The sequence below is a fragment of the Zingiber officinale genome, chromosome 11B, assembly GCF_018446385.1.
Source record: "Zingiber officinale cultivar Zhangliang chromosome 11B, Zo_v1.1, whole genome shotgun sequence".
In the NCBI taxonomy this organism is placed as follows: domain Eukaryota; kingdom Viridiplantae; phylum Streptophyta; class Magnoliopsida; order Zingiberales; family Zingiberaceae; genus Zingiber; species Zingiber officinale.
In genome coordinates this window covers 87464654-87533237 of record NC_056007.1, presented here as the reverse complement: position 1 = coordinate 87533237, position 68584 = coordinate 87464654, and the positions used below count along the sequence as shown (strand labels likewise).

General features: G+C 41.1%; 7 protein-coding genes across 10 annotated transcripts; all 7 read left to right on the top strand.

Moving 5' to 3' along the window:
• Window positions 1-2640: 2640 nt before the first annotated feature.
• Window positions 2641-9948, top strand: LOC122034299. Of its 2 annotated transcripts, none has more exons than XM_042593493.1 (4): window positions 2641-2776; window positions 8475-8639; window positions 8725-9066; window positions 9145-9948. In XM_042593493.1, exons 1-4 carry the CDS (start codon window positions 2698-2700, stop codon window positions 9741-9743), a joined length of 1185 nt encoding a protein of 394 aa, XP_042449427.1. In that variant the 5' UTR covers window positions 2641-2697; the 3' UTR covers window positions 9744-9948. The 2 variants fall into 2 exon arrangements, with proteins under 2 accessions (XP_042449427.1, XP_042449426.1); XM_042593492.1 differs by lacking the exon at window positions 2641-2776 and adding an exon at window positions 7205-7441.
• Window positions 9949-11232: 1284 nt separating this feature from the next.
• LOC122034158 (gibberellin 2-beta-dioxygenase 3-like) lies at window positions 11233-12413 on the top strand. The gene is made up of 3 exons (XM_042593282.1): window positions 11233-11606; window positions 11683-12028; window positions 12126-12413. The coding sequence occupies exons 1-3, from the start codon at window positions 11233-11235 to the stop codon at window positions 12411-12413; spliced, it is 1008 nt and encodes a 335-aa protein (XP_042449216.1).
• Window positions 12414-29374: 16961 nt separating this feature from the next.
• Window positions 29375-32878, top strand: LOC122034157. Its single transcript, XM_042593280.1, has 4 exons — window positions 29375-29509; window positions 29955-30071; window positions 30200-30229; window positions 31404-32878. The coding sequence occupies exons 1-4, from the start codon at window positions 29375-29377 to the stop codon at window positions 32568-32570; spliced, it is 1449 nt and encodes a 482-aa protein (XP_042449214.1). The 3' UTR covers window positions 32571-32878.
• A 457-nt stretch (window positions 32879-33335) lies between these two features.
• On the top strand, window positions 33336-34988 carry LOC122035191 (dnaJ homolog subfamily B member 4-like). The gene is made up of 3 exons (XM_042594593.1): window positions 33336-33592; window positions 33726-34168; window positions 34270-34988. Exons 1-3 carry the CDS (start codon window positions 33428-33430, stop codon window positions 34712-34714), a joined length of 1053 nt encoding a protein of 350 aa, XP_042450527.1. The 5' UTR covers window positions 33336-33427; the 3' UTR covers window positions 34715-34988.
• An 8222-nt stretch (window positions 34989-43210) lies between these two features.
• Window positions 43211-46510, top strand: LOC122033715 (receptor-like protein kinase HSL1). Its single transcript, XM_042592867.1, has 2 exons — window positions 43211-45938; window positions 46008-46510. Exons 1-2 carry the CDS (start codon window positions 43352-43354, stop codon window positions 46355-46357), a joined length of 2937 nt encoding a protein of 978 aa, XP_042448801.1. The 5' UTR covers window positions 43211-43351; the 3' UTR covers window positions 46358-46510.
• An 11474-nt stretch (window positions 46511-57984) lies between these two features.
• LOC122033717 (auxin response factor 15-like) lies at window positions 57985-66250 on the top strand. 2 transcript variants are annotated; one of them, XM_042592869.1, is made up of 10 exons: window positions 57985-59417; window positions 59508-59564; window positions 59646-59834; window positions 60061-60145; window positions 60524-60614; window positions 60708-60872; window positions 62602-62721; window positions 62797-62872; window positions 64643-64805; window positions 64898-66250. In XM_042592869.1, exons 1-10 carry the CDS (start codon window positions 59106-59108, stop codon window positions 65830-65832), a joined length of 2193 nt encoding a protein of 730 aa, XP_042448803.1. In that variant the 5' UTR covers window positions 57985-59105; the 3' UTR covers window positions 65833-66250. The 2 variants fall into 2 exon arrangements, with proteins under 2 accessions (XP_042448803.1, XP_042448804.1); XM_042592870.1 differs by having other exon boundaries at window positions 57988-59417; window positions 59661-59834.
• Window positions 66251-66785: 535 nt separating this feature from the next.
• On the top strand, window positions 66786-68302 carry LOC122033720 (PLASMODESMATA CALLOSE-BINDING PROTEIN 3-like). 2 transcript variants are annotated; one of them, XM_042592874.1, is made up of 4 exons: window positions 66786-67039; window positions 67143-67559; window positions 67655-67685; window positions 67769-68302. In XM_042592874.1, exons 1-4 carry the CDS (start codon window positions 66988-66990, stop codon window positions 67968-67970), a joined length of 702 nt encoding a protein of 233 aa, XP_042448808.1. In that variant the 5' UTR covers window positions 66786-66987; the 3' UTR covers window positions 67971-68302. The 2 variants fall into 2 exon arrangements, with proteins under 2 accessions (XP_042448808.1, XP_042448807.1); XM_042592873.1 differs by having other exon boundaries at window positions 66794-67039; window positions 67766-68302.
• Window positions 68303-68584: the final 282 nt, after the last annotated feature.

Below are 68584 nucleotides of genomic sequence, written 5' to 3'. Positions count from 1 at the left end.
CACGAGTCCCTTCAGAAGAATTTAACAGACGTTCAGGGTCAATTGGCTTCCAGTGCCACCCGGGAGAAGGCCCTTCAAAGTAGCTGGGAAGGTAGCCAGGCAACCCTCCAATCAGTGCAGGCCGACCTTTTGAGAACTTAGGAGAGTGCTTCCCAAGGTCAACAAGATTTGACTTTGGTCCTAGTTGACGTGGAGAAGGCCCGGGCAGAGTTGACAGATTACCAGGCGGGGGAAGTGGGTCGTCTAAGAGCATACAGGCGAGCTTACGTCACCTCCCCCTTCTTCTTGAGGAAGATCGGAGGTCTAATGAATCTCATGCTATGCTGTGGTGCGGCCGGCGGGGCTCGACAAATGTTCGAGCAAGATCTGTTTCGCGCTGCCCCTTCAGAAGATTTCTTAGACACTACCCGCCTAATGAACGAGCTCCCGGATAGGTCACTCCCTTCCTTCAAAGATGATGACGACCTATTTCTCCTCCCTGAGCCTCCTGCTGACGCTGCGCCTTGCCCCCCCTGAGTCTCCTGCTGATAATGATTCTTGATGTGACATTATATATTCCACTTCTTATATAAAGATGAAGCTGTCAAACTTTCACTTAAACTAACCTGTCCATAGCTATTATCTTGTATGACTTTGTCCCTCTATCCTTGATATCTAAGTTGATCAATCAGGCATAGATCGTGTTATTCTATTATCAACATTTGTGTTTCTTGATCTCTAAGTAGACACACTCAATCAAATAAGCTCAATATCTCATATTGACTCATTTGCGCATGACCATGCTTTCTTGTATCCTACTAATCAAAGGGCTCACAGATATTGCTTCCGTCATATGGAGGGTATAGATCCTATCTACATCACTCACATCCCTCCACATAATTCATTGCATATCTAGTGATCGACTTTATTGTCCACCTTGTTACAGGTGACGTTTGCCGATACCAAAGTACACAACTTCTTATGTAGGGAACCGTAGTGACTTCAGATCTAAAGACTATTCATACCAATAGTCACATGAGAATGTTTATGACACTCATATAACAATCCATGAAACATTCTCATTGCGGGTCATTCAGTATATATTCTCTAATATATACCCATGTGTCAACCTGATATCTTATATCCATGACTTGTGAGATTAAGTCATCCGTTGACCTACATGCTAGTCTCAACGTATTAATATTGTCCTTGTATATTAATGCTCGACTAGGAATAATTAAGAGTAATGTTCTCTACAATATCTCACTATCAATTCAACCAATTGATATACTGTAGATAAAATCTATTACCCAAAGACATTATTATATTTATTCAATTGGCACTGAACTGAAATAAATATAATCACCAACTTTGTCTTTTATTTATAATGAAATATGACACAATAATATGCCCTTTACAATCATCTCATAATTGGTAATAGGGCTAATACTAACAACTTTATCTCTTATCGTACTTTTTCTCTCCTCAATCTCTCCTACCATACTCTCTCTCCTTATTTTCTCTCATCACACTTTTCCTCTCTTCATTCTCTCTCATCATATTCTCTCTTCTTATTTTCTCTCATCACACTTTCCCTCTCTTTATTTTTTATCACATTTTCTCTCTCAATACACTTTCTCTCTCCTCAATCTCTTATTTTCTTTCATCGCATTTTTCCTCTCTTTATTTTTTTCATCACACTTTCTCTCTCAGTATATTTTCTTTTTCATCATAGTTTTTCTCATCTTAATCTCTCACGTTCTCTCTCCTCATTTTTTCCATCATATTTTCTCTCTCATCATTATCTCATATCATATTTTTCTCTCTAATTCCTCATTGTTAGCCCTGGGACGGGTTGGCGGGGGCGTTGAGGGATAGCATATTCGCCTTTTGTCACCAATATTTTTCTCTCTAATTTAATTTTTTCTCTTATTTTTCTTTAAGGGTAAAAAAGAAAATTTAAATTTATTCAAGATTGAAAATATTCAATTAACCAAATATATTTTTTAAAAAATACCTAAATTAATACCCATTCTGATTCTATAAAATTATAATACCTATGATCATGTCCGAGCGCTGAGTCGATGGACGCTGGGGACGTGGCGCTCTTCGCTATCCTCTGATGATGGTGGAGACCTCCGGCAAACTTGCAAAGAAGCCGACTCAGGAGGGGTTTCCCGGTGACGACCCTCCGACGCTCAAGTCAAACAGTGAAGAGGAAGAGGAGCAAAGTAACGCTACTGTGGCTACAGTGATGAAAATCGCATCTCTCCGTCGAAGTCTGGGGGTCCTTATATAGGACCCCGGGGAGGCGCGGTCATGCTTCTCGATGCGTGCACGCTTCCCCAAACATACCTCAGTAGGGTTGTGTCAGAAAAGCATGTCTGACGTCATTCTGCAATCGTCCGAGCATATCCCTAACGTGACGGTGGAAACTTCCACCGTACGATACTTTGTCCGCTCCGACCGCCGACCATACTGTTTGTCAGCGGCAGGTGTCTCGAGGATGATGTTACCAGCTGTCCCTTTTGTCCCTTTGCGTTCTTGCTCGTTCCCGGGCCGAGCGGATCGAATAAAAAGGCCTGCCATTGAGCCAAGCGAGTGGTGCGTCCACTCCATTCCTCGGAACTGCAGGAAGAGGGCGAAGGGGGAAGAACCACTCTGCTCAGTCCTATTCCTGATCCGCTGCTGGTCACGTCACTTTCCTGTCTCCCGGAGATGAATCCACTCACTCCTCTTCCTTGCCTCACCGTCCTCCTCCTTTTCGCTCGTTGTGTTTCAGCTGCAGTGGAAGACGGTATGCCCCTTTTCCTTCCGCGTTCACCTTTCGTCCTGGATTCCCAATTTCTGACGGTTATTTGGAATTTTTGTTCGTTTAGCTGCCCTGTTATCATTCCTTTCCAAGCTTCTAAAGAAGAAAAAATTAACAGTCTGATAGCAAATCTGAACTTATTTCGTTCGCAGTCTGATAGCATTCATACTGCCATCTTAGTTAGTTTTTCTTTCTTGACTCGCTACATATCCCTGCAACTTTTTATGTAGGGAACCATAATGACTTCAGGTCTAAGAACTATTCATACTAATAGTCACCATGAGAATATTTATGGCACTCATATAATGATCCATAAAATATTTCATGACGGGTCATTCAGTATATATTTTTAATATATATCCATGTGTTAATCTAATATCTCATATCCATAACGAGCGAGAGAAGCAAAAAGAGAGAGTTTGAAAGGTGGAAGAGGCGAACTTGAAAAAAAAATTATTTTGTATTGTATGATGAAAAATTTCTAATTCATTTTCTAAGAGAAAATGTCACTAACAAAAGATAAACATATCCAGAAAAGACTAGGGTTGAGATTTATCTTGAAGTTGAATAGATTAGATGATATAAGATAAATTACATAATTAAAAATAAATTTAAAATAAAAAAAATAGCTTTTAGGACTCAATCCATGGGAACTATTTAATCAGAGAATAAGATCTGGTAAATTTTTTTATCACGTATGCTATATTCTTTTCCATTTTTTTAAAAAATATATACATAAAATTATATTTAATATATTAAAAAATATCTCCAATTTTTACTACAATATGTATTTTCATGCTCTACCTACATGTACATACATCTTTATTCCTCTCTTTTCCTATTTACCTTTTTAACTTTGGTTCCATGGAAAATTGATTTGAGTATCGAAGTGACTGAGCTAAGACACTCTTAGTCTCTATTATAACCCTCTACTCTATCTCTTTCTTATCGGGCCGGACCAACTAACATACTTAATCATCCCCTCATCTCCTTAGTGGCAAGTCACATTGTAACTTTTTAGACATCTCATCAATGATCCTCTGGGACGGGTTAACAGGGGCACTGGGGGCGAGCGTATTCCTCTTTTTACCATCAATATTCTCTCTCCTTATTTCTTTCTCTCTCATATACTTTATCTCTTATTATACTTTCTTTCTCCTGACCCTCTCTTATCATACTTTTCTCTCATCATTTTTTCTCATTTTTTTCTATCACACTTTCTCTTTCATCATACTTTTTCTCATCTCAATCTCTCCTATCACACGCTCTTTTCTCATTTTCTCTCATCATATTTTCACTTTTTTCATGCTCTCTCATCACATTTTCACTCTCATTCTCTCTCATCATGCTTTCTCTCCCATCACACTTTCTTTTCCCTCAATATCTCCCATCACGCTCTTTCTCTTTATTTTCTCTCGTCATACTTTCTCTTTTTTCATTCTCTCCCATCATACTTTCTCACTCATCATATTTTTTCTCTACTCACCTTTTCATTATGCTCTCTCATCACATTTTTTCTCATTTTCTCTTATCATATTTTCTCTCTTTATTATTTCTCATCACATTTTCTCTCTCATCAAACTTTCCCTTTCATTGTTCTCTTTCATCGTATTTTTCTCTCACATATATTTTTCTCTCCTATTTCCATGTCAAGATAATTTTTTAATTTATTTTGATATAAAATATTTAACTAATCAAATATTATTTTTAAAAGTAATATTCATATTCATACTCATTTTCATTTTTATTCTGATTTCGATTCCGATTCCTTCCATTCTTATTCCGATTTTGATTCTTAGAAAAAAAAAATTAGAAGTCACCTTATTTCTTTTTTCCTTTTTTGCTTTACTAAAAAATCATGTTTCTTATATTTTCTAAAATATAAACAATCTATTTATTCAACGTATCCTAACACAAAATTTATAAGATTATATATATTTTTATATTCGTTGGATCTTTTGAAAGTATACTGCCGTTTTCTTTTTCTTATTACATCCTCTATATTTTCTGTTTTTTTTTCTTTTAAATAAGTTTGATGATTTGACGTTGGTCACTGAACGTCGTGGTATCGCACGTAAAAGGCGGGGGAAATTATGACCATTAAATCCTTTTTCCTTTCATTTTTTTAAATTTAATTGTCTCCTCCATTCTCGTCACCTCCTCCCTTTCCTTCTTTTAAAAAACCAAAAAAAAACTTCAGGCACGTTATACTAAACATTCAGGTGGTGTTTAGTTTCAGAGTTTAGAAAAGGAAATAGATTCTCTATCAAATCTTTAATTTAGTTAATAAGAGTAAAATTAAAATTTTAGAATGAAATTTAAAATTTTAGATATTGATAAAATTTACTTTTTTCTTTGGATTTAGATAGGAATGAAAATAAAAATTAAATTTTAGATAAAAATATTTTTAATATATTTTATTTAATTTTTTTCCATTTTCCTTTTTTTCTCTTTATTTTTTTTAATTATACTATTTCTCTCATCGTACTTTCTCTCTCCTCATTATTTCATCATACTTTTTCTCTCAACATATTTTTTTTCTCCTTGTTCTCTACCATTGTCTCCCTGTATTCTTTTCCATAACACATACTCTCTTTATTCTTCTCTATTATAGTTTCTCTCTCATCACACACTCTTTTCTTATTTTTTTTCATCCCACTTTATCTTTCATCATATTTTCTTTTTCCTCAATCTCTCATATCACTCTCTCTCCTTATTTTCTCTTATCACATTTTCTCTTTCTTCATTTTCTTTCATCACACTCTGTATTTTTTTTCTCTCATCATACTTTTCCTCTCTTCATTTACTCATCATATTTTCTCTCTCAACATACTTTCTCTCTCTCCTCAATCTCTCCTCATTTTCTTTCATCACACTTTCCCTCTCTTCATTTTTTCATCACATTTTCTCTCTCAGTACACTTTCTCTCTTATCATAGTTTTTCTTTCTCAATCTCTCCTATCATGTTTCTCTCTCCTCACTTTTTCCATCACACTTTCTCTCTAATCATATATTTTTTTCTTTCATTTAATTTTTTCTCTTATTTTTTTTAAGGGTAAAAAATAAAATTTAAATTAAATCAAATTAAAAATATTCAACTAACTAAACATTATTTTTAAAAATAATATCAAAATTTACTCATTTTGATTTTATAATACTATGATACTTATTCCTATTCTAATTCTTACGAGTGAATTGAACGCCATCTCAATATACAAAATTACAAATAATTAAATATATCTATTTTTAATCTAATCGTTAGTATAGTGAAAGCAATTTGCTTCTCCCACCCCCTCTGACACATTAAATTTAATAATATTCACATTTATATCCTTTTATACTTTATTTGTTATTTGTTATTTTTTTAATTGGTTTTATTTTTTTTGTTAATAATAAAAAAGCAAATAATTTTTTTATTTTCGCACTCCAATGCACAATTTTTTTTTTGACCGGCCTCAATATTTTTTTATTAGTTTTGTTTGTTTTTTTGTTAAAAAAAACAAAACTAATAAAAAAATAAACAAAACTAAAATAAATTTTTTATGTTAACAATATTATTTTTTTTAATTGGTTTTATTTTTTTTTGTTAACAATAAAAAAATAATTTTTATTTTATTTTCACACTCCCAATATACAATATTTTTGCCGCCCCCAATATTTTTTTTATTAGTTTTTTTTTTTTTTTTTTTTTGTTAAAAAACTAAAATTAATATAAAAAAATAAACAAAGCTAAAATAAATTTTTACCGCCCCAACATTTTTTTTATTAATTTTATTTTTTTTTTTAAATCAATAAAAAAATTTGGCCGGGTCCAGCAATTTTTTTTTTTGCTAATAAACAAACAAAATTAAAAAAAAAAAGAAATGACAAAGGGTATAAATGTAATTTTTGGAGTGGAGGCTGGGAAGGGATGTGTCAGAAGGGGTGGGAAAAGCGAGATCAAATCTTCTGTCCCGAAACTCTCCCTGTCCCTCTAACCCACACAGAAAACGACACCCGACTCGTGAGAAACACGCGACGAAGGCGGAAACCAAAAGAGCAACCGATCCGCTGGACCGATCAGGATATGTCTTGATCGGTCCAGCGGATCGGTCTGCTGACCGATCCACAGGCAAGCTGATCGGTCTGTGGACCGATCAGAAGCCTCCCAGACCGATCAGGACATGTCCTGATCGGTCCAGCGGATCGGTTGCTCTTTTGGTTTCCGCCTTCGTCACGTGTTTCTCACGAGTCGGGTGTCGTTTTCTGCGTGAGACAGAGGGACAGGAAGAGTTTCGGGACAGAAGATCCGAAGTTGGAAAAAACAACTCTCATAGTGAAACTGCATCGAGTAAATTGCCGAAGCAACAAATTATTCATCACATTCCCCACTAACCAAACAAATGACCAAACAAAGTGCCAAAGGAAATAGAATCAGAGGTAATAAAAAAGCCTGCCATTGAGCCAAGCGAGTGGTGCGTCCACTCCACTCCTCCTCGGAACTGCAGGAAGAGGGCGAAGGGGAAAGAACCACTCTGCTCAGTCCTGTTCCTGATCCGCTGCTGGTCACGTCACTTTCCTGTCTCCCGGAGATGAATCCACTCACTCCTCTTCCTTGCCTCACCGTCCTCCTCCTTTTCTCTCGTTGTGTTTCAGCTGCAGTGGAAGACGGTATGCCTCTTTCCCTTCCGCGTTCACCTTTCGTCCTGGATTCCCAATTTCTGAAGGTTATTTGGAATTTTTGTTCGTTTAGCTGCCCTGTTATCATTCCTTTCCAAGCTTCCAAAGAAGAAAAATTTAGCAGTCTGATAGCATATCTGAACTTATTTCGTTCGCAGTCCGATAGCATTCATACTGCCATCTTAGTTAGTTTTTCTTTCTTGACTCGCTACTCATCCCTGCAAGAATCTCTTGTAATAGCGAAAGCACCGGAGTGTCTTAGTCTTCCTTCTTTACCAGCTACCTAAAATGTTACTTGCTGTTCTGCAGCTAGCTGCAGTTGTTGACATAGAGATTCCGTATAAACTCTGTTACGTACTCGTCGGTAAATATTTATTGCTTCGCTGTCCTCCGCATGAGTTGCAACAACTCTTTTAATTTCTACTTCATGTGCATTTACTCTTCACCATTATGCCACCGTCTGGTTATAGTGAGTGTACATCATTATTAATTAACCTTGACTTCTCTTAGGTTCGAAGAAATGATAATGACTAGATGGTCCAAAGCAGGATCACTTGATTATCTTATTCGACAAATGTCAATATCAGTCACTCATATTGCTATAAACTATCTATTCCTTGATTATATTAGATTTGTAGACATAAAACAGGATTCCATGTGACCTCTATATCTTACATAGAAGTAGCAACCGTTAGGTACCTGTTTGATTGGGTTGTCTTGATCAACCAACGTAAAGTCGTAAACAATTTGAGCTTTAGAAAAAGTAAAAGCTTGATGCCGATCGAGATGAACATTAGACAAAGAAATAGTTTTTAGTTCCTGCATCATTGAACCGAGAAAGTTTGCAATGTTGGACTTCGTTCTTCTGCTACGCTTTGCTGATGGCGCATTTCCCTAGGCCCTTGTTTGTCTGCCACTATGCCATCACCATGGCCACCCCTAGCTCGCCATGGCTGGCTGCCGGCCCGTTGTCTGACTATTCCATCATGAACACTAATTTATATGGCAATTAAACAAAGTGCAGGTTTGATTAACAACGGGGATTTCGAGACTGCGCCCTCGGGCGGGGCCGCTAGCAGTGGTCTGGGCGAAGGAATCACCTCCCTCCCCGGCTGGACCATCAATGGCATGGTGGAGCTCGTGGAGTCCGGGCAGAAGCAAGGCGGCATGATTCTTATCGTTCCCGAAGGTAATTAATTAATTTCATGGATGCTTCTTCTCCTCTGAATTTTTGGTTGCTCTGTTCTATTTGACTTTAATGGCATCTGCTGTAGGGCTTCGTGCGGCGCGGCTGGGCAACGAGGCGCAGATATCGCAGGGGCTGCAGCTGGAGAAAGGGGCATCCTACGCGGTAACGTTTAGCGCGGCGCGGACGTGCGCGCAACTGGAATCGCTTAATGTGTCGGTGTCGCCGGCGGCGTCGACGGTGGACCTGCAGACGCTTTACAGCGTCGAGGGGTGGGACACCTACGCCTGGGCATTCCAGGCCCAGGCCGACGACGGCACAGAGTCGCTGCTCAGCTTCAAGAACCCCGGCATGGAGGACGACCCCACTTGCGGCCCCATCATTGACAACATTGCCATAAAGAAGCTCTTCGCTCCCGAACGACCCAAAGGTGCGCGCAGCACGCGTCGTCGTCTTCGTTCTATCTTTCCTCGTCTGATTCTGCCTGGTTCGTTGATCAATTTTGCAGACAACGCCGTGGTGAACGGGGACTTCGAGGAAGGCCCGTGGATGTTCCAAAACGCCAGCCTCGGCGTACTCCTTCCGACCAACCTCGAGGAGGCCATGTCGGCCCTCTCGGGCTGGTTGGTGGAGTCCAATCGCGCGGTGCGCTACATCGACTCCAACCACTTTTCCGTCCCTCAGGGTAAGCGCGCCGTCGAGCTTCTCTCCGGCAAGGAAGGCATCATATCGCAGATGGTGGAGACAACGGCCGACAAGCAGTACAGCCTCACCTTCACCGTCGGCGCCGCCGGCGACTCCTGCCAGGCGCCGCTTGCGGTCATGGCATTCGCCGGCGACCAGGCGCAGAACTTCCACTACGCCCCCACGGGCAACGCCACCAGCCAGCCAGCTAACATCACCTTCACGGCGCGCGCGGATCGCACGCGAATTGCCTTCTACAGCGTCTACTACAACACCAGGAGCGACGATCACAGCTCCCTCTGCGGCCCTGTTGTGGACGAGGTCAGGGTGTGGGGGGCCTCTGGCGCGGCCGCCGCGACGCCCGCTTGGGTCGCGACTCTTCCCAGTCTGCTTGTAACTGTACTTATGCTCATCTCTGCCTGATGCCCAGTCGTCAAGGCAAATCTCAAAGGATTTGCTGCTCAATGTTCGACGGAATGACTGTGTGAGGAGAGCAAGTGTGATGGTAGTGTTTTTGCTTCAATTTCACATGTATTTGGAAATCAATCCACTTCTGCGACATAATAATGGCATCAGTAATTACGATATCGATGATAAGGATAATTTGACTTATAGTCATCTCTATTTACTAGCTGTGGATTGATTCCTTCAGACAAAGTTGAGCATACAACAGATCCATAACCTTTTGGTGGTCTAGACGGTGCATGGGCAGACGGTCCCAATCGTGCGTCGTGTTTAAAATTGTCCTTGCACGCGCAATAGTATATCGTTTACTCTTCTGCTGGATCGAACGACCATGATCGATGTCGCTGTATCCGAAAATCTGATACATCGAATGGGCCTGGCCTGAAGGATTGCTGCTATTGAACCCCACGAGCATGCACCAGAGTCGATGTCCGCGTTCGATGGACTGTTACGTGCAACGAGGTAGATTGGATAGCACTTTAAACTGCCAGTCTAGTTTGTTGCGTTGCTCGTGGTTTTTCCTGCTCGACTTGCTTTCCAGATTCATATCCCCTCATTATTTCGGGGCCGATCGGTTGAACCAGCTCACTCACTCACTCTGCTCTCCCATCCCTCCAGATCTCCGTACGCTATCCTCTTGCCAAAGCTTGCGCTCTCCGCTGCCCACTCCATGATTAGAGTTTGTTAGATTCCTCATCCACTAGCTAGCTAGCTAGCTAGCCCCCTCGCAGCTCCATCTTTTCCGTCCAACAGCTCACTCGCCAGTTAAAGATCCCCCACGATAACTAGGAACTCGCTAGACTTTGTGACAGCGATGAATTATTTCCTTCTTGCAGAAAAAAGATCCGTATTATGCATGCACCGAGTTAATTATAATTTTCCAGTAACGTGATTCGTTGAACCGAGGGAGCCCGATGGGTGGGGCCACCGGGCCGCTGCGTGCACTAGTGTCGAGGGCTTCAGGAAGGGTCGCACTGTAGAGAAGCTTGTGGGCCGAAGGCCAGAGAAGATCATGTCCTTTGTCCCTTTGGAACTCCTGCTCTCGAAAGAGAGAAAGATTAATTATATCAATGTCGTCTGTCGCGATCGTGTTATTGCCTGCGGCTTCGGAATTAAAATGTGAAGCGCGGGCGAGGATGATGACCCGGTTGGTGTCTCGGTCAAATTCAGACCCGACCAACACGGACGAGTCAGGTCTACCTTAACGGATGTGACTGACTGAGTTGGATCGATGCGTGTACCTTTGAATACTGTGGATCGAAACAAATCAGAATAATGCATGTACTACAAAGTTTAGTGTCTCATGAAATTATTAATCAGGGAATTCTAAAGTGTAATTAATTTTATATATACCTGGCCCTGCCACTATATAAGCGGCCACCTCACGCGCCGGTCCTCGCTTGCAGGTTGCTTTGCTGCTCTGTTTCAATTGAATTCCCCTTCGACGATGGTCGTCTTGTCGAATCCCTCCCTGGATCAAATACCGCTCATTCGGCCTCCCAAGGCCGCCGCCGCGTCCGTCTCGGTCGTCCCCGTCGTCGACCTCTCCGAGCCCGACAATGCGGCGGCGCAGCTGGTCGTCAGGGCGTGTCAAGACTTCGGGCTATTCAAGGTCACCAACCACGGCATTTCTATGGAGCTCGTGCGGAGGCTCGAAGCAGAGGCTGTGAGTTTCTTCTCCCTGCCTCCCTTGGAAAAGCAGAGGTCATGCCCTCCCGATTCTTTTGGTGGCTACGGGAATAAAACCATCGGCGCTAATGGCGACGTCGGCTGTCTCGAATACCTCCTCTTCGCCGTCACTCCGAACCAACGCCCATTTAGGTACGTGGAATATAATTAAGCATCTAATATCGAGACTCTGTTTTAGACGTGGCATCTATTCAACGTGTGCATGAAGCTCTACGTTGAGGGAGTACTTATCGGCTATCAGGAAGCTTGCTGCTTTGGTGCTGGAACTCATGGCCGAGGGGCTAGCGATCGAGCCGAGAGACGCCTTCAGTAAGCTAGCGACGGGAGAGCAGAGTGACGGGATCTTTAGACTCAACCATTACCCTCCCTGCCCGCTGCAACTCCTCCACGGCTTTAGCCTGACTGGCTTCGGAGAGCACACTGACCCGCAGGTCATATCTGTTCTGCGTTCAAACAACACCTCTGGCTTGCAGATTTCACTCAAGGACGGGAGCTGGATTCCAGTCGCTCCTGACGAGGAATCCTTCTTCATCAACGTCGGCGATGCCCTACAGGTCTGGGACTGTTAACTAACTAACTAAAGGTTTATTAATACGTAGCACATAAGTAATTGAATTATAGGTTGAGATGGGTGGAATAAAATGGGTACAGGTTCTGACAAATGGGAGATTCCGGAGCGTGAAGCATAGGGTGGTAGCCAATGGGGTGGACGCGAGGGTGTCCATGATCTATTTCTTTGGGCCAGCGCTGGGGGAGAGGATTGCACCATTGCCACAAGTGATGGGGGAGGAGGAGCAGAGCCGCTACAGGGAGTTCACATGGGAGGAGTACAAGAAGGCTGCCTACAGATCAAGGCTGAGTGACAACAGGCTTGGGCTGTTTGAGAAGGAGACTAGCGATCAGACTCAGAGGTCACTGTCTCATAACTTGCATGTGTGACTCACTGAGGAAGAGTGAATAGTGATGATCAAAAGGACTGCAGTGCAGGCTCCGGCATCTGGCTTCACTTCACTGGACTGCACTGCACTGCTGCGTTACATCGTTCAATCTTTTAGATTAACTTTTTGAAATTTCTAACCAAAGACGGTAACCAAACTACCTTTTTATCCTGATGTATGTTTTTGCTCCGAGGCCTTCCTTCCTTCCTTCCTTCTGGGGTCCCTGAATCTATCTACAAGGGACCTCTTTACTTTCTTACCAGAACTCCAGAAGTAAGAAAACATGTAGCGTAAGGGACAGGATATCTTGCTTGATCTACAATGTTTTGGTGGTGAATTAATATTGCTCATATTTACAGGAGTTTTGCTGCATGCTTCCATTTTGGTAGTCATTTTAAAGTAAATGGTGAACTGATAAATGGGAGGGGGAAAAGCATCAGAAAATGTAACTACCTTTTCCAACAACTGATGTCCCATAGGCAGTATATTTCCTCTCATTCTCCAAATAAAAAACTATGGGAATGAATATTTCTTTGTTGAACAATATTTCTGTTCTATCCACTCAATGAATATCAAATCAATATTTTAGAATGAATTTTTTTGAATATATATATATATATATATATATATATATATATAAAAGGATATGGAAGAGGTAAATTATCGATGACTACACTACAAGAATAATGGTCTTTAAGGGCACACATAAATGCCCTTATAGTTTATTTTTAATGACACTTAAGTTTTAGTGACATTACCGAAAAACACCCTAAAAAGTGATGTCGTCTTAGATCCTCCTTGCATTCCTGACATTTTATAATGTCATTATACAAAATCAATACTAACTTTAAAAATGTCACAATATAGGGATATAACGACAGTATAAAAATGTCAATAAAAATCCTATTTTAATGACATTTATATATGTCTTGTTATTATCATAATAAGGACACATTTAAATGTTACCTAAACTCATTTATTTTGACATTTATAAGTGTCCTATAAATTTTTATAAGGACAGTAAAAGTTGTCGGTAATCATAATTTATAAGATCATTTTAAAATGCCACCTTAAATAATCTATAATGACATTAATAATTGTCATTTATAATAATTTATAAAGACATTAAAAATTATCACTACAAGAATAATTATTTAGAATATATAACCTGAATTCAAAATTTATACATCATCACAATACTTCCATCATTTAGAATAAAATACAATTAAAAGTGCTAATAGAAATTTTTATTCATCTAACACTAACTTAGTCAAATTAAAAAATACAATACTAATGATAAGTCATTTACATCTAAAACTAACTACAGACTACACTCAAACTATTAAATTTTAGACTAACAAAGTCTTGTGAATAAAAACACAATTAGTTGGACCATCTTCAACCATCATATTGTAAGCAAAATCCATGTACCTGCCATATACAAATACAATGCATATATTTGTATTAGTGAAATAAAACAATGAAAATAAAAAGTTAATAAAATAATTCATTGGATATCATACCAAATGAGAAAAATGCAAAGTATCAATCCACCTAATAGTAGTCTTCGTTTATTGTTAACTGCAAATACATTTCATATTAGTTTAAAATTATAATACCACAATAAATATAATAAATTAATAATATTTCAATGAAAGGTTAAAAGCATACCAAATGATATGGCCAAGCTATCATTCCTTCAAGTGTATCCTCAAACCTCTGTAAAAAATCATAAGGTCTAATTAAACTCTCTTCTGGTTCTAGAACAACTTGTACTTGTACTTCACACCAATTTGTTCCTAGTGTCTGTCTTCCTATTGTAGTATTTGGATCCATGCTATAAAGCACTTCTTTTGCCACATTTTTTGTTGAATCAAATAAACTTTTGATCAAGACAGAACATCCAATCTACATGAAAGTGCAAAAGAGAATAAAAGTTTAAAGATGTGTGGAATATATAATAATAAAAAAAAAAAATTAAACAACCCTTACCTGTAAAGATGGACGAGAAGGAATAGAAGTGTGTGGATTACTACTTGATGATGTGTGTTGACTATTATTGCAATTTGAAATAGGATTTTGGTTTGTTTGATCAGAAAACTTTGCTTCTAACATTGCAATATATTGGCCTTGCTTTTTAACTTGTTCATCCATTTTTTCTAATTTTGTCTTCTGTTTCATCACTAGTCGATTGCATGTGCCACGACTAGGAACTTCTCCCCATAAATCAGATGGACTAACACCATCACCAAGCATACGTACTCGGTCAGGTCTATCTGGTCCGATAATTTGAGCAAATATATCATTTTGACTCACCGGATCATTAGAATCTTCAGGAAGTTGATTTGCTAGTTCATTCATTGCAACGTTTACAAACATATGACATGTTGATACTTATTTAACACATAATGATAATTAAAACAAAGCACTTTAAATTATTAAATTGAAGAGTATAAAGTAGTTTACCAATCTTTCTGCTACAACATTGCTTGAGGGACTTCCATTGGCATGAGTAAAGCAAGCCTGAAATAATTCGACTCGTGTTGGAGGGTGCCCCTTTTCTTTTTCATAAAAATATATTTAGTTATTAGTTTCTACATTCAAATGCACATAGAATTATAACACGAATAAGAAGAATTACCAATTTATGTTACACTTGAGCAAAAAATGTCCTTCTAGTAGTCTGATTCATTATCTTTTGTTTTCTAGTAGCTTTATTTTTTTCACTCCTTTCCTAATATATTAATTACACTCAATAAACAATATAAAAGTCTACATAACATTTGGATCAAATTATTAATCTAAATAAAAACATATTGTCTACCTTTGATTTTTCTGTGTTCCAAAATGCAACTAGTCTCATATATTGTTCTGCATAAGCTCTTTCATCTCTCTGTTGTAACAAAACTTGAATTGATAACTTTGGATCATAGTACGTTTTTTTTAGTTCAGATTTCCCGTTTCTCCTTTTTTTTTTCTATTGATCGTAGTGTCCAATTTTCAGTTCCTAGAGGAAGGTCGTATTTTTCCTTCAAAAAAATAGACAAATTATCTTTGCATAAATTAAAAGTCTTAAACGTGAAAATTACGCAAAAGTAATTTAGTTACCTTTATAACATTTAACATGTCTTTTTTTTATCCGTTGACATTTTATGCCAATCTTCCACATCAATTGGACAATACTTATCATTTCTTGCCAAAGAGCCCAAGAAATCAGTAAATTTATTTCTTTTTGTTCCTATAGGGCGTCCCATATCATCACATGAAATCTTAATGCATGGTAGTGTGCTAGGTCGACCCCAAATTTCTTTCATAAATGTGAGACTTCTTTTTTTCCTATTAATATTATGAAGTCCACTTTCACTATCTGTACACAAAAAAAAAATATAAGACATAATAATAAAAAATATAATAAATTATTATATTGTTCATATATGTTACCTTCATTAGATTTTTCATTCATATCAATATTTTGATTTGGAACTAAAGTCATGTTTTCAACATATGAGATATTATCTTGCACATCGACATGAAGTTGATTTGAAAGTGTATCTCTTTGGTTATTCAACGTACCTTGTATATTTTGACTATCTGTGAAAGTATTGATTTCAATAAAAATATAAAAATAAGAATTGAATACAAATAGGTAATAAATTTGTGATGCATAAAATGAGATATTACCTTGCTCAATTGAATACAGATTAGTGTGATTTGTACTCATAGTTGGTGGTTGCATAGCTACCTCAAGTTGAAGTATAAAACGAGATTTCCTCTTACTTCGACGCTTAGGAGTCATTCCTACTACAAACAATAGTTAATTACAAATTATAGATAATAAATCACTCAAAGGAAAAAAGAAAGAATGCATCTACTATCAGAGTGAGTACATCTTTTCCCATATAAATCATCAATTTTCCCAGCAAGTTGTACTTCAGTAGCTAAATGAATAGTTAGAGTTTATAGATGTATTATATGTTATCTCTCCATGAGCTATCTAGTGAGTATAACCTTTGATAAAACCATCCACCATCAAATGATCATAGGCAATTTCTCTTGAAGCAAATATACCAATTTTACACCGTGTACAAGGACATAAAATCATTCCATTTATGTTTGCATTAGCAAATGCAAAATGTAAAAAACTCTCAACTCCATTTCTATACTCCATGGTTTGTGTTGGGGTTGCAAGGTTGCAAACATAGTCCCATATTGAAAACACATGGGAAAGATCATGTGTTTATAAGAGAAAAGATTGTTGGTGCAATATCCCTTAGGTCAAGGTTGACTGGTTTGACCAAGCTTGAGTCTTGGTCATAGTTTCGATGTTTGACAATACATGTAGACACATGGACAATGCAGGTGCAGTTGTTCATATGGGGAGATTCTGATCAGGGACTGATCAGCGTGAATGAAGAAGAGTCAAGTAGGTATACTTGACTGGAAGGAAACCCTGGTGAGTGAAGCCAGGTGAAAGTCCTAGTGAGTGAAGCTAGGCAGATGGAAATCCTGGTGAGTGAAGCCAGGTGAAAGTCCTAGTGAGTGAAGCTAGGCAGATTGAAAACCCTAGTGAGTGAAGCTAGGTGAAAGTCCAAGTAGGTCAAGAGAGTGACCGGATACTTGGCATGAAAGAAAAGTCCAAGTGGGTCAAAGGGATTGACCGGACACTTGGTGAGGGAGTCTTAGCAGGTCAAGAGAGTGACTAAATGCTAGGCATGACGAACCAACAGGTTAAGGTTGACCAGATGTTGGTTTGGGAGGTTTGGGACTTGGCTTTGGGCAAAAACCAAGTGCTGGATCGATCCGTGGATCGATCCAGGATCTGGATCGATCAGTGGATCGATCCAGACCTTTCCTAGCGAACAGAAAGCCTCTGGATCGATCAGTGGATCGATCCAGAGGTCCCAATCGATCAGTGGATCGATTGGGACGCTGCTGTTTCGCGCGATAAGCGCTGGATCGATCCGTGGATCGATCCAGGCGTTTCTCCAGAGCACAGAGGCGCTCTGGATCGATCCGTGGATCGATCCAAAGCCTCCCCGATCGATTGGGAATAATCGAATCGATCGGGATCCGACCGTTGAGTCGTATTTGAGTCGCAGGCGAGCGTTGTCTTCGACATCTCTTCACCGATTCACTCCAGATACTCTCCAGCACATCCATAGCTCTCTCCAAGCTCCAGATCGCCAGTTCTTGAAGATTCTTGGAGGCTTTTCAAGTCAAGAGGCGGATCTATTGCAAGAGAAAGAAGTTAGGGTTAGGGTTTTTATTGCACATCTTTGAAGGAACAAGCAACGCCGACCACCGAGCGAAAGAGACGAGCTATTCACCCCCCCTCTAGCTACTTTTGGTCCTAACAAGTGGTATCAGAGCGAGGCCGCTCTTCACCGGAATCATCGCCGGAAGGGTCAAGCATAACAAGAAAAGCTAGAGGGTGAAGAAGTTGGAGCAAATTCTTCAGGTTCAAGACTTTATCAAGCTCAACTTCAAAATGTAATTCCAAGATGGACTTGGATTTGACACAAGGGTGACTCCACCATATACTTCTACGAGTTTTGATTCTTGGAAATCAAGAATCGAAAATTTTCTTATGATGGAGATAGAGCAATGGTTTGCTCTAATGGAAGGCTTCAAGGCTCCAAGAAATTCAAAGGGCAAAGTTCTCAAGAGGAGCAAGTGGAGCCAAGAGCAAGCCCAAAGGTGCGAGGCCAATGACAAAGTGACCAAGCTCTTGGTCAATTTATTGCCAAGCACCATCCTTTGCAAAATTGGAGATTTTGAAGATGCAAAGGAACTATGGAGCAAATTGGCCAAGCTTCATGAAGAGATCCCCTCCACTGTACAAGAGCAAGAAGAATCCAGAGAGGGTGACTCTTTGGAGCAAGACCAAGAGGAGGACTCCGAGGTTGAGAGATGCTCAACCTCCGAAGAAGAGGAAATCCAAGAAGCTTCATCCTCAAGGGAATGCACCGAAGGGAACAAGGAGGGAGCATACTCCTTGTTTCATATTCAAGATGATGAAGCCTCCACCTCTAGGATTGAGGGAGAGCAATCCTTGGTGACGCCGGATCAAGAAGAAGGAGAAGCTTCTACATCCGGGTCGAGAGAAGAAGAGGAGGAAGAAGCAACTACCTCCACAAGTCAAGAAAAATCAAATGGAGGAAAATCAAATTCATACCAAGAGGAAGCTTCTACCTCCGGATCAAAAGGAGAAGATGCCACCCCTACAAGCAAAGGTATAAATATTTCAATTGATAATAAAAATCATATTATATGCTTTGAATGTAGGGAAAAAGGGCATTACAAAAGTAAATGCCCTAAATTGGTCAAGAAGAAGGGCCAAGTGGCATTAAAGGGCAAGGAGAAGTCCAAGGAGACCACTCCCGGGACAAAGAAGAGCAAAAAGCACATTGTGTGCTTCTTGTGTCAACAAAAAGGGCATTATCGAAGTCAATGCCTCAAGGGGAAGAAGATGGTCAAGGCTTAAGGAGGCATTAGTCAAGGGGGAGCCTCCAAGGTAAAGAAGAAGGTAACATTTATTGAGCCTACTCCTTTACATTATGGTAAAAAGCATGATAGTTCTAATTTTTATCATTTTAATGCGATTTACCATAAGAATAGGAAGCATGAGGGCTTTAAGGAAAAGCATGTGGCCCTACATGCCAAAACTACCCAACCTAAGGTTAGGAAGGTAGATGGACACTTGGGAAAGAACACTAAGGATAATAGATACAAGCCCAAAAACAAAAATGCTCATGGGTGTAATGAAAAATCAAAATCTAAGGATTTAATGATAGAAAATCAAGTCTTGAGATCAAGACTTGATAAAATGGAAAAGACCCTAAAAAGGATGAAAAATATCCTAAAAGGGCAAAATGAGCATAACCTAGGTTTAGGGGTACAAAAGTCATCCAATGGCCATAGAAGTTTGGGATACAAACCCAAAGCTAAAAAGGATGTGCTTAGTTATCATAGGGTTCCATATAGCTATGGAACAAACCCTAAGTCTAGAGGTCAAGTCAAAGATACAAGGGAAGATATCCCTAGAAGTATCTTTGCAACCAAAGTGACTAAGACTTCTAAGAAGTCTAAGAAAGTCACTAACAAGGTCACAAGGGAGGCTATCCCTAGAGTTGACCTAGAAAATGTGACCAAGGCTTCTAAGAAGCCCAACAAGGTCACTAGGAAGGTATCTAGGGAAGTTATCCCTAGTGAGTACCTAGAGCATCCAAGGAGCACCAATAGGTGTTGGGTTCCTAGGAGCATTTTCTCTACCCCATAAATGGGTTAGAGAGTGTCAACTCCAATTAGAAAGGTAGTTAACCTAACTTTGAGGAAATTGACACTCAATGAGCATTTTCAAGGTTTTGTTAACCTTTGAAAATGAAATGGAATTATTATTTACTCCTTGAAAGAGTAAAATGTGCCTAATGGTGGAAGAATTGATTTTAATCTTAAATGGCACATATTGGGAAATTCATAAGAACTACCAAGTTGGGATTTTGGTATGTTCTTAGGAAATTTAAGGCGATCCGGGCCTTAATTTAAAGGTGCTACTCTTGTGAAAAAATGAAATATGCCAACATTTGAGGATATGCTTATTTTCAATTGGCATACATTAATCAAGGGAATTAGAAATGCCAATTTAGGCTTTGGCATTTTCTTGAAGCACTTTAGGGAAATCTAGGTTTAAGTTGTAAGTTTAGCTAAGATTTTAAGGATACTTAGATAGTTAATCTAGGTATATTTTATTTATGCTAAATCTTGCCATGATTGTTTGCCCATCATATGCCATGACATCATGTCTATTTTTGCATTCATGTTGTATTATGAAAAATCAAAAAATACCATGTCATGACATTCATACATCATGTAGTTATAGGAATCTTTCTTTTGAAAGTTATTTTATTTTGATGTATGCCATAACATTATCATGCATTAGTTTAATTCCTTGTAATTAAGGACAAATGACATTTAACAACACTGATTAACAAGTGACATCCTAGGTGGATGTCTAATATCTCTAAAATGCCTAGATAGATATGCATGATCTCTAGATTAGGGCAAAACCAAAATCTACATCTCACAAAGACTATAAGGTGAATTGTATGTGTTTTAGTGCACATTAGATACAAGTGAGATGTTAGGGTGATGAACAAAGCTCAAGATGTTGATTTAGTGCATTCTTTTGAGTTTTTAGGTTCATCAAAACACATAGTTATATGTTTTCTCATCATTGGGAAAGCTAATGTACAAGTCATGTGCATTAAGCCCAAGGAACATGGTGGGATATTGGTTTGAAAATGTTTTCAAAATGACTTTGGAAAACCTTGGTGAAGGCTATCTTTTGATAGTAATCACCATTGAATAGTTAAACACAAACTTGAAGAAAACACTAAAGTTTTTTTGCAAGTTTTCAAGTTTGTGTCAATCTTTGAAAATATGAAGTATTTTCATAGAAAACTATTTTTCCTTGATAGTAAATGCCCTAAATAATGCCTATACGAAATTTCATGATTTTTGGATTTTTGTAGAATTTTCTAGGAATTTCTGAAGTTGGCTGATGTTGAAATTCGGCAACTATCAGAGCTCCGATCGATCCATGGATCGATTGGAGTGCCTGAATCGATCCGTGGATCGATTCAGAAGGCAAGTCTCCCGCGAGCAGAAGCTCGTTGGATCGATCAGCCGATCGATCCAGGAAGTCTGAATCGATCAGTGGATCGATTCAGAAAGGTTTAATCGATTGTAACCCAACTCCAATCGATCCAAGTTGCTGATTTTGGCTGGGAAAGCCTGATTTCGACATCGTTAAACCTATTTTAGTCTAGGTAACCTTTCCAAACTCCTAAAAATACATTTGTATACATTCAAAGGGTGTTTTCATGTGAAAACAAGGATGAATTGGTTAAGGAAGGCTAAGTTGAAGTTAAGGTTGAGGTTTGTTTCAAATTTTGAATATTTGAACCTCAAAACTTCTACAATAGGGTTTCCTAAAGTTTTAGGGATTCCAAGTCATTGTTGGTGCAATGACAGAAGTTACCACCATGTCTTTAGGGGGAGGGACTCTTTAAAGGCATGAAAATTATTTTTCATAAACCTTGGAAGGTGGTTAACCTTCCGTTAAGTGAATAATGCTCAAGGATGGGCATTTGCCTACATTGAGGAAGAATGAAGGGTTAAGGATAAATGAAGGGTATGAGACCTTCATTATCGTTGTTGGTCACAACGAGTGATGTTGTGAACAACGATAAGCAACTCTTCAGGGGGAGAGTTTTCAACAATGGGGCATTTGTTGAAGTGTGTCCAAAATTGAGGCACGAGTTTATGTGTGCTCAGAGATGGGTTGATGTGTACCAATAGGGGGAGAATGTGTGGTTTAAGTTAGACCTTCATTACCTATGGGGGAGGTCATAGGGGGAGAATGAAGGGAACCAACATTCATACTTTGGCATGAATGGAGTTAAGGCTATGGGATTAGCTTAACTCAGAATGGTGAAAACTTAATACTTTGGCATGAATGGAGTTAAGACTATGGGATTAGCTTAACTCAGAATGGTCCAAACTTAAAGGTATTGTCAAACATCAAAAAGGGGGAGATTGTTGGTGCAATATCCCTTAGGTCAAGGTTGACTGGTTTGACCAAGCTTGAGTCTTGGTCATAGTTTCGATGTTTGACAATACATGTAGACACATGGACAATGCAGTTGTTCATATGGGGAGACTGATCAGTATGAATGAAGAAGAGTCAAGTAGGTATACTTGATGGAAGGAAACCCGGTGAGTGAAGTCGTGAAAGTCCTAGTGAGTGAAGCTAGGCGGATGGATCCTGGTGAGTGAAGCGTGAAAGTCCTAGTGAGTGAAGCTAGTGTATTGAAACCCTAGTGAGTGAAGTTAGGTGAAAGTCCAAGTAGGTCAAGAGAGTGACCGGATACTGGCATGAAAGAAAAGTCCAAGTGGGTCAAAGGGATTGACGGACACTTGGTGGGGAGTCCTAGCAGGTCAAGGAAGTGACTAGATGCTAGCATGACGAACCAACATGTTAAGGTTAACCGGATGTTGGTTTGGGAGGTTTGGGACTTGGCTTTGGGCGCTCTGGATCGATCCGTGGATCGATCCAGAGGTCTCAATCGATCGGATCGATTGGGACGCTGCTGTTTCGAATGGCCGGATCGATCCGTGGATCGATCTAGGCGTTTCTCCAGAGCACAGAGACGCTCTGGATCGATCCGTGGATCGATCCAAAGCCTCCCCGATCGATTGGGAATAATCGAATCGATCGGGATCCGACCGTTGAGTCGTATTTGAGCCGCAGGCGAGCGTTGTCTTCGGCATCTTTTCACCGATTCACTCCAGATACTCTCCAGCACATCCATAGCTCTCTCCAAGCTCCAGATCGCCAGTTCTTGAAGATTCTTGGAGGCTTTTCAAGTCAAGAGGCGGATCTATTGCAAGAAGAAGAAGTTAGGGTTAGAGTTTTTATTGCACATCTTTGAAGGAACAAGCAACGCCGACCACCGAGCGAAAGAGACGAGCTATTCCCCCCCCCCCCCCCCCCTCTAGCTACTTTTGGTCCTAACAAAGATATCTCCATTAGGATAAGGCCTTTTGGGGAGAGCCCAAGAGCAAAGTCATGAGGGTCTAGACCCAAAGTGGATAATATCATGCTATTGTGAAGATATCTAAATTATTTTCTCATAACTATCTAGTATAAGAGATAAGATCCATAATCAGTTGTATAATAGAGTTGCATAACTAGTTAAATTTGGGGGGAAAAATATATCACAAGTAGCATGGTATAATTATGAGAAGTTTTAATTAAACAATGATGCTATAGTTTTTTTAAAATGAGCATCAAACACAATTAAATACTCAGATATTCAGTCAAGTCATAAATTCAAGAAGATCTTATATATCAAAATATCTATAGCTATTAATAACTTAAATAAGAACTTTGCATGCAAGTATGTTGTCACCATTGACTTGATCTGATAAAAAAATTAATCAGACACATGCATGCATGGTGGCTAATGATTTGATAAAAAAAATAATCGGGTGCATGCATGCAGAAGCCTGAGGCATTCATGGCTGCCTTGTGAGCAATCACTACTCGGCGAGGCAGCAACGCACAGTTGTTCGTCGGGCAGTGATGCGTTCATGACCGCTACCCTGCCTAGCAACAACGTGGTCGCACTCGAATCGACCACACACCAAGCAGCGACTCGTTGCCTGGCGAAGCAATGGTCGCCTTGCATGAGACCGCTCGTGAACCTGCCACACGAGAAGCGGCTGCTCGTTGACTCAAAAGGCAATGGTTGCCTCACGAGCTGTCGACGCTTCTTCCTTCGCTGCCATCTTTCGAGCGGCTGACGCTCTGTGCCTCCTCGTCGGCGAGGGAATATTTTCTTTTTTGCTGAAGAAGAAATAAATTGTTGAAGTTACCTTTCCGCAAAGAAATCCTTGCTTGCTGCAGAGAGAAAGGAGAGACGTTGCGATCCAGAGAGGAAGGAAGCAACGCTGCAGTGTAGAGAGGAAGGAGACGACGTGCTGAGAAGGAGACGGCGTACTAATGATTTAGGGTAAAGAAAATCAACTCTTATAAAATTAATATGTTTATTAATTTATAAGTATAATGACATTTATAAAATTTGTCACTATAAAGGGTCTAATTAGATATTTTATTTTTAAAGTTAATCTGTTTTAATAAGTGTCATTAAAATATATTTATAATTACATTTTTAAATAAATGTCATTAAGAAAATGTCACAATAGGACTTTTTTCTTGTAGTGCTATTAGTCCTTGAAATGACACATAAGGGAGGTATTATCTTTACTATGTTGAGATTCAAATCTCATACCTCAAATTGACAGTACCTCATTTGCTAACTACTAGATATATTGTCCGAGGAATATGTTAATCTTAATTCATATACCTCTGATCTCATCCGGAAGTTGAGTCGGATGAAGGTGGGCCGCGCTGTCGCTGGTGTTGACGGAAAGTCGTTGCGAAACCTGGACGATCTGGCACCCGCCGAAAAAGCTTACACGAGCGGATAACGGGGGTGGTGATGAAGCAAGGTCCTGCGCACACCCCGACGAGCCCACGAGTCGTTAGAGATCAGAAACCAGGGAAAAAGTCACCGGGTCAGGTCCTCCGATGCTCAAGTCAGGTACTTTTTCCCCAGAAAATATAGAAAAAGGATGAAAAGTAAGAGACGAGTATGAAATGACGAGTGGGCGTACCTGCGTAAGAACGAAACATCCCTTTTTATACTGCTGTGGGCGTTTTTAGAGTCTGACAAGTGTCAGGGAATGTCAGGTGTCAGACTTTGTCCGGCGGTGAATGGCGCGTGGTGTCCTCCTATAGGTCTGGGAAGGAATCAACGGGCGGTGAACACCAAACCGTTGACATATTCTCTGACAGACAGTGATTATTCCCTGACAGATTGTTACGATTCCCTAACTCGCTTGTCGTGTAGTGCCTGCTTTCCTTGACCTGTTAATCCTGGACTGGGTCTTCATACTAGCTCACCCCGACTTGTGGGTACAGACCTGCCTTGTGAGACACTGCCCCGCCTTGCCTTATATAGCGACATGTATGCTTTAGTCTTGTTCTGATTATTCTGCCTCCAGACCTGTATGCCTCAATTTACTTCCGCTTATCTCGAGTCCTGACCTGTGTACGTCTGTTGCGACCTGTATGCCTTGGTCTGCATTTCCTGACCTGTATATCCTTACTCGTAAATCTCTGTGTGTTCCAATTCGTATGTCCCGACCTATATCCTTCGTTGGTACATCCCGACCTATACGCTTTTGTTTATGTGCTCCATGCCGTAAGACCATAAATCCTGACTTGTATCCTTGGCTGACACATCCCGATTTGTACGCTCTGGTCCATGTGTCCTATGTCGTCAAGCCATAAATCCTGACATATATCCTTGGCTGGCACATCCCGACCTAGACACTTTTGTCTATATGCTCCATGCCGTAAGGCCATAAATCCCGACCTGTATCCTTGGCTGGCACATCCCGACTTGTACGCTTTTGTCTATGTGCTCCATGTCGTAAGGCCCTAAGTCTCGACCTGTATCCTTGGCTAGTAAAGTACATCCCGACTTGTACGCTTTTGTCTAAGTGCTCCATGCCGTAAGACCCTAAGTCCTGACTTGTATTCTTGGCTAGTAAAGTACATCCCGACCTATACGCTTTTGTTCGGATATCCAGTGTCGTAAGGCTATAAGTCCTAACCTGTATCGTTGGCTAGTGCATCCCGACCTGTACGCTTTTGTCCGGATATTCAGTGCCGTAAGGCTACAAGTCCTGACCTGTATCCTTGGTTAGTACATCCTGACCTGTACGCTTTTGTCCGGATATCCAGTGCCGTAAGGCTATAAGTCCTGACCTGTATCCTTGGCTAGTACATCCTGACCTATACGCTTTTGTCCGGATATCCAGTGTCGTAAGGCTATAAGTCCTGACCTGTATCCTTGGCTAGTATATCCCGACCTGTACGCTTTTGTCCGGATATCCAGTGTTATAAGGCTACAAGTCCTGACCTGTATCCTTGGCTAGTACATCCCGACCTGTACGCTTTTGTTCGGATATCTAGTGTCATAAGACTATAAGTTCTGACCTGTATCCTTGGCTAGTACATCCCGACCTGTACGCTTTTGTCCGGATATCCATTACCATAAGACTATAAGTCCTGACCTGTGTCCTTGCCTCGTATATTCCAACTTGTACGCGTTGATCTATATATCCTGAGCCGTAAGGCTATAGGTCCTGACGTGTATCCTTGGTTGGCACATCCGACCTATGATCCTGGCCTCTGAGTTCTTGACACGTGGGTCTAGCCCTGGGATCCCATTCGTGCCTGACCCAGCCCATCTTGTAACTGGGCCCTTTGAACTACACGTAGACCGGATTCTTGACCTCCCCGTAGATCAGACTCTTGACCCCCACCCAGACCTGACTTTTGACCGCCACACAAACTTGACTTCTGACCGACGTGTGAGCTTGACTTTTGACCATCCCACGGGCTTGACTTATGACCACATCATCTCTCCGACCCCACGATCATGCACCGTATCAACCTCCTAAAAGTGTTCATTAGTATATCATTAAAGATAATTATCGATCGAAGAACGAAAACACAATTCGAGTGCATGCGTTGGTGATGGTAATGAAAGAACAGTGGCTGATCTTTCAAAATGGTGCATTCTAGCCCTTGATAAACTAACATGGAATGCACCATTAAGAAACATGAGTAGAAAAAGAAGAGGGAGATGAATATATAGGTTGGACAAAAACCCTAGATTACTTCACTCGAGCTAATTGCTAAAGAAGATGACCTAGGTCTAAGGTCTGACGCAGAGGGAGAGGAGCAGGATGAGAGAGGAAGAGGGTTTAGGACTTTGGTTTTGAAAACCAGTGACAGAAAATAAAGAGAAGAGAAGAGAGAGCTCTAATGTCATAAAATGCTATAAATGATGGACAAATAAACTTTCAGGGGAGAAAGTAAAAAAAGATGAATATATATATATATATATATATATAAAAGTGGTGGAGATGATGTGTTAGGTAGGTGGCTCTGTCGTTGACTGAGATAAGACTTTGAGATGGAGAAGAGATAACACTTGACACTCCATGCACACACTGCAAAGAGAGCAAAGGGGAGCGTTAGAACAAGAACCAGGGAGGGGTCCCTGGTGTAGACATTCTGACGCTCAAGTCAATACAGTAACCGAGCGAAAAGTGAAGAAGAAGATGAATAGTAGACATAGATGCCTGTGTGTTTTTCAATGTATGAGGACATACCTGGCCAACAGAGAGGACTCCTTTATAATGACATTCAAAATCCCGTAATTATGAGGTGTTAGAGAATGTCTAGTGTCAGAATATATCGAATAATGGAATATGTACGCCCATCTTTCGAGAAAGGTTCCATTTAATGCACATGAACTATCTTTCATAACTCCTGTATTAATGAGGTGTATGAGAATCTTTGATGCCAAACTATGCCAAGTAATGCCAAACAATGAAAGTTGTACAACCATTCTTGGAGAAAAGTTATGTTTCTTTTATATGATTTGGCGGCAGAATATTCCTTTGTTGAGTAATTGTCATTCTCTGATAGGTTTTTTGTGATTCCTTGATAATGTTGTCTTCTGAAGACAGCCCGACCAGCCTAGTAACCAACCGACTATATGCTAGGAGACTTGTATTTAAGAAATGGAGAACTGAGCCCCGAAGGCCTGACTAGCCATATGCAGAGTGTCTTGGCACTGAGAAATGGAAAATCTTGTCCTGGAAATCTGACTGGCTTTTGGGCAAACCGACTGTATACTGTGAGTTGTATCGTAAGAGTGAAGAGCTAAATCCCTTAAGTTTGACCAGCTCTGAGGTCGACCAACTATATACTGAGAGTTGTATCGTAAGAGTGAAGAGCTAAGTTCCTTAAGTCTGACCAACTCTGGGGTCGATCGGCTATATACTGAGAGTTGTATCGTAGAATGAGGAGCTAAGTTCCTTAAGTCCGGTTGACTCTGGGTTGACCTGCTATATTCTATGTATCTAGACACTGAGGAATGGAGCGATAAGTCCCTTAAGTCTGCCTAGATTAATGCCAGGAGTTCTGCTTGTACGAAGAAAGAAAAGTATTGAGTGGGACGCTGAGTCCTGTAAGTCCGACCGACTTTTTGTCCGCTCAAATTTGTGCTGAGAGTCATGCTCATAAGATATAAGGAATTGTACCCCATGGCTCCGATCAAATTAAGTCCGTCCAAGTTTAAACTGAGGACCTTGCTCCTGAAAGATGGTTCATCCGGATATATACAACGTTACTTTAAACCACTATTTCACCTTCATTTTAACTGCTACATAATCTTAACCATTAATCTCGTATTATCTCTTGTTGACTGACACCCTACCGTATCATATATATCACTTTTATCTTTCTTTCTGGTTAAATTTGAGAAGAGTTCCATTTCTCAAAAGACATGCAAAGTTAGAAGTATTATGGGGTAATTAAAATGTTCTAAAATTTTAGCTTGGATGTAAAACTCAATCCTCCGAATCTTAATTCATATACCTTCTAAAAGTGTTCATCAGTACATCTTTAAAGGTAACTGCCGATCGAAGAAGAACGAAAACACTCTTCGCGTGCATCCGGACCAATATATGTGTGCCTGTCGCCGGCTCTCTGCAACTGAATTGCAAGCATATATAAGCCACTGCACTGCTAGCTGCATGTGCCAACGGACCATGCTTCTCGTGATTCCATCTGGCCGACTAATTTGCTTCAAACCAGTCAGCATATCTGATATCACTGCGTGCCCGCTGCAGCAGCAGCAGCTAGCTTGACACGTACGTGACCAGCTGGTATATCAACCCGTGCAGTTGCCAGAATACAATGGAGTCAGAGAGAGCCTACTTGAAACAGTTGGCCACAAGGTAACCTTGGAGCGAGAAGTCGGACTAGGAAGTGTAGGATATGCTCCATCTGCGTTTAGCTCCAGGCACAGGGCCCATGACGCATGTGAGCGGGCAGAGACCAGAGAAGATAATATAGCGGCAGGTGTCTGTCTCCTCCCAATGCCAATGCCAATGCCAATGCCAATGCCATCCTCTCCCCTACCTTCACTCGCCCTTAGCAAATTTGGGCCCAGCCCAGCCCGTTCATAAAACCTTAACTAGCCTCATAGTAACGGGCCTCCTATATTTGTAGTAGAATTTAATATTTTATTTGTATTATATTATTCCAAGCCTTATCCCTTGCACCGCCCAGTCTCAGAGGATCGAATAAACAAACAAAAAGAAATAACGAAATCTCGTCACACGTGTTAGTGTCAGATGTCCTTGCGGAACAACTTTTCTCGTTAAACAATCCCCACGCTCCTTTCCGCTTACTTCAGTCGCCGCCCTCTGCTTTTCGATCGAAGGTTTGCAGCCATCGTCTCAGCTCCCATGGCGTCGGGTGGATCCTCTAGCCGAACCGCCTCAGTCTCCAGGTCGTTCGCTTTTGGTGCTGATGATGTTTTCGGCTCCTATGACTATCGCGACGCCCGCGATCCTTCAGTCGTCAATCGAACAGATCCTCGGGTATTCTTCCCTTTTGTTGGTTCTAGGTATTAGCGGGAAAATGTCATGGTTTAGTTGCAGATTACTTGAGATTAGTAGTTCTGTGTATCTCGTAAGATGATTCTTTCAACGTCATATGTAGATATAGCGCTGGGAATTAGGGTTTTTGATTTATGTTTTTTTCTCCCTAATATCATGTTTCATCTTTTGCGTCTCTTTGACGACAATTTTCGAACTGTGTTTATTTTATCATGGTTGGCTATAGCGTGATCTGTTTGCTTCAGTACTGTCGTTTATCGTGTTAGATTCACTCAAAAGTCAATGTTGAATGAAGCAGTTATCAGCTTGAATTTTTGATCTCTATGTTGACCTTACTTTTAGTTTAAATATCTTTGCTTAAGACATAATATAAATATGTTAGTCATTTATCTTATAGTTTCCAGCCTTTTTATGTTTCTGCCCGCAGGAAACAAGTGATAATGAAATGGGCAGGTCATTATTTAGTATCCCTGAGCAAGAAGATTATTCTAAGGAGAGCATGATATGTTGTGTCGAGAAATGCATGAAGAAATATGTTGATGAAGTACTTCTTTTTCTTGAGGGTATCAGTGGCCGTTTGGCACAACTGGAGATACATTGCTATAAACTTGAACGGTCAGTTGGTGAATTTCGAACTGATTTCATCCAGGACCGAAGTGATAATGATTCAAGTTCAAGTCTGTGGAGAAGCATATTCAAGAGGTAGGTCGCATGCTGATCCCATATGATATTTGTTGGTCTTACATCATTTCCTTGTACCCAACTAAATAAAAAACTATAAAAATGAAAGTTGCTATTTAAACTTTAAATCGATAATTTAACAATGCAAGCCCCTGTTCTTGGTTTCTTGTTACTTGCATACTAAAATCAGCTCCCTTGTTTAAGGTTGTGCAAATAATGATTGGTTTTCTAATATCGTTAGGTTTTTGGATGAGTGGTTGTAAAATTGAATTTAATATGGTCTCAATACAGAGGTGTGTTTGAATATTTCCATCCTTGTTTAATTAAGTCAGTCCTCATTGTGACTTTGGTCAATTCAATGCAGTTTGCTTGCCCAACCAGGAGTATTTGACTATTTGTAAAATAATAAGATTTAAACACAAATAATTAAACTAGATATGTTTTGGATAGAGATTTGCAAACCATGAGCATTGGAAGTGCTGGATGGATTTTATTTTCTAATTTTCAGAGCAATGTTTCCTGAACAAGATAGTTATATATATATATATATAAAGGAAGTGGTAAAAAATACACTTGAATCCAATGAAACCATTTTTAATTGAAAATAAAAGAAGCTTAAAATGTGAAGATTTCCAAACTTGTAAAAATCTAGAAGCAATCCTATGCAAGTTGCATTCATTTCCTTTTCTAGATTCCAAATTGTACTAGCATGCAAAAGCTAAAATGCTTATATATATATATATATATATTTTTTTTTTCTTTCCCTTTCATGCTATGCTCTGTCGCTGCTATAATATTGGAATGGCACTGGTTTTGTTCAATTGAAAATAGTTGGATGGTTCAATTAAATTGGCATTGCCCAGCAACCAAAAAGGCAAAAAAGTAATAGATTTACTAAAATGGAATTTTCCCTTTTGAGTTTTATTAGTATTCATGCAAATGAACTTATGTTTATTTTGTATGAATGCCTTCAATGATGAAAGAACTCAATCAAGTGGTGTATGTCATGCTATAATTGATGATATATTGATAATGTACATATTGACATTATGCTATCTCAAAGTCTAATCTGCACTTTCAATTGGTTTATGTGATATTTAAAAAAGTCTTAAGTTGGGAAGTAGGAGTGGCTCTTTATATGCTTATATGATATGATTTGTTCCTCTCTAGAATGTAATTACATTTGCTACATCAGATCCATAGGTCTGTCTATATTCTGAGAGACAAGCAAGAGCTTGCTGAAACTCAAAAGGAATTGGCAAAGCTTCAAATTTTGCAGAATGAAACTTTGCAGAAGAGTGAAAATGCTATTGTCCAACCAGTGTTGGACCCAAAATGTCAGGATGATAAATCACATACTGCAAACCTACACCTAGCTCTTGTTCCACCTCAGGCTCCTTCTCCCGCAGGAGCTTCCCAGCAAGTCCCACCATATAAAGAACTACTGATGCTGCATCAAGCACCTGCCACTCCTAGCATCCACCAAGGTCAAATTGTAGTTGATGAGGCTGGCAAATACTATTATGTGCATCAATCTTTGCCGCAGTATAAAGATGGGCTACCTGCACAACCTGATCTACAGAATGTTCTGCATAGATCCCAGTTGCAAGACGCCCCCATTCAAGCAACACAAACACAGACTCTGATAGTAAACCAGAATCAATCTCCACCAGCTTCTCAATACAAGCAGCTGTTACACCCTCAATCAGATCAGCAATTTCAGCAACTGGTAATGCAACATCAACCACCTGTTCCACATGCTCAAGTCAAGCCTCAAGTTGTATCATCATATCTTACTTACACAACTCGGTCCGTAAACCCTGTTCCCAAAACATTTTGCAGTACCATGCCCGCACAAGTTGCTAATTCAGGAGGCCTGCAACCTGTTGTGATATGCTCCGAAGTTGCTCCGTTTAGTTATGGATCTACTGACACCTCTGTATCTCAGCCACCCACAAATCATCATGCAGCGGAATCTAAACAGCATTCAGTTTGCCGGAGCTCTTTGGAGCCAGATCTTAGCAAGGGTTCTTACATGAGCAGTACTGGTGCAATGTATTCACCAATCCAGTACAATTTACAAGCTTACAACCCTGCTTACAACTATTCTCTGAGCAACCTTCAACCGTCTGCTGGGAATCAGCAACGGCCTTCTAGTGCAGATCTACACCGTGACCCTCAGCTGATGCAGAATCACCCGTATGGGGAGATTCTTGAGAAAGCTGTTGCAATGGGTTATGATAGAAATATGGCATTAAGCAATGTCCAGTGGATGGTTGAGAATGGCCAAGCCGTTGATTTTAATTCTTTAATTAACAGATTGAATCGACAAGTTGCAGGAGCATCTGCACGAGCTTGGTGAGGCTATAACTCATTCTGGTATTTAGATTGATAATTACCCTTTTAGAGCAGATGGTAGTGGTTAATGGGTTTCTGGCATGGATTCTACCTGCATCAAAATGGCCTTGCAAATTTTAGTGCGGGGCCACAATTCTAACAGTTGTATGATTGACAAAGAACCTGTTTGAACTGATTTGCATCCATATGTCTGTTATCTTTTGTTCAAAATGATATATTTCAATGTAGAACGTTACCATAACTACGATTCTCCATTTCAGTAGCGTTTTCAAAATCAGTTCTGCAGTTGAACCATGGCTTGGCTGTTTCTGTTTGTTCCACTTGAACTAAGTTCGGATTTGGTTTGGTTGAAATCACTCTATTAATTCAGTGGAATTGGCATGGTCTCTGATTCGAAGATTAATTGGTTGAATCGAGCGGTTCCGATTTGTAAAGTGTTGGTTGAACTAAGTTCTGATTCGAAGATTAATTGGCATGGTCTCTGAGTTTTAAAGTTGTTAAATTATTTCTAATATCCGTATATTTGTATCATGCTTTGCTTAATTTCAACAAGCATACCAGAAATCATTAATATGTCAGGTAAATTAATGTTATTAATAATTAAGAAACAACTATAATAATAATAATAGTAATTTGAATAAAATTTGAGAGGAAATTGACGAAAAAGAAAACTTTCGAAGGAGTAAAGTGAAAATTCGCTCCAGCTGGGCTTTTCGCGAAGGTTCTACACTAACCCAACTTCCTCTCCTCTAGACGCTTCTTCGACCTCTTTCTCTCCTACGAAGCTCCACAAATTTATTCATTCTGTCTGCCTCGCGAATCGAATTCAAGCAAGCGAGACAGCGAAGATACTTTGGAAAAATGGGCGTCGACTACTACAAGGTCCTAGGGGTCGACAAGGCTGCCAAGGACGATGACCTAAAGAAGGCCTACCGGAAGCTCGCCATGAAGTGGCACCCCGACAAGAACCCCAACAACAAGAGCGAAGCCGAGGCCAAGTTTAAGCAAATCTCCGAGGCGTACGAGGTAACTGTTTCTTTTTCAAGAACTCGATCTTTTTAGTATTTTCTGGATATTTTTTTTGGGGGGGGCTAAAAGATCTGTTTTTTAACGTGTTTTCGTCTTCAAAATGGGATTTTTAACATTCCCCTTACCGTAGGTGTTAAGCGACCCTCAGAAGCGCGCAATTTACGACCAATACGGCGAAGAAGGGCTGAAGGGGGAGGTTCCGCCGCCAGGGACCGATGGCTCCGGCAGCGCTTCCTTTTTCTCCGGAAGCGGTCCCACTGTCTTCCGCTTCAACCCCAGGAACGCCGACGACATATTCGCAGAGTTCTTTGGCTTCTCTGGTCCATTCGGTGGCATGGGAGGAGGAACAATCAACGGAGGCGTGCGCGGCAGCGGGGCGCGGTTCTCTAGCTCCCTTTTCGGCGACGACATCTTGGGATCGGCGGCGTTCGGCGGGGCGGAGGGGCCGACGAGCTCACGCCGGCTGCAGAAGGCTGCTCCGATCGAGAACGTGCTCCCCTGCAGCCTGGAGGAGTTGTACAAAGGCACCACCAAGAAGATGAAGATCTCCAGAGAGATCGCTGATCCAAGTGGGTGAGTCTCTACACAGTACTGTTCTCTTCCAATTTAGCTAATTCAGTCGTCGTCGTCGTCGTCGTGTTTCTTCCTTCTCAAACGGTCTCCAATCGATCCAGGAAAACTTTGACCGTCGAGGAAATCCTCGCGATCGATATAAAACCCGGTTGGAAGAAGGGCACGAAGATTACATTCCCGGAGAAAGGAAACGAGCGCCCAAATCTGATCCCTGCCGACATCGTCTTCATCATAGACGAGAAGCCGCATCCTGTGTTCGCGAGGGAGGGGAACGACCTCGTCACAATACAAAAGATCTCCCTCGTGGAGGCATTAACCGGTTACACGGCGCATTTGACGACGTTGGATGGCAGAAGCCTGACGATTCCTATAAACAACAACAATGCGATTCATCCTGCTTATGAGGAGGTTGTTCCTGGGGAAGGCATGCCATTGCCCAAGGATCCAACCAAGAGAGGAAAGCTGAGGATCAAATTCGATATCAAATTCCCATCGAGGCTCAGTCCGGAGCAGAAGGCCGGAATTAAGAGGCTGCTACCTGCTTAATCATCCGGCCGGCCGGAGTCTCGCTCTGCTAAGTTTCCTGCTTCGGTTGTAGAGATGCCTGTGTATTGCCAGCGTGATGGGAGGTCGATTATAGAAGCAAGCTTGTCACAAACAGATAACAAAATTTAAAAATTATTTGATCGTAAATAATATAAAAGTTTTGTATAATTGCAAATCGAGAATATACGAGGAAGGCAAATTCTTAGTCCTTGTATAACACATGATTAACATAACAATATTGTATAACACATGATTTTGTGGGAATTATGATTTATTTGTTCTGATGGTACCTTCCTTCTTTCATGTAATATGTCTGTTCAATTATAGTCTTGTTCTGATTGACCAATTAGGATAGATTCGTCCCTATAAGATTCAGGCCCAAGGAATGGATAAGGTTTATGGTCTTTAAGGGTTAGTCTCTGCCATGAGAGGATTGAAGAGATCTGATGAGATCTTCGAGGGGCGAGTTCTGTATGGAGCTCAGTTATATATAGTTTGAGACAGCCTTATGAGCTTGGGATGCCGAGTCGATATACTCGAGCATTTTCAATGATTAGTCAAGGTATTGGAGCATTTTAGATGCTGAGGACAAATCTGCAGCTCCGAATCCATCGAGGGCCCTGAATTCTTTTGGGCCCAAAGTTTATTTTGAGTCTTGGACCTGCTCCTATAGTCGATCGCGTGGATCTATAATTCATGGGCGTGTGATTTTTTCATCCTATTAGGATGTGTTTGGTTCAAGTCATCATCTATAACTTTGGTTATGTGATTACCAGGTAATCACATAACTAAGGTTATAGGGAATACAACATAACTTATTAGGTGTTTGGTTCAACTAAGATTATGTAATTACTTAGTTTTATATTTACTAATTTACCCTTAACATTTTGAATTAATTTAATTAAATGAAAACTTTTTTTATCTCTTCTTCTCTCCCGTGACCTTTCTTCTTCCCTGCCATTTTTCCGAAGACATGCATCTGTAAGTGATCTTGGTTTCAGAATCCTTCAATGAAGAAGAAATATTTCTAGAGAGCGTTGAGTTTCTTTGGGATTTCATGAATCTCCTAACGAGGAAGACGGCTGCGCACTTGAGAGCGAGGAATCCGGCGGATCCAGCAGTACCTTGTATCAGAAGAGAATGTATCGATCGTCAACAAAAAACCAGGCTTTAGACGGGATTAGGGTTCGATCAAGAGCTCCCCTTACCCGCTGCCAACAATGTCCTATGCGAATTCTTCTTCCCTGCAGCAAGAACAGAGAATCGAAATTTAAATCCAGCGATTGGTATCGCGTAATTTGATCTCGGGTTTATACTCACCGCTGCAACTTCCGAGATTGACTCCATTGTGGCAGATGCAGATACTGCCCTGCCACGTCGAGGTGTTGTTGGCGTTGTAGCCGCACCGGCCGCCGCTGGCGGCGCACTTGCTGCAATTCCTCGCAGTATAAATCGCCATCCAGCCGGCCCGCAGCAGGTCGGTGTAGTTTCTGCCGGTGCTGATGTTCGAGTCGCCCATCACTGGCACTACGCCGACGGTGCAGTTCTGATCCGGCGAGCGCGTGCGTACGGGGTCGTATTCGCCGCCGAACATGACCTTCTTGACCCGCCGAGCACCAGCACCACCTCCTCCGCAAGCAACCGGCGCCTCCCTGCTCATCTCCTCTTAGAAGGGTAATTTTGGAAAAAAATATTGATAACCCCGGAATCGTAGAAAACCTAAGGTTTCCAAGATTTTCTGATTCCTGGTTCTATTCCCTAATTGCTGATGTGGCGGGAATGTTACATTACCAGGAATCAACAATTACTTAAACCAAACAAGATTATCATTGATAACCAATTCAGTTATCGTATAACCTCACCCTATTAGAGTTTTCATCAGTCGGATCTTTAGTAATCATGCCAATATCTTTTCGGGCATTACAATTTTCTTTTCGCTGCATCGGGAGTTGCTCCTGCTGGGCTTGGGAAAGGGCCTGAGCCCGGTCTTTTTGCGGCTAAGGTATCATTTGGCACCGATTGGTACCTTGGTAATTTCTCTTGGATGGGCCACTAGGCCACAGATATTGTAGGTGGTTGGGAGATGACGAACGACGACAATATCCTTAGTTACTGGCCTGGTGATTCACATGATTATAATGATAATAATCATAGGTGTCATGAGTCATGGAACAGTGATATGTACCGAATCTGGGTGGAGCCCATCTAAGGGATTTGGGGCACTCCACTCGCTCGGTCTCCACATGCTACACAGTCGGAGGCCAAAGTTTTGGACGACGCGTGATCCTGTTCCAAAGTCGAGGAGGCTGATGCTGGGACGTGGCGCTCCTGCTGACCTGCGATGGACTTCTCTCCCGCCTTCAACACAAGCAGCGTCAGGGCCGAGCTAAGGAAGGGGTCCCTGACGATGGTCCTCTGACGCTCAAATCAGTTTTCGGCGAGGCAAGAAATAAAGAACCGTAGCACAACTATAGAGATCGCGAGAAAATCATACCTCCTCCGATGTCTGGACCTTCCTTTATATAGGGTTTTTGTAGCGTGTGTGCACACTTCTTAAAGCGGGCACGTAACCCCAATCTTTCCCTGAAGAGATATGTTAGTAAAGTGTTCTTGACACAGTACCTTAACGGGTCGAGCATATCTCTGAAGTGACAGTGGAAGCTTCCGTCGTACGATCCTCTGTCTGATCATGCCGTCCGTCGACGACACCAACTCCCAAAAGGATGTCGAATGATATCCTGCTATGTCTGTTGCTAGCCGAACGGAATGACCGCTCGATTGAAAGTCCCCTATCCATGTGTCGTCCATTGCTGGGGCGAGTGGGATGGTCGCTCGACCGAAAGCCCACTGTCGTGCCGAGCAGTAGAGCCGCTCGACTAATCGGCCTTGATCCACGTCGTCCGTCGTTCCTCCGAGCGGAAAAGCGGCTCGGCTTGGCTTCTACGTGTCCCTTGAGTGTCGATTTGATTGAGCGTCGATTTGATTACTTTATATCGGAGATGGTGGGTCGGTGTTTAACCCCCGGTTGGGCTATGTCCCACCCGATCGACCCAGACCCTCCGTCCGTCGACCGTCCGAGCTCTGACCTTTATTGACCTCCACCGTAGCAGTGGGGCAGGGCCCCTCCTTATCGCCGCATCAACGCGGTTGAGGACCCGCTTAGGATTCTTTACGAGGAGGTGGAGGAGGCAACGCTCGATGCTCGGGAGCAGAGGCCTGAGCGGGCGCAAAGACTTCCTTCTTCCGAGCGGAATATGCTTACTCCACATTAATGTACTCAGTTGCTCGGTTGATTAAATGGTTAAAGTCTTTAGGCGATCTCCTTATGAGAGAGCAAAATAAATCATTGTCGGTGAGCCCTTGAGAAAAGACGCTCACCAAAATCTCCGGATGTGGTCGTGATATAAGCCCCCGTTTCCTTAGATCCCTGTTTGAGTGAGAAGAGGCTCATGGGGGTCTTATGATAACGACGACTGCTGGCAAAATGGTGAAGGAAAGTCTTGCGAAAATCTTTAAAATTGTATATGGATTTGGTTGGCAGTCGCTTAAATCACCTCTGTGTCGAGCCATAGAGTGTAGTGAGAAACACTCAGCATTTTACGTTGCCCGTATATTAGTGAAGGAGGACGGCGTTTTCAAACTTCAGGAAATGGTCTTCTAGGTCTGTAGACCCTACATATTCCCCTATCGCCAGGGGACGATAGTGTTTGGGCAGCTTATCGTCCAACACCCTTTGGTAGAACAGCGTACTAATCTATTCGGGAGAGTTGCTAGTCATCGGGGCTTTTCCTTTCGGTAGATCTCGAGTAGGCGCATCCCCAGAAGATGATCCTAATTAGAGTCTCTCCTCTCATCACATATGCTCAATTGGCATGCGAAATACTGTTCGCTGATACGCAGGCGATTGGCCCGCGAACGGTAAGTTGATTGGTGGAACATACGAATGCACCAAACCAACCACTGGAGGAATTGGCTGGCGCTCTATTGGACCTCCTACTAGGGCCCCTTGCTCAGTATGAGGGCCTATTATTAACGTAGCGGGGTCGTGCGGTGAAGTACCGCGTTATTATTTCATCAGTTTGGCGCTCGGGCATTAATTAATATTTATGGTTCCTCTTGTGTCAAGGTAACTATGGCTCGTCATCCTTTTTGTTCCATCTCTGAGTTTCAAATACATTTGACAATTTGATTGCGGATGTGACAGATTCGGTCATGAGTGAGCTGGGCAGGTGACTGGGAGGTTGACTAAATGAAGCCTTTAGATTGGCGCAGGGGCTACGAACGAGAACGAAAATAGCTCCAGCGCACACTTGAGAAAGCAAACAAATGTCAGTGTCAAAAATCAGGGAAACGGTTCCTGGTGAAAGCCCTACAATGCTCAAGTCAATGTGAAGCCCGAGCAAGAAATTGAGCAGTAGCTTTGTAACAAACTGTGTCAAGGCGTATTGAAGTGTAAAGCATCTCAAAAGCATACCTTGTTATCGGAGAGGACTTCCTTTATATACCACCTCTTATAACTTTCGTAATTATAAGGTGGCAAAGGCTGTTAGGTATCAGAAATTGTCGAGTAAGGAAATATGTATTTTGGGAGATGTATAGTTACCGTCCGAGGAATCTTTCGTTATCCGTGTGCACCTTTTTTATAACTGATGTCATTAATGAGGCGGTTGAAGAAATATGTTGTCATAAAGTATAAAGTGTCGGCTAATGGAAAATGTAGAGTCACCTACGAGGAAGATTCTATTAAATGCCCATATAATAGGAAAAGAATATTCTCTGACAATCGGTTGTTATTCTTTGACAGACTATTACGATTCTCTGGCAATGTGATCCCGAATATATCCTGGCTAGATATTTAGCCAACTAGGTGCATATATAAGAGCATAATACTGAGTATGGTAGGATGAACGACCCTTAAAACTGCAAGGATACATGTTGTGTAATGCTCGAAATTTGATTATGAAATAATAGAAAGTCAAATCCCCTAAGTTCTGACAGTTCTTAAGACCAACCGACCATATGCAAGATGTTTGTTTATGAAGAATGGAGAACTGAGCCCCTGAGAGGTTCGAACCGTACTTTCAGTCGATCGTCTTTGTATTAGGAGGCGGCTTATCCTTGTAGTGATATTTGAGCTTTGGAAATCTAGTCAGGTTTATTTTTATAAGATTTGTCTTATATGTTTACTTAGTGAAGATAAGTTAATTGTTTATCCAACCACCCATATACAGAAGGACGGGAGAATGAACAGCGAAGACCCTTATGTTTGATCGGTTGTCAAATTAGTCCATTGTATAGTAGGCACCTAGAGCGGAATGCTTATAAGTCCTCGGGTCTTACTCAAATACTACATCTAACAAGTTTTATGGTCGGTCGAGACTCTCTTGAACTTAGTACTAGGCCCTTTTGACTCGATCGGTGTGTTGGCTAAGCGTCTTGGCACTTAGGCCCTTCGTGCTAAGCGAGGAACCAAGTCTTGTTGCAAGTGACATCTAATTATCACCTCCTCTTAACTTAGTATGTCACTTCATCTTAACTTTAATTATTATATCTCTTTAATTTTGACTGTTATATCATAACTTAATTCATTCGTAGTCGTCCATATCAATATGCTTGAATGGTTACAATCGTGAAATCTAGGTTCAAATCTAAGTATATCCAAGATCAATACCTTCCTCATGTACTAATTATTATTATAAAAATTAATAGTCATGATTTATCTCCATTATATTAATCCTAGGATAACTTAACCAAGACATTGAGTACGAACATAATCATCTTATCACCTTTAATTGTTACCATCAATTTCATATTTATATATATGGTTATATTTTGATGGTAAAAGATAAAGTGCCGTCCATCAAAGACGGCTTTTACCCGAGTACATGTCCTATCACCAATTTTGTAAGGATGAGGAACCAAAATCGATTTTTTAATAATAATTATTAATTTCTATTGCTACACGTTCATGCAATATGTAATGGATGTAATGGAGACCAACGTGAGCAAGCAACCAACAAGATTTTGATAACATTGTAACTATATATATATATATATATATATATATATATATATATATATATATATATTTTGAGTTTGTAATATTACAAACATAGTCTCATATTATAAAATATAAAAAGATTGCATAAACTTTTATAAAGAAGACCTATTTTTTTCATTATCTTTAACAAATATTTTTAATACATTAAAAATAATGGGCCCTAATAAAAATTGGGGTCCTAGGCATAGACCTTAATGACCTATGCCTAAAGCCGGCCATGGCTACACGTTCATGCATTACACATGTAATGGATGTAATGGAGACCAACGTGAGCAAGCAACCAACGAGATTTGATAACATTGCAACTGCGATAGAGTCGTACCATCTCACGTGATATATATATATATATATAAAAAGATATAAAGATATAGTTAGTATTTTAAACTCTAATTTCTAAATCATTATCAACTAATTTAATAAAATAATCTTCATATGTCACATCCTTTTTTGGCTTAAAAAAACGTCACTTTTGTTTTTTTTGTGATACTCATGATGAAAATTTTATTTATAGTAATCGACGCTTGGGAAGGTACATCCTCTTTACACTCCTATCGTAAAAAGAGCTAAAATGGACAATTATTGGCCGTCTCAGTGGTTTTAATGTAATAGTAGCAAAAGATAAATGTATTTCATAGTTCCTCGTATTAGATGAAGGAAGATGACTAGAGCAAGAAGAGTTTTTTATTTAAGAATATATACTCATCAAAAATTAATCCCTGAATTTATTATAATAAAATTATCATCCTGTCCTCCAACCAACTGGATATTTAGGAACATTTGAATGTAATATCTTGTATCAATAGTATTAATGAATGTCTTAATTTAATTATAAATCTGGTTAGCTAAGTTCTAATTAGATTAATTTTTGGGGCACTGCTAGTCACTACCTTTAGGAGTTCAGATTTTCTATCCTAAACTCACATGTTTCCGTATTCTCTTATCGATTGAACGATCCTTGTGATGTATATAACATCTTTAAAATATGATCTGGACCGTTCAATCAATGAGTAATATAGAGGGGACACATGATTCAAAAAGTTTCTGAACGTTTTTACGAAATACCACTATTCTATAATCAACATGTATCGCTATATCTTCTCCTTGATTTCTTAAGCACAATGTCATATACATCAAACGTATTCATTTTTTATCACCAATATAAAAGGGACACAGGAGTTCAGAACGAAGAATCTGAACTTTTTTAAGAGAAGATCAGTAGCTATAGGATGAACTATCTATCGCTACAGTCGTCATCCTTGATTTCTTAAGCACCCAACGACAAAAATATTTTTCCCTGTAGCCGATTCAAAGTCTTTAGTCCACCAGCAGCAGCAGCCAGGCCAAGCACGATGACCACTCGCTCACCCAACAGTGCTCGTGCGCAGTGCCACTGCAATCTCAACGATGGGATGGAGCACCAACGCCACGAATGGCTCATCGCGCGCGTTGCCTGATGTTCCATCACGAGTAGCAGCAGCAGCAAAGAGGAACCAGCCACTATGGCCCCTGCTGAAGCATCGATCCCATTCAATCTAAGCTTCCTCGATGGCCTTGGCATCGCATGGAAAACGAGCTTACTGTCTTTCTTCTCCCTCTCCAACCCCCACCGGCCCACGTCAATGTCTCCTGCAATCTGTCTTATCCTCGTCTCCATCTCCCCTTTTCGTTGCTTTGCATGCAGTGCAATCCATGACTCCCCGCGCAGCACAATTCATGTGGCAACCGTTCCTAATGCTCTTTATTTGATGCATCTGAAACTAACAGAAACAGAGAGCAGCAGATTCCAGTTCAATATCGATGGCACGGACTTCACTCTTTTGTTTTTTCGCTTTATAAAAAGTGCGGTGCGGGAAGTTTTTTCAGCCTTTTTCTGACAGATAGAGGAGCGATCGATCAACTCCCATCGGAAAGAGATTCGTGTTGGGAGTTGGATCCACGAGAGCAGGCGAACAGCAGTTATTCGTTCCACTGCCAATTGGCTCTGTCCAGCATAAAAACTCTGCTTGGCGGGATGCTGGATTCGAAAGAGACCGGTTCAGGAACCATGCACGCACTGTTCGCGCCATGTATGACTTCATGCTTAGAACGACGAAGTTAATGTGATCAGTGTGGATCCTAGAGATAACCATCGGATACATCAGCCATCCACCTCAGAAGTCCCCATCCTTGCTCATATTCTTCGAGCCCCTGCACTACACCATGTATGATGTATGAGCAGAATCACTTCACCACCACGTTGCGAGTAAATTGTCCAGAGAACAGAATCGTCCACAAGATAGACACAAGCCCACATGAAACTTCTACGCAAGCCCTTCCTAAAGGTACATGTCCATCCTCTGGTTCTTGTGCAATCTCGGAAACGCCAACTTTTCCTTCTCTTTACTCATTTCACCTTATTAAATCAGGCTGCAAACATGCATTGCATTGAGAAAAGGCAACTGAATTAAAAGCCTCCTGGCTCCAACTAAGTGTTGCAGTCAGTCCCTTTCCAATGCTTTCCCCTCCCTTTTTAACACTCCCTTATGAAAACGGACACAAGTGCCAAATAGTTGGTTCAGTTTGTGCAACGCTGCAGCATGCGCTCTTCTTCCATGCTTCCTCTCTTCATCTTCTTTATTCCACACCTCTCTTTCTCCCTCAACCAAGAAGGACTCTCCCTTCTCTTCGCTAAGAGCTTCCTCTCTGACCCCTACAATGTCCTGTCCAACTGGAACCCTGCGGACTCCAACCCCTGCAACTGGACCGGGGTAACTTGCGTCGCCGCCGCCTCCGTCACGGCCGTCGACCTATCCAGCTCCGCTCTCTCAGGTCCCTTCCCTTCTGCGCTCTGCAGCCTCCCTCATCTCACCTTTCTCTCCCTTTCCAACAATGGAATCAACTCCTCGTTGTCCGCTTCCGCGCTCCGAGGCTGCTCCGCCCTTACCCATCTCGACCTCTCGCAGAATCTGCTCGTCGGCCCGCTCCCGGCTTCGCTTCCTTCGCAGCTCCCCGACCTCTTGCACCTGGAATTGACGCAGAACAATTTCTCCGGCGAAGTGCCGGCGTCTTTTGGAAATTTCCCGCGCCTCCAATCGCTCTCCTTGGTGGGGAACCAGCTCACCGGTTCGCTGCCTTCGTTCTTAGCCAATTTGTCTTCTCTAAGCGAGCTTAATCTCTCTTACAACGACTTCGCTCCGTCTCCGGTTCCGCCCGCCTTTGCTAACCTCACGCAGCTTCGCGTGCTCTGGCTCGCCGGCTGTAACCTCATCGGCCACATTCCGCCAGACCTCGGCCGCCTTTCCTCCCTAATGAATCTCGACCTCGCTTATAATTCTCTCACCGGCAGTATTCCCGAATCTCTCGCTGGATTGTCGTCGGTGGTCCAAATTGAGCTCTACTCTAATTCGCTTTCCGGTCCATTTCCGGTAGGCTTCTCCAACCTTACCCAACTCCGGTTCCTCGACGCTTCCATGAACCACCTCTCCGGGCGCATCCCCGATGACGTTTTCCTCGCTCCAAACATTGAAAATTTGCAGCTTTACGAGAATAATCTAGTAGGGCAGATCCCTCTGACTATTTCCCGGTGCAAAAATCTTTTCGACCTCCGGTTATTCTCCAACCGCCTCACCGGCTCTCTTCCGGCTAATTTTGGCAAGAACTGTCCTCTTAGCTTTCTTGATCTCTCCGACAACTTTCTCTCCGGCGAAATTCCCGTCGGTTTATGTGACGGCGGGGCTCTGAGGGAGCTTCTCTTGCTAAATAATTCATTTTCAGGTAGGTTGCCGGAGAATCTTGGCAGGTGTAGGACACTGACTCGCGCACGACTCCCTAACAATTGTCTTTCCGGCGAGGTCCCGTACTCCTTTTGGGGACTGCCTCACTTGTGGCTGCTCGAGTTATCCGGTAATTCCTTTTTTGGCAGCATCTCGCCAGCTATATCCACTGCGGCTAATCTATCCATGCTTCTACTCTCCGACAACCAATTTAGTGGTCCTATTCCGGAGGAAATCGGAACTCTGTCTAACATGTACGAGTTCTCGGCAGCCAACAACCGCCTCTCAGGATCTCTGCCGGTTAGCATGCGGAAACTCTCTAAGCTCGGAGAGTTAGATCTCCACAACAATTCCCTCTCCGGTGAGCTCCTCAGGGGTGTCCAATCATGGAAGAAACTTAGCCAGCTGAACCTCGCCGATAATGAGTTATCTGGTAGCATTCCGTCGGAGATTGGAGATCTCCCGGTGCTCAACTATCTCGATCTCTCAGGGAATGAACTCAACGGAGAGATTCCAATGGAGTTGCAAAATCTAAAACTCATTCAATTCAACCTATCCAACAACCAGTTCTCCGGCCGCCTTCCTCCTCTGCTTGCAGCACAGGCTTATCAGAACAGCTTCTTAGGCAATCCCGGCCTATGCGGGGACTTGATCACTGGCCTTTGTCCTCGTGTGAAAGGCGAAAGGAATCCGGAACGTGAAATTATCATGTGGCTTCTTCGATCGTTGATTGTACTCTTAGCCCTCGTGCTAGTTCTTGTGGCAGTTTGTTTCTATTGGAGGAACAGGAACCCGAATCTGGCACTTCCAGCAGTAGACAGACTAAAATTGAAGCTCACTTCCTTCCATAAGCTTGTACTCAGTGAGAATGAAATCTTGAATTGCCTCGACGAAGACAACGTGATAGGAACCGGAGCCTCCGGCAAGGTCTACAGGGTCGTGCTCGAGAACGGCGACACGGTCGCAGTGAAAAAACTCTGGGGCGCCTCGAAAAAAGGCTGCGTTCACGAGGGATTCGGGGATGGCTTCGAAGCAGAGGTGGCAACCTTGGGGAAGGTAAGGCACAAGAACATCGTGAAGCTATGGTGCTGCGTCACGCACAACGACTGCAAGCTCCTTGTCTACGAGTACATGCCAAACGGGAGCTTAGGAGACAAGCTCCACGGCAGCAAAGGAGCCCAGCTGGAGTGGCCGACGAGGCTGAAGATCGCCATGGATGCGGCGGAGGGGCTTGCCTACCTGCACCACGACTGTGTTCCACCCATCGTTCACCGAGACGTCAAGTCCAACAATATATTGTTAGATGCGGAGTTTGGCGCCAAAGTTTCAGACTTCGGCCTCGCGAAGGCCATCGAAAAAGGACGACAGTCCATGTCAATCGTCGCCGGCTCCTGCGGCTACATCGCTCCAGGTTTGGCCATTTCCATTGTTCTGTTTTAATTCTTTGTTCCACTGCAACGATTCTGCTTCTGTCGTGCAGAGTATGCGTACACGCTGCGGGTTACTGAAAAGAGCGACATATATAGCTTCGGCGTGGTTATTCTTGAGCTCGTGACTGGAAGAGTTCCGGTGGATCCTGAGTTCGGAGAGAAGGATTTTGTCAAGTGGGTGGGCTGCGTGATAGAGCAGAAAGGAGTGGAGAACGTGATCGATCAGAGGCTCGATCTTTGTTTCAAGGAAGAGATCCGCAAGGTCCTCAACATCGGCCTCCTCTGCACCGACTCTCTTCCGACCAATCGCCCATCCATGAGGACTGTGGTGAAGAAGCTCCTCGAGGTGGCGCATGACAACATGCTTAAGCCGTCGATCAAGGACCCGAAGCAAGCTTGATGATGTTCTGTTGCAAATATTTCGTATATCTTTTTAGACGGCTATCAGATCGAGTTTGGTAATGTATAGGATGATGCTGTCGATGTTTTTGCAGTTCTACTGTACCTGCGTTTACTTTTATATGAAATCTTATGAAAGGACATGTTCAATTTATTAGTTATAATCATTTTAATTATTTGATCATTCAGTTGTTAAGAAGCTCGAAACTAATTTTTATAATTATAAAAATTAACATCTAATTTTTAGATTACATTATCTAATTATTCGATCATATAAAAACTAAATTATTAGCTTCTATAATTATAGAAATTAGAGGTTAATTTCTACAACAGCATGTAATAGTTAGGCTGTTAGTTGCTACATATTATAGCTTTTATAATTGTAGAAGCTAGTAGTTAATTTTTATAATGATGATTTTATATTATTTTAATTTTTTGAATGATAACCTAGTTAAATAATATTTTAATGAGTAAATTAAATGAGATTTTATGATATTTATTATATTTTAAATAAATATAATTTAATCATGATTAAATATGTAAAAATTAGCACATAATGTTATATACTTTTATAACATGTAATATCCATTAGTTAGCTTTTAAGCGTTGTAAAAGCTACTAGCTAATTTTTAAAGTAATATTGAATGCAAAGGTATTTTTAAGATAAGGGTTACTAATGTTTTAAGAGAGTGCTTATGTGAGAAAAAGAGTGTCTACGTGATAGCATTGTGATTTTTACCCGATTATGATTAGGGATGGTAATTTTCTATGTGGGTTTGGAGTCTTGTGGGAAAAATTTGAAATGGGGATGGTGATCCCTATTTTTTCGGAGATGGGGTGGATTCGGGACGGGTATGAGAATATTATCCCCATCCTCGAACTCACCCCGAATATTATTATTATTAAGATTAATAGATGATAATATGAGTGCATGGTCGAAAGCGTGATCGCTCGATTGGTGTGCCCAGTTCGAGAGGTTATATAAGGCCTCCACTTCTTCAACCGGAGGTATGCAAATCTATATTTTATAAGCCACTCTCTTATTCCTTCGCCTAACTTGAGCGCCGAGGGCCGTCACGGACACCCCCCACTCGGTTTTGTTGCAGGATCGCCGGAGCACTCAGATCGCCAGCAGGGAGCGCCACGTGCCCAGTGTCCGTTGGTTCAGCATTCGGACAGGATCAGAATGCAAAGCTATTTTTAAGATAAGGGGTACTAATGTTTTAAGAGAGTGCTTATGTGAGAAAAAGAGTCTCTACGTGATAGCATTATGATTTTTACCCGATCATGATTAAGGATGGTAATTTTCTCCGTGGATTTGGGGTCCCGCGGGAAAAATTTAAAATGGAGATGGTGATCCCCGATTTTTCGGGGATGGGGCGGGTATGGGAATACTATCCCCATCCCCGAATCCGTCTCGAATAATAATAATAATAATATTATTATTAATATTAATAAATAATAATATGATTTTTTTTATAAAAAAAGTATTAATAATAGTGTTAATATTAATATTAATTTTTTTGAAAATATTATTATTAATAATATTATTAATATTAATATTATCATTAATAATTAATAAATAATACTAATATACGTTCTTCAGTTTAAATACTTTCATAAATCATTTTTATAATTACATTAAAAATAACAAATAATTTCAAGTTTAAACAACTTGGTCTAACAACTCAAATTATTATATAATTTTCTCATTAATTTTCTCTGTTTTATAAAAAAAATATAGTTCTCTTTATCCCATATTTTAGAATTGTCGTGATCAAAGAAGTTTCTATAAATATTTTAGGCCGACGATATTAAAATATACTTTTCTTAGTTTTTTTTACTAAGACAAGTATAATATTAAATTAAAATAATTTTTTACATAGGGAAATCTGTTACAGTAGTTTATGGATTCTCTAGCGTCACTATACGTCTGACTAATCTTACCTAAATAATTAATTTTTTGTTTATAAGGGTGACACTAGAAAATCCAAACAATTCGGATTTTCAAAGACCCAAATAATTTATATATTATTATATTACATACGCAACGCGTGTGCACAATCACACTAGTATAAATTAAATTTGAGAATGAGGCGGGGATGGGGCGGGGATGAGGATTTGATCCCCGTGGGTTTGGGTTCGAGGAATCTTCGAACCCGAAAAAATAAAAACGGGACAAGAATGGAAATGACAAATCCGCCCCCGCCCCATTGCCATTCCTAATCATGATCCTTATCTATTTAAACAAATTGATTAATATATTAAGAACTAACATCACCGAGAAAAAAAAAGTAAGAAACATAAATTACAGTAACAAATAATGGAGAGATACGATTACAAAGTCCCTGTTCCACGCACTTAGAGAATTGTTTTTTTTTTCGCTACAACAGGACAGACACATATTCGTAGGGAAAATTGTTTTCCCCTCTTTAATACTGATAGAGTGCATAATGGTAAGATGTAATTAAAGAGATGTGGTAGTCAGAAGTCAAGAGAATGTGACAATCATAAGTTAAGGGGACGTGACAGTCAAAAGTCAAGGGGACGTGACGGTCAGGAGTCAAGGGGACGTGACAGTCAGAGGTCGAGAAAATATATCACCCCACAAAGGGGTTGTAATTTTAAAAACCGTTACCCAGCTAACACTCGGTCGGGAGGCTCGTGTCTGGAATTCAGACAGGTTACTCGGCGCGAGAGGCTCAGGTCGGGAATTCAGATAGGTTACTCGGACGAGGGGCCCAGGTCAGGAGTTCAAAAATGATGTTCAGACGAGGGGCCCAAGTCAGGAGTTCGGAAAGGATGTTCGGTCTGGATGCCCAGGTATGGAATTCAGACAGTTTACTCGGGCAAGAGGCCCAGGTCAAGAATTCAGATAGGTTACTCGGGTGAGAGGCCCAGGTTGGGAATTCAGACAGGTTACTCGGATGAGGGGTCCAAGTCAGGAGTTCAGAAAGGATGTTAGGTCGTGATGCCCAGGTATGGAATTCAGACAGGTTACTCGGGCGAGAGGCCCAGGTCGGTAATTCAAACAGGTTACTCGGGCGAGAAGCCCAGGTCGATAATTTAGACAGGTTGACCGGTCGGGATGCTCAGGTCGAGAAGTCAGACTAGTAGCACAATGAACAAGGAAGAAGGAGAAAGAACCATCTCTACCGGTCGGGTTTTCTCATAGCAAACTTATATATAAGAACATGATGTGTCTGGTCGGGATATAACGGACTACTCAGATGCACCCCGGTCAGAATCGTCGAGTGCTGGTTGTCAGGAATTCTCTTGTTTATGCCCGGTCAACGAAAACGACAATAGAGTTCGAGAATCGTAACCACCTATCAAAAAATATCTGTTGTGTGTCAGGGTATATTCCAACGGTCTGTGACCAGCTGGTAACAGAACCTTCCTCCGATTTATAAGAGGATATCAAGTGTCACCAATCGCCAGACATGGTCTGACACCCGACATTCATTGACACTTGCTAGAAGCCCTAAGTACACATGGTCATATAAAAAGGGGCGTCCTCTCCCTAGTGCAGGTACACACACTCACTTTTTCGCATCTGTCTTCTACTTTCTGCATTTTTACCGCTCTTTTAGGGAAAATACCTGACTTGAGCGTCGGAGGACCTGCTCCGGGGACTTTGCCCCTGTTTCTTGGTCCCTAACGCGGAGGGGGTTCGTCTGAGTGTACGCAGGGAACTATCGCTTCGTCATCCTAGTCACCGCCCCTCGTCAGCAGCCCGAGGAACCCACTCGTGAAGTACTGTACTCGTAGGAAGTCTCCATCGCCTTCCATCAACGCTAACAACAGCGCAGCCGACCTCTCCATCTGGCTCAGATTCCGGACGCGATCAATTTGGCGCCGTCTGTGGGAACACATTACCTGTTCTGGAACGTGAAGATGGACGAGACTGGCAAAATCAACGTGACCATGACCGCCGGAGAATACGAGCTATTCAAAGAAGCCAAAAGGTGTGCAGCTTCAGCAGAACAAACCACCGTTTCTCGACCGCACAAGATGCCTGAAGTTTCCAAAGATCCAACAAATATTTCCGATCGAGGATCTAAAAGAAAGTAGCTCGAGGAGTTTCCCCCGGCCTTCTACAGGGAAACCGGTCTTGATTTTTATCAGCGGGACCCTGGGTGCTACAATTAAAAGAAAGAGCAACCACAAGTTGCCATGGCCAAGAGTTCCCCGCCTAGGAACTCTAGGAAAGGAAAAGTCATGATCCTCAGGGAAGAGCTTAGGATAGAACCTGAAGAGTAAATGCTCTTCTCCCTAAGAGTACTAGTAGAGAAGCATGATGGCTTCTTAGATTGACATAGACGGATTCAGTTTATTTTGAGATATTTTACTTAGGTTAGAAATTTACTTTAAAATTTGTTAGAGTAACTACGAAGGTAGATACCAACTTGAATGAATCAATGAGCATCTGTAATTTATGTCTATTTTTTATTAAAGTTAAATGAACGTCCGTATGTATCCTTTTAGAATGATATATCTAAAATAATTTTAATTATTTGATAATTCAGTTATTAGAAGTTAGCAACTCGTTTTTATAATTAACTAGTCACTAGTCTTTACAATACATTATCTAATTATTCGACCATCTAAAAACTAGATTGTTAGCTTCCATAATTATAGAAATTAGATATTAACTTCTATAATGTGTAATAGTTAGACTGCTAGTTACTATATGTTATAACTTTTATAATTGTAGAAGTTAGTAGTTAGTTTCTATAATGATGATTTTATATTATTTTAATTTTCTAAATAATAATCTAATTAAACAACATTCTAATGAGTACATTAAATGATGAGATTTCATGATAATTATTATGATCTTTTAAATAAATATAATTTAATCATGATTAAATACGTAAAAATTAGCATGTAATTTTTATAACATGTAATATCCATTAGTTAGCTTTTAAAAAAAGCTAGTAGCTAATTTTAAAGTAGTATTGAATGCAATGGTATTTTTAAGATAAGGGGTACTTATGTGAGAAAAAGAGTGCCAACACGGTATTTCTATTAATTTGGTGATTTGTGATTTTTACCCGATCATTATCCTTATCTATTTAAACAAATTGATTATTATATTAAGTAAGAAACATAAATTATAGTAACAAATAATGGAGAGTGATACAGTGATGGAGAGTCAGAGAGATGCCTATAGGTCAACTATTAGGGTGGAGGTCAAAATTAAAATGATCAATATCCGAATATAAAATGGTCAAATAGAAGATAATTACAATGATGAATCGAGCGGTTCGGTCCTGACCAGCAAGAGATGGGTCTGAGCTGACTCCCATTCCGACATGGGACGATACACAAGATAGTTGACGCTCAATACAGAGAAGTAAGATGTCTAGGGAGACCGTGTAACTGATCTAAATGGGAGAGGTCGACAAAGCGGAGGAGTCCTGGCCGAGCGGTTACTCCGCTCGGCCTAACAGTGGGACCTGACCATAGACGGAGTGGAGTCCCGGTCGGGCAGCTACCCCGCTCGGCCAAGTAACGGGATCACTGTAATATCTCTCGACATTTTTTTAGGAGATAGTGCCGCTGACACAAGGCATGATTGATAGTCTGATCGTACGTAGAAGTTTCTACTGTTGCGTCAAAGATATACATGTCCTGTTAAAATATGGTGTTAGAGGTACTTTCCTGATAAGACCCTTTCATGGGAACATGGAAGACCACGCTCATATCTCGAGAAACGTACATATTATCCACCATGACTCTATATAAAGAGAATTCATCATCGACGGAAATATATATTATTCTAGAGTTCTACTGTTACTCCACTTTTCTCCACATTCTGATAACTAATTTGAATATCAAAGTGCCAACATTGAGATCCCTTTCCTGATCCGATACAGACATTGTTTATTTTACAGAACAGTGTAAAGCCCCCGTCCGATCAATAAAATTGTCACATCTCAATTTTCCAGCTCTACATTTTCAGACATGATGCAATTACAAATTTCCTGTTCCATGCACTTACAAAATTATTTTTCTTTTCCCACTACAACAGGACGGACACATATTCATAGGGAAAATTGATTTCCCCTCTTTAATACCTTTACAATTGATTATAAATCGTAATCTAAAAATAGACCGTCAAAGATATTTGAGATTAGCATAATCATTAATCTATTTTTTCAATAAATTTTTTTTTCAGCCTCTACAAAACAGCAGGAGAGAAAGCAAAAGAGGAATGGTGTTGTCGACTTGTTGTGACTCATTATTAACAGACACACTGTTCTCATTTGTCATTCTCTTGCCTCTTCACGGGATTACCTCTCTCTTTCTCCGGTTTAAGAAGTCTCATTCGAGTCGAACCCAAACGAACCAGGATTTGGAGTTCCCTGAAAATATCTAAAATTTCTATTATAGATTTAAGTTTGGAGATTATTCAAATCCTCACAATTAAATTAGGACAGATATGAGTACATCAATCTTGATGATGATGATGGTTTTTTGATATTTTATATTTATTAGATAATGAATTATTAAAGTTATTATATATAATTTAATTAATATTATTATATATCATTCGTTTTTGGTATTAATATATTTATGAAAGTAGTTGAATTTTTTTTTCTAGAATCAAGGATTGGGTGAGGATAAAAAAAAACATAATTAAGGGATGGAAATGAAAATAAGGATGGGATGACAATTCCGCTCCCTCCCATCCCATTGCCACCTATCCGTACTCTCTTCATGCCACGGCCACTTATATTTCAATTTTCTTTCCGTAAAAAAATCAATCTGTTGCGAGCAAATAAAAATAAATAAAAAAATTATTATTTCCTCCTGTGCAAATAGACTGTCCAAGCAACCCCAGGGTGAAAAAAAGAATTTAGCGTCGAACGTAGATGGAGCAGATTTCGAAAAGGTTAAAATAGCAACTTGCTGATAGCGACCGGACGTAGACCGTGTTGTGTGGACCTACATAAGCGTGCGAGTGTCGTTCTTGTAGATCACCAAATCATTGTGCCACGCCCCAGAGCTCATCCATTGGGGTGGGCTTGGACCTGACAACGTGTCAGGTCCGAATCTGACCCAATGATCGCCTATCCATTCACCCCGATTCACCCGATTGACATCGCCTTCGATCTGGCATCGTGCGCTTGGCATCCCTCATCCGCTCAATTTGCTCAGCATCCCATGTGTCGCTCGGTCGGCTATCATTTTACATGTCACTCACTTAACGTTTTGCCGCTTGCTCGGTATCGGTCCGGTTGTCGACTTGGTATTATTTCTCGTAGTTCGCTCGGCATCACTACCATCTCGCGCGCGATGCTCTCTCGGTTACTCAGTTCGTATTTTTCGGTTGCCTGATTGGTATCTTCTCAGCTCGATCACCCGTCTTTCTACTCGAACAACATTATCTCTGTTGCCTGGATGACACTCTTTCGGTCGCTCGCTTGGCATCTTCACAGCCACTTGATCAATATTACTTGACTGTTTGCTCGATCGCGCCCGATCGCTCTGCTTAGTATTGCTCGACAGTCTGCTCGATATCACTCGGTCCCACTCGACATTCGCCCGATCCCTTGCTTGGCTCGACATTGTTTTTTTTCGCTCAGTTGACACTTGTTTTTCATTTAATCGCCCAATCACCCTGTGTAGCATTGCTCAACAGTCTGCTCGATATCGCTCGATTTCCTGCCCCGCACATCAGTACATCTTTAAAGGTAAGACGAGCCTAGTGATCTGATTATGTTTTACATCAGGCTTGGTCTAGTCAGTCGGACTTGCACCTCCTTCGACTAGACTTGAAGGGGAAGTTTGTGATACGACGATGAGATAAGAGGGAAGGGTATTTTAGACATTTGAGATCAATTAGGTTTTGATTTCAAGTGGGGGCAGGTTCGTGTGGGAAGGGGACCACCGCCAACAGGAACAAGGATGCCTTTCTTCCTCCTTCCCACGCTCCTCGCCGACGCCGACGTCGGCCGCTACCTCTTCTCCTCTCTGTCCTCTTCCTCGCAACGCCACCCTCGAACAGATCGATCGCCGCTCACCTTCTCCCTCCAGCGGCCATCGCCGCCGCGTGCAGCGACCTTTGCCGCTGCCGAGTCCAGCGACCACCGCCGCCGCGTCCAGCGGCCTTTGTCGCTGAGTCCAACGACCACCTATGTCGCGTCTAACGGCCACCACCGTTGCGTCCAACAGCCTTTATCGTCGCCGAGTCCAGCGGCCACCACCGCCGCGTTCAGCGTCCTTTGCCGCCGAGTCCAGCGGCCACCTCTGCCGCGTCTAGCAGCCTTTGTCGGCGCCGAGTCTAGCGACCATCACCGCCGCGTCCAGCGGCCTTTGCCGCCGAGTCCAGCAGTCACCTCTGCTGCTTCCAGTAGCCTCTGCCGCTGCCGAGTCCAGCAGTCACCGCGGCCACTTCTAGTGGCCGCTGCCACCCCCGATGCCACTTACAGCGACAGTCACTAGCCGATCCACGACCACCACTAATTTCACAGCTGTTGTCATCCTCCGATTTTGTACTGGGCTGGCTTGCGAGCCACCGTTGTTTTTCGGCCTACGAGCCGTTGTGGTGTGTTCGACCTGCGTGCCGATATTATATCCCGGCCTGTGTGCCTACAACATCTCTTGGTCGGCTTGCCGCTAATATCTCTTGGTCGGCCTGTTGTTTGCCGGATTCAAGTTACACTCGGCTCCCGGCGGGCAGATTTAGCTCCGCAACTGACACATTCATCTATCCTTCAGGGTCGTGACGACTCGATCAGCAGCGCAACCAACTCACTGATCCATCCGAGGGCGCACCTGGGGCCAGGGTACATCATTATACTCATCTTGTATTTATTTTATTGTTCTATTGTTATTCGACTGCTTATATATTCACGGGACCCGCCTTGAGCACCGGGGTACCAGGGACCGGGGCAACTCGGTCGCTGGCTGCAGGTACTGTTGACTGGAAGTTTTCCTATAACTTTGTCAACGTAGAAGATAGCTCACCATCCAGGTCATGGAGACGTAATCAACAATCCAGACACGTCATTCTGACAACCCGTCTTCTCAAATTCCCGACAGGAACAACATCTAATTTCTACAATGTATAGAAACTAGTCGCTGGTCCCTATAATACATTATCTAATTATTTGATCATTTGATCATGTAAAAATTAGATTGTTAGCTTCTATAATTATAGAAATTAGATGTTAATTTCTACACCAACGTGTAATAGTTAGGTTGCTAGTTGCTAGTTGCTACTTGTTATAGTTTTTACCATTATAGAAGCTAGTAGTTAGTTTCTTCAATGATGATTTTATATTATTTTAATTCTTTGAATGATAACCTAGTTAAATAACATTCTAATGAGTGAACTAAATGAAATTTCATGACACTTATTATATTTTAAATAAAGATAATTTAATCATGATTAAATATGTAAAAACTAGCACATAACTTTTATAACATGTAATACCCATTAGTTAACTTTTACATGTTGTAGGAGCTACTGACTAATTTTTAAAGTAATATTGAATGCAAAGGTATTTTTTAAGATAAGGGGTACTTATGTTTTAAAAGAGTGCTTATGTGAGAAAAAGAGTGTCTACGTGATAGCATTGTGATTTTATCCGATCACGATCCTTATCTATTTAAAAAAATTGATTAATATATTAAGAGCTAACATCATCAGAAAAAAAAGTAAGAAACATAGATTACACTAACAAATAATGGAGAGATACGATTACAAAGTCTCTGTTCCACGCACTTAGAGAATTGTTCTGTTTTTGCTACAACAGGACAGACACATATTCGGAGGGAAAATTGTTTTCCCCTCTTTAATACCTTTACAATTCATTATAAATCGTAATCTAAAAATAGACTGTAAAAGATATTTGAGATTAACATAATCATTAATTGTTTTCCACGCATTAATTTTTTTTTCCAATAATTTTTTTTCCAAGAGAGAAAGCAAAAGAGGCATGTCCTGTTAAAAGACGTGTTGTTGAGACTCATTATTAACAGACACACTGCTCTCATTTGTCATTCTCTTGCCTCTTCACGGGATTACCTCTCTCTTTCTCCGGTTTAACAAGTCTCATTCGAGTCGAACCCAAACGAACCAGGATTTGGAGTTCCCTGAAAATATCTAAAATTTCTATTATAGATTTAGGTTTGGAGATTATTCAAATCCTCACAATTAAATTAGGACAGATATGAGTATGCTATTTCTATCATTCTGCATCAATAATGATGATGATGATGATTTTTTAATATTTTATATTTATTAGATAATGAATTATTATAGTTATTATATATAATTTAATTAATATTAGTATATATCATTGGATTTTGGTATTAATATATTTATAAAAGTAGTTGAATTTTATTTTTTTCTAGAATCAAGGATTGGGTGAGGATAAAAACGAAAATATAATTAAGGGATGGAAATGAAAATAAGGATGGGATGACAATTCCGCTCCCTCCCATCCCTTGCCACCTATCTGTACTCTCTTCATGCCACGGCAACTTATATTTCAATTTTCATTCCGTAAAAAAATCAATCTGTTGCGAGCAAATAAAAATAAATAAAAAAATTATTATTTCCTCCTGTGCAAATAGATTGTCCAAGCAACCCCAGGGTGAAAAAAGAATTTAGCGTCGAACGTAGATGGAGCTGATTTCGAAAAGGTTAAAATAGCAACTTGCTGATAGCGACCGGACGTAGACCGTGTTGTGTGGGCCTACATAGGCGTGCGAGTGTGGTTCTTATAGATCACCAAATCATTGTGCCACGCCCCAGAGCTCATCCATTGGGGCGGGCTTAGACCTGACAACGTGTCAGGTCCGAATCTGACCCAATGATCGATTATCCATTAACCCCGATTAAAGATTGAAATCGCAATCGATCTGGTATCATCTTTAATTAGCATATGAGCTACAGATGATTTTGATGTAAAATTTAGCAAAGGGCTTTTGTGTCAGAAAAGCCAGCGCACACCGGTTTATCCGGGGGGTCCTTTGCTTCGTGCCGTGGGATGCCACCAACCTTAACGTTACAAAAGCAATACGTATAGCTTTGTATGGAGGAGGAGCACACTGCGCGCCTGCACTGCACTGATTAGTGTGGTCCGAGAGGTTGAGAGCGATGTACTTAAATTTCTGGTTCCCCACCCTCCATAGGCCTCCGCTGGCTGCCCCACCACGTGAGCCTCTGTGCTCGGGGACCAGCACGACTGTAGTTACTTGGAGGAATAATTTAATGTACCTGAAATCTTGCCAAAGAAGTTATTTCTGAGCTCAGGCCTTAGAGCATATTTGATTAGTTTTTTTTTTATTATTATTTTCAGTAATTCCATGATCAGCATAATTGTTAAAGTTGGAGAATTTTCAGTACACGATCTGTTAACCTTATCGACAGCAGCGTGGTAGATGCAGACAGCAGCGCGCAGCGGTGGCTTGGCTCTAACCACTGCAAGGAGGAATCATGCGTCAAGCGATGTAAAGTTTTCCACTTGGAAGCTGCTTTTGCGATGGGCTTTTCTTCCAAAATCCCTTTTTTTTTTCCGTGGTTGTCTCGACGAGGAGGTCGCACGCCACATGGGGGCGGCCCAGCGTGTTAAAATCCCAACCATGCCGACCAATTAGAGCAGTAGTCTTATCCTCGCACAGGCAGATCCACAGCTGAGCCTGAGCTGGTCCCTCTCGCCCAGTAGCAGCAGCGCAGGAGCAGGACAGCAGCAGAGGGTGAGTGAGTGCGAGAGACGTGATTCATCCACGTCCAAACAATTCTGTGAGGAGAGGGGCCAACGAGAGAGAACTCTACGAGTTTTGCTGTGCACTGTAAAGCAGAGGGTGGGCGGATGGAGGCGGGCGTCGAGCAAAATAATAATGCACACAGCACCCGGGGAAAGCAGAAGGGCTCCTACGTCTTGTCGCCTGATGTAGCATAGAGAGAGAGAGGGGAAAGGAGAAACTTTTAATGCGAAAAATGAGATGAGTAAATGCATAAGAGGTCGCTCTCGCGGCAGCGGAGCAGAACAGGGCAGTGAAGCCGAATAAAAGCGCCCCCCGGCAGCGCTGCTGCTGCTGCCATCCCAATCTCTGGCCTGACCCCCCTCTGCCGCAGCTGCCTGCAATATCAGCACAGTTCCACCGATAAAAGCGAGGAGAAAGGGAAGACCTCCTGATGGGAGCCCTCCGCCCTCTTCGCTCACACTCACTGTTTCCCATCTGATTCAGGCATTGGCTCGGAGCCAGTGTACAGGGGCAGCGGCATCCAGCCGTTAACGCAGCGCAAACAGGAAGCAGTCCTACACCGGGAGAAGATGGATTAAAGATGGCGAGAGGAGAGAGAGAGTTACGGGGGGAGTACGGTGGGGGCATGGTTGGGGGAGTCGCTTTTGACTCGTTTCCTTTTGGCAAAGCTTATGTATGTATGTTTAGGGAGCCCCGAGGAAGAGGGGGAGTAGGAGGAAAGTGTGAGAAAGAAAAGCTAAAGTTTTTGGTCTTTTAGCATTTATGCTATCTGCTACTTCTGCGGCTTGCTGTTCGTTTGCTCTGTGCTGCTGCGCCTGTTCGTCTATCGACTTCAACGCTCGTCTTCTTCAAGCCTTAGGTACACCACGCACGAGCCTTTCATCCACCCCCATCATGCGTCTCTACATCATTCCTATGTCCTCGCTGCTCCCTCCGTAATCCGCATCGCACTCGGGTCCTTTTACCTTCCACTGTCCCTCGTTTGCACAGTTTGGTTCTCGCTTTTTGTTTCACTCAGCATGGGCATCGATCTGAATACTATAGAGGAGGAGGAGGAAGAGGAGCCTGAGCACTCGACCGGGCTGGGTGCTTCGACTGTGGTTGCGCCGGACGGGCTTCAGGCGGTGTCGGTGTGCCTTGAGCTCTGGCACGCGTGCGCGGGGCCTCGGATATGGCTGCCTAAAAGGGGGAGCTTGGTGATGTACTTGCCACAGGGACATCTGGAGCACCTGGGGTTCAGTAGCGCTGATTGCGACGGTGGGAGACGAGGAGCCTGCCGCTTCGATGTGCCGCCTCATGTGTTCTGCCGTGTGGTCGATGTTAATCTCCATGTTTGCCCTACAGCCCTCTGCTTTCTGTTCTAGGGTTTAAAAGATGAGTTTTTTTTTGGGTTGCACTATACCTCTATACCTTGTGCGCAGGCTGATGCGGGTACAGACGAAGTTTACGCCCGGCTCTCTCTTGTCCCCGAAAGCGAGGTTAGTCTCCTCATGCCTGTTTGGACACTGTTTTTGTAAGTGTAGCATCATCGTTTTGCTTTCAGTTTCGATGTTGGTTAGCCAATTTCGTCTCAGGAATTGAAAGGAGGAGTGAACAAGGGCGGGAATGAAGGAGAAGAGGATACTGAATCCGTGAGCAGGTCATCCAAACCCCATATGTTCTGCAAGACACTGACTGCCTCTGACACCAGTACCCATGGTGGATTCTCTGTCCCTCGTCGAGCCGCTGAGGACTGTTTTCCTCCGCTGGTAATTAGACATCTTGAATTTATTCCATTTTTAGTTTCTTGGTGTTTGCTTCCATCCTCCACTGTAATTAGACATATTGAATTTGATCTCTTTTTGGTTTCTCGGTTGAATGTCTTTATTTAGAGTCCTAACTTTCTAATATAGTGCTTTCTGCTGTGTCTACCTGTTGATATGAAAAACTATTACATCAACCTTATGACTTTGCTGCCCCTACTCTTCAAAATAGGACTACAATCAGCAGCGACCTTCGCAGGAGCTTACTGCCAAAGATTTGCATGGAACAGAGTGGCGGTTTCGCCATATCTACAGAGGTATCATGGCCAATTCACTACACCATAAGTAATATTTAATGACATACTTATTTATCCCTAAATCCTACTTGTTTGAGACATACTATTCCCCAAAAAAAAAGTAATAATAAAAGAAAGAAAGACATGCTTATTTGTCTCTAAAGCCTATAAAAATAAAAATGCCTCTAAATCCATAAAGACAAATTTAAAAAATGTGCCTCTAAAAGCTAGCACTCCCTAGAAGTATTCAGTGCACCTTTATCTTAAGAATTAGTTTGCATTAATTGTAATATCAGTAACACATCAGGTATTTGATTTTAGATTTTTTAGTGAGTCATCAAGTTTTAACTTCGACATTATATGACATGCTGAAGGTTGCTTCACATATTTAAAATTTAGGCCAACCACGTAGACACCTTCTTACAACTGGATGGAGTGCTTTTGTCAATAGGAAGAAGCTCATTTCAGGGGATGCAGTCCTCTTCCTTCGGTAGTTATTATCAGAATATTGCAATTTTATGAACATGTACCCGATCCTACTTTATAGAACTGAATTTTCTTTTTTTCCTTTTAATGCTTATAGAGGTGATGATGGTGTGCTCAGATTGGGTGTTAGGAGAGCAGCTCAGTCCAAAGGCAGTATTCCAGTTCCAGAGCAACAAAATTATGATGCTGCATTAGCTACATTGGCTGCTGTTGCTAGTGCTGTATCTATGAAAAAAGTTTTTCATATAAATTATAACCCAAGGTAACTTAGGTTGACAGTGGAATTATATTTTCTGCAATTTTTTACTCATGCATGAACAACAGGACATGCTAAAAGCTTTTTACCATGAAAATGTGATACACAAGAAACGTGCATATGCATATAATTTCATAGGTTGGAGTGAGGTGCAAATATAACATGAAATATTCATGCACTGAAGCATTGTACTTTAAATTATACAATTAAAAGCCACTCATGCCATGTTGGTTTGTGTTGTGATTGCTGAATAGAGCTATGATCTAGTATTAATATTTTTGTTTTTTCTAAAGCTTGGTTACTTTTGTAGCATTTCAATTCAGTCCCACATTGATTGAGATATTTTATAACATTTAGATTAGTCTACTATCATTAAGTTGATTTTGAGTAATTTGGATCATTGTTTAGCCTTATCTACTACATTTTTTCTTATTGAGTGGGACATGACAAATGATGCTTACGACAACATCCAATATAACTACCTGACCTAGGTTGTGTTTGGCATGATGCAAATGACCTATGCTATGCTATTGCCAACCACATACCAATTGATCCTGATCCACGGGCTCGAACCGGCTTGAAGTCATATTTGCTTCTTTAGTTATAAATTTATATTAATTATTATAAATATTAAATATTATAATAAAATTCTAATATTATGTTTTAGATTTGTCTTCTTCTAAATTTCATTTTTCTAGAAGAGTTTTTATTTTTTTTAACTAAACTGGGCCTATAGGGGTAGACTCAGGTAGCATGGGTCCAAGGTGAATGGGCTTGGGCTTGGGCTTGATCCGAATGGGGTTAAATGGACAAAGAGGTGGTGAGTGACATGACATGCCTTTTCTTGTGCCACTCTAGAGATGACATGGAAATAGAACAAGTCCATCGGACTCGTGCGTAGACTTGACTCATTGACACCACTAAGTGAGAAGGAAGAAAGTTGTTGCGCTTGGGCTTGGGCCGAAGCGGAGATAGATGGACAAAGAGGTTGTGCTTGCCCGTTTTGTCTATATCGTTGAACTGGACACGACATGGAAATAAAATGGGCCTATTGGATCTGTGCATACATACGACCCTCTGACACCTTTTTAAGTGAGACTAAAGGAAACACTAGTGAAAATGTTTCCCCAATGTGTACGCATTGCTTCAACATGGTTTGGGGAAAAGCAATAGGTGCATCATTTTGTCTTGAAAATTTTGTCAAAATAATGCTCAGTTTTCTTTAAAGTTGTTAAATTATTATTATTTTTTAAATAACCAAATTTATAAATTTAAATTTTCCTCCCTCTTTCTTTCCTTGTAAGGAATCAAAATCTATTTTTTCCCTATATCCTTTCTTTTCCTAGCTATTTGTCTTCTTTCCCTATATCCTTATATTAGTATTCATCCAGTGTTTGTGTATTATGGCAAGGGTACTTTTGAATGTGTTTTAAAGATAATTACCATTGTTAATCACTGTTTGATGGTAGAAATGTGTAATTTATATAACCAAAATGACAAAGGATATCTCAATCCCATAGCTAGTACTGTTTTTTTTTACTTTTCTTTTAAGAATCATCCAATGTTTTTATCTCATCTAACTTCATTTATGTGTATGCAGTTTGCATTTGCATTTGCATTTTGATTCATATTTTTGTGTCTCCAAATACACTCTCTTTTTCTGTTTTGATATTGAAAATGTTAAATACTAATGGTAGTGAACCAAGGTTTCTAAAGTTAAATTTATATATCACAGGGCATGCATGTCGGAGTTTGTAATTCCATATTGGAAATTCATAAAAAGCTTGGATAGTTCCCTTTGTGTAGGAATGAGTTTTAAAATGCTTTATGAAAATGATGATGCCTCAGAAAGAAGGTTTGATGCACAACTCTCCAATTATAGTCGAATGATAAATTGATTGTTTTGAAAATCTATCCTTTTCTTCTACAGACCTATAGGGCTGATAACTGGAATCAGCGACATTGACCCTCAAAGATGGCCTGGTTCAAAGTGGAAATGTCTGTCGGTATGCTCATGCACATTTTATGTTTCTTCTGATAGTAGAAAGTTCTCTCATACTCTGATTTCAACTATTTATATTATTTTGTATTTTTGTAAATTATACTGTGAGTATAGTAATTTATATGTTCCCAATGAAATGTGGGTGCAACTGTGCAAGGTCTCATATTGCAAGAAATTAGTTAAGGATGTCAATGAGCTTCCTCATGGTCATAAAAAGCATGAACTTAGGCCTTTCTTGTAGCTTCTCAATGAGTCTACAGGAAAAAGTATCCAAGTTACACTAGACCAGATTAGTTTCCAAATCACCTGCTCACATGGGGAGGAGTGTTAATGTATAAGCATACATGAGTCATTTCCTTGTAATTTGTAATTTAATCTTTTGAAATGTGCAGTCTCCCAGTAAGACTTCTATAGCTTTTAACTAAATATCTTTTAATAATCTATATTTTCAAATGTTAAATTTAATACTCAACAATTCCCTAGTTGATTGTAGAAATGAAATGAATTTCTTTTGTCACTATCGTCACATCTTGCAGCTATTGGTTCAAACTAACTTAATCCTACCTCCTTTATCTAGTGTTACAACTTACAATATTAAAAATTCACAGATCGCTAATTTTATAGAACTCAGTTTCCCTTGTGCTAAATGGCCATCTACACTTGATATTATATGTAGTTTTTTTTCTTTGTAAACTTATGTGAAAGTTTAATATTTTACAATAAGGTAAAATACAATCAAGATAATTTATTATTTGTTGAGCACCTTCATTACTTTAGAAGTAATACATACATAGTATTATGCAATAAACTAATCAAATTATACATTTATGTCATTAGCGCGGACCACTAACCAAATCCTTAACCCCGTTATTGCATCATTGAATTTACAAAAACATGATCTAGGTGGTGGGTTGGTTCTTAAAATTATGTTGTCAGTTGACTCACTTCCCCCACAGATTTCTACAAGTCCCCAATGCATCCTTCCCACAACAAAATTTGGTTGTTGCTTTCCTCATGTATAATTCTTGTAAACTCCTATTTGAAACACACTGTTGATATCAATTTGACAGTGGCATATACCGCAAAGTGTCACAAGATCATCATTAGAATCTGTTTTCTGTTTCAGTCAAGACCATAGAGATGAGTGTAACCTTTGTCAATTATGTGTGCTTTTCAACATACCAATTTGGTCAGGCAAACCTTAATTTCATACACTTTACTAGAGAAAGAAATTCCTCCGGCCTGAGTCATAGAGTGATTACAATTTTACTAACTTGCTCCAGCAACCATGCATTGGAGATGCAGTAGGCTCGCTGTAGAAAATGCAATATGGGCTGACTGTTTGCTAGCAAAAATAATAAAGCAGTCTGTTTTGCTTGTGAGAACAAAAGGAGGATGTATTTTTCTCATGCATATCTACACTAGTTCAAAAAGTCTAAAGTGAGAAATTTATAGGCAACCATGAGGCAGAATTTTGTTTGACAAAATGAAAGGTGGCAACCAACTGAATAACTGACCCATAATGCTTCTTGGATTAGACCTAGGGAGAATCATTACTTGACACCTGTTGATATTACATTTTTTTTTCAATCTATAGATTCTTATCATCTTTATTTGGATTTGCATGATCCTGTACTTCTGTAAGCATTTGTGGATATCTATTTTATTTGTAGTACTTAAAAAGATGGTTGAAAGTTCACCTTCTCTTTATTGATCATCTTCATTTCATTCAATTGTTTATAATTCTGATTGAAAATGTGTTTACTCTTTGAAGGTTAACTGGGATGATGATGTAGATACTAAAAGACAAAATCGAATTTCTCCATGGGAAATTGAATCAACTGGTTCTATTATAGGCTCCAGTACCCTGTCGGCAACAGGTTTGAAGAAGGCGAAACTTTGTCTTCCCCCTGTCAATATGGATTATCCAATTCTGAGTAGGTGTTTCTTGTTCTGCGGAAGTTATGTTCTAAAGTACAAGAAAACATTTATTATGTTGTTTAAAATTTTCATCTCCAATTTCCTGTAGATGGAAATGGGTGTCTGGATTTGAGGGAATTTGCAAACTTCCACAAGGTCTTGCAAGGTCAAGAATTGATGAGACTCAAAACTTCCAATGATTTTGGGTTAGATGCTCATATCGGAAATATTAAACATTCTGAAGTTATGGGTCATTCAAGTGATGCAAACGGATGCATAGCAAGTGAATCTGTTTCTGAAGGGAGGATCAGAATCCCACATGGAGGTTCTGATTTTTCCTTCAACTGCACAGGCTTTAGGGAACCGGCTGGGTTCCTAGCGGTCTTGCAAGGTCAAGAAGTTTTGTCGAAAATCCCACCATTTCTTGGAGCTCACTCAGATGCTCATGCTAGGAGTGGTGTGTATGGATTGCTCGATAGTGTTGAAACATCTCATGCTGGGAAAAATTTACCTTCCTCATCTGTGGGGAATGGTACAATAGTGCAACCATCTTTGCCATTAATTCAGGCATCTTCTCCATCATCAGTCCTAATGCTTCAAGAAGCAAGTTCAAAGTCTCCGCTACATCGGTCTATTCCTGGTCAAGACAGGCACGGTGGCAATCTGCTCTTTCCAAAGCCAGATGGTGCAGAAGCATTGCGTAAAAAAGAAGGAACCTTCGGATTCTGGCCTCCGACACTGGGTTATCATTTTGCCAATCCACAGTACAAGTTGGTCAAAATCCATGATCCTGTCATCGATGGTAAGTTGCACAAAGAAAAGGAGCCGGATGCCAGCCACAATGGCTGTAGGCTTTTTGGATTTCCTTTGGTCGAAAGGATTCCTGAACGAAATTTACTCGAGAAACCTCTGCCGGTCTCCCCAAGTTCAACCGCAGGGAATCTTGATGTTGGCTTCTCAGCTTCCCCAATGCCTGCTAAGCCTGCTGGGTGCAGTTGCATTGAAGCAAGTTCCCTGTATGCTTTATGTGCAGCTCCATTTTAGGATGGAAATTAGTAACTTGCACAAGAACGCCATTTATCTCCCAATGCTAGTGATGCTTTCAATAATGCATAAAAGGCGGCCGTATCTGTTTGTCCTGAAGATTTATCCATGAAGAAATCTTGAAATATTTATGCAATCCTTCAAGTGACAACCGTGATGCTGAGGAAATGATCTTTTGTTGGATGGTTATGAACTTGTGAATCATTTCAAAGGTGTTACAAATTATGACAACATAAACAGATGCTATGTCGCATCCTTATTATCACATTATGAATGCGCACTTCTCAGTACTCTTCTATTTACTTGTTTATTCCTATTCAGCTACTTCCTCTTCTTCTGATGTTTGTGTATGATCATACCGTGTGTTAAATTAATTTCTACCTTTGAGAGTTGCTGAATTGATTTTTTTTTTGTTTGAGTTTTATTAGCTTACTAATACTGAGTAATTCATGTGGTGATGTTCCTCTTTACAAACTCATGCTTCATCCTTTCATGAGCTTCCATATATTCAATCTTAAACTTGCGTCAGCATTCAGTGCCATTGATACGTTGTCTCAACCTGAAGCAAGGAAGGAAATTTAAACTGCAAAAGTAAACAAACATGATATCCAATCCAAATATTAGACTCCAAAAAGAGAGATCTCTAAAGTGCAAGAGTCAGTCCCTTGCAACAGCAAAAGTGCCCTTCCTTCACAAGCATAAAGCTTAAGTTTAGGCAGCCTTTACATCAATTACGTGAACCCTTAAATTCGTGTCGTCCAAGGTATTCAAGCTGAGCATCCCCTGCCATTTGGCTTGACTCATTATCTAGGCCGGGCAAGAATAGATTTTGCTAGCTCATGTTGAGTATGATCTAGATTCTAGAGCGTATTTGATTAAGTTGTATCGTCGATGTATTCATTCATTCATTCATCTGTTGCTTTAATTCCCAGATCTCCAACCTTTTCTCCACCTCTTGCGTGCTCGTCCAACATTCCCATTCTCCCCTCTTAAGTTTCCTCTTATTCTCCTTAAACTGATGCACCAAGGAAGCTCCTATCCTGTCCTGCTATATATTTTTATCAAGGACGGTAGATGATTCCTTTTTCACAGCTTAAGTAGTCACCTGTTAAACACTCTTCCCAAAGGCAGAAGAGATCGAGCCGAGTTATAATTATGAAGATGCGCGTGATCATTCTACTGGGATTATTTCTCTCCTGCTCCTCCGGTGATCAGTTTCAGCAATTTCCCCTTTCTTTTCTCAGTTAATTTGTACAATTTTTTACTTCTTAACCCATACAATATACATATAATGCTAATTCACTCTGCAGCACTACTTGCAAAAGAAACAGAAATGGATGTTGTCACACCGATAACCACAGTTCCAGTGATCAATCCTACTACGACGACAACCCCTGTCTACAATCCATTTCCGACGATATCATCTCCGGTCACTCCAACACAGATCACGAACCCGTTCTCGACACCGGCAATGATGACTCCGTCGGGGCAAAACTGGTGCGTGGCAAGCCAAACTGCGTCGCAGACGGCGCTGCAGGTGGCTCTGGACTACGCCTGTGGATATGGAGGGGCAGATTGTTCAGCCATTCAGAAAGGTGGGAGCTGCTTCGATCCTGATACCCTGCATGACCATGCTTCCTATGCGTTCAACGATTACTACCAGAGGAATCCGGTTCCTACCAGTTGCGATTTTGGAGGAACAGCTAGCATTGTCAATGCGGATCCGAGTGAGTAGTAGTGCATAAGATTGATTATAAGCTGCCAAATTATAGACCTATATTATCATCAATTGCGTTCCCTGTCTGAAACTTCAATCTCGCAGGTACTTCGACGTGCCATTATCCGTCGACCAGGTACGTCCCAATTGTAAACTCCATTGAGCTACTTAAAGAGTTCATTTTAAATTGTAAAAGGAGTTGACTTCCCTTGACAGCAGCACGAGCCCGTCGCCAGTCGTCAACACAACTTATCCTTCTCCCTCGACGTATCCTTCTCCATCGGGACCAGACGTTTATGGATCATCTGTTCCTCCATCTACGGAAGAAAGTGACTCCGCCTCGATCTTAAACAGCGTGCAACTTTGGATATCCCTGGTGTGTCTCCTGGTGCTGCTCGGCGATTTATCTGTCAGCAACTAGACGCGCGTTCAAGAGAGAAGTCTTCAGTGAGGTCCAAATTGATTAGGTTGATGGTGATTGCTTGGAGCAGCAACCACCATGCGGATTCCCACGCAAAAGATGCAGAATTAAGGAGAATTAAACCCCAAATTGAAGGGAATGAATGCACTTGAAAATTCTTATTCTGTAGAGTCAGCAAAGATGGGGAAGCAATTCCTTGCAAAGCCATCAACTTGTAGATTATGTTGCTTCGAAACCTACAGCAGTGCCAGGAAAACTTTTAGGACAATTTGTTTTATTCGGTCTAAAATACATACTCTAGTAGCTTTTGACACATTTACTCCAGCTCTTTGCCAACACTTGCATTTTAAGAAACACGTATTATTTCTTTATTTAAAAGATACATATTTGATCTCATCCGGATGTCGAATAGATGACTAGCCGATAAAAAAAATAGAAATGTTTATAGATAAGGACCTGAAGTTAGAAATGCGGATCTACGCATATCATAAAGAAAGTGAGAATCAAGAAGGGAGTCCCTGGCGTAAGCACACTGACACTTAAGTCAGATCCGTAGTCCTGAAGAAAAATAGAGAAAAAGATGAACAGTAGAATATTAGTATGGACGCATGTAA

Coding starts and splice junctions, on each gene's coding strand:
- LOC122033717 (XM_042592869.1), top strand. CDS start 59,106: ATGGGCATCGATCTGAATACTATAGAGGAGGAGGAGGAAGAGGAGCCT. Junction 60,873..62,601: donor CATATAAATTATAACCCAAG/GTAACTTAGGTT, acceptor TATATATCACAG/GGCATGCATGTCGGAGTTTG. Junction 62,873..64,642: donor CAAAGTGGAAATGTCTGTCG/GTATGCTCATGC, acceptor TACTCTTTGAAG/GTTAACTGGGATGATGATGT.
- LOC122033720 (XM_042592873.1), top strand. CDS start 66,988: ATGAAGATGCGCGTGATCATTCTACTGGGATTATTTCTCTCCTGCTCC. Junction 67,040..67,142: donor ATTTCTCTCCTGCTCCTCCG/GTGATCAGTTTC, acceptor TTCACTCTGCAG/CACTACTTGCAAAAGAAACA. Junction 67,686..67,765: donor TGCCATTATCCGTCGACCAG/GTACGTCCCAAT, acceptor TTCCCTTGACAG/CAGCACGAGCCCGTCGCCAG.
- LOC122035191 (XM_042594593.1), top strand. CDS start 33,428: ATGGGCGTCGACTACTACAAGGTCCTAGGGGTCGACAAGGCTGCCAAG. Junction 33,593..33,725: donor AAATCTCCGAGGCGTACGAG/GTAACTGTTTCT, acceptor CCCTTACCGTAG/GTGTTAAGCGACCCTCAGAA. Junction 34,169..34,269: donor GAGATCGCTGATCCAAGTGG/GTGAGTCTCTAC, acceptor CAATCGATCCAG/GAAAACTTTGACCGTCGAGG.
- LOC122034158 (XM_042593282.1), top strand. CDS start 11,233: ATGGTCGTCTTGTCGAATCCCTCCCTGGATCAAATACCGCTCATTCGG. Junction 11,607..11,682: donor CCGAACCAACGCCCATTTAG/GTACGTGGAATA, acceptor GTGTGCATGAAG/CTCTACGTTGAGGGAGTACT. Junction 12,029..12,125: donor ACGTCGGCGATGCCCTACAG/GTCTGGGACTGT, acceptor AAATGGGTACAG/GTTCTGACAAATGGGAGATT.
- LOC122034299 (XM_042593493.1), top strand. CDS start 2,698: ATGAATCCACTCACTCCTCTTCCTTGCCTCACCGTCCTCCTCCTTTTC. Junction 2,777..8,474: donor TTCAGCTGCAGTGGAAGACG/GTATGCCCCTTT, acceptor AACAAAGTGCAG/GTTTGATTAACAACGGGGAT. Junction 9,067..9,144: donor CGCTCCCGAACGACCCAAAG/GTGCGCGCAGCA, acceptor TCAATTTTGCAG/ACAACGCCGTGGTGAACGGG.
- LOC122034157 (XM_042593280.1), top strand. CDS start 29,375: ATGGCGTCGGGTGGATCCTCTAGCCGAACCGCCTCAGTCTCCAGGTCG. Junction 29,510..29,954: donor TCAATCGAACAGATCCTCGG/GTATTCTTCCCT, acceptor TTCTGCCCGCAG/GAAACAAGTGATAATGAAAT. Junction 30,072..30,199: donor TGAAGAAATATGTTGATGAA/GTACTTCTTTTT, acceptor TAATGATTCAAG/TTCAAGTCTGTGGAGAAGCA.
- LOC122033715 (XM_042592867.1), top strand. CDS start 43,352: ATGCGCTCTTCTTCCATGCTTCCTCTCTTCATCTTCTTTATTCCACAC. Junction 45,939..46,007: donor CTGCGGCTACATCGCTCCAG/GTTTGGCCATTT, acceptor TCTGTCGTGCAG/AGTATGCGTACACGCTGCGG.